This window comes from Sceloporus occidentalis, unplaced genomic scaffold (genome assembly GCF_023333645.1).
Source record: "Sceloporus occidentalis isolate IW3139 unplaced genomic scaffold, rSceOcc1.0.p SCAF_25, whole genome shotgun sequence".
Taxonomy (NCBI): Eukaryota; Metazoa; Chordata; class Lepidosauria; order Squamata; family Phrynosomatidae; genus Sceloporus; species Sceloporus occidentalis.
The window spans coordinates 11,177,769-11,238,716 of NW_028317005.1; the positions used below are offsets into that span (position 1 = coordinate 11,177,769).

At 40.7% G+C, this 60,948-nt stretch overlaps 3 protein-coding genes across 3 annotated transcripts; all 3 read right to left on the reverse strand.

Moving 5' to 3' along the window:
• Positions 1-12,639: 12,639 nt before the first annotated feature.
• LOC149300401 (ribosomal protein eL22-like 1) lies at positions 12,640-14,676 on the reverse strand. The gene is made up of 4 exons (XM_089485401.1): positions 14,668-14,676; positions 13,740-13,832; positions 13,181-13,302; positions 12,640-12,781 (listed from the first exon to the last, which is right to left on the reverse strand). The coding sequence occupies exons 1-4, from the start codon at positions 14,674-14,676 to the stop codon at positions 12,640-12,642; spliced, it is 366 nt and encodes a 121-aa protein (XP_089341527.1).
• Positions 14,677-20,940: 6,264 nt separating this feature from the next.
• LOC149300402 (eukaryotic translation initiation factor 5A-1) lies at positions 20,941-23,754 on the reverse strand. Its single transcript, XM_089485400.1, has 4 exons — positions 23,590-23,754; positions 23,244-23,348; positions 21,204-21,335; positions 20,941-21,003 (listed from the first exon to the last, which is right to left on the reverse strand). Exons 1-4 carry the CDS (start codon positions 23,752-23,754, stop codon positions 20,941-20,943), a joined length of 465 nt encoding a protein of 154 aa, XP_089341526.1.
• A 21,580-nt stretch (positions 23,755-45,334) lies between these two features.
• On the reverse strand, positions 45,335-56,611 carry LOC149300403 (solute carrier family 2, facilitated glucose transporter member 2-like). The gene is made up of 11 exons (XM_089485230.1): positions 56,585-56,611; positions 54,841-54,936; positions 53,262-53,446; positions 52,652-52,776; positions 52,123-52,238; positions 51,481-51,643; positions 49,603-49,793; positions 48,384-48,488; positions 46,891-46,992; positions 46,008-46,211; positions 45,335-45,535 (listed from the first exon to the last, which is right to left on the reverse strand). The coding sequence occupies exons 1-11, from the start codon at positions 56,609-56,611 to the stop codon at positions 45,335-45,337; spliced, it is 1,515 nt and encodes a 504-aa protein (XP_089341356.1).
• Positions 56,612-60,948: the final 4,337 nt, after the last annotated feature.

The window sequence follows — 60,948 nt, forward strand, 5'->3', positions numbered from 1 at the left end:
AGACAGCTATGTAGTGTAAAAAGATCAGGAAATCTAACCTTTGGAGTTCTGTATAAAAAGTAATTCTGGTCATTGATGTAACAGAGACCCCTGTCCAGAAGGCCCCTAATTCCAGCACAGCCCTGCCAAGCCCTCTTCCCACCCAGGGCCGTGCATACCCTCTGGACTGGGTCAACACGCTGCCTCAAGTCCTGAGCGCGGGGATATAATGTCATTTCCCAGTGCTCAGGCATAGGTTTATTCAGCAAACGGTGCAGTGTGCTGTTGAAAGGAGGAGATGAGGAGTGATGGGCTTTCTAAACTAACGATTTGCAGCATGACAGGGCAGCAAGTTATAAATCAATACTCAGGCGCTTTGTGATACAAGCCAAAGAACATTATATTAAAACATAGCTGGCTTTACTAACTTACTAGGAAAAATAGAACAAGTTTCCAGATCGTAAAAGCATTCCGCATGGCAGTAAGACGAAGTGATCTGTCCGAGGAGATAAAAGGAACGAAGTCTCATACTAACATACCCCCTTTTATTAAGCTACTGTGAGAAATTCATGGTTTTATTAACAGGCCAGTCTAACTATGAAAAAAACCCAAAAGATTGTATTGAAAAGTGTGTGTGTATATACACACCGATCAGCCATAACATTATGACCACTGACGGCTAAAATGAAGAACACTGATAATCTTAGCATGGCACCTGTCAGTGGATGGGATATATTGGGCAGCAAGTTAACATTGACGTGTTAGAAGCAGGAAAAATGGGCAAGCATAAGGATCTGAGCGACTTTGAGAAGGACCAAATTGTGAAGGCCAGACGACTGGGTCAGAGCATCACAGTTTGTTGCGTATGGGACTGCATCAGGATGCCCGTGCTGACCCCTGTCTACTCCCAAAATCGCCTACAATGGGCATGTGAGCAGAAGAACTGGACCACTGAGCAATGGAAGAAGGTGGCCTGGTCTGATGAATTACGTTTTCTTTTACGTCACATGGATGGCGGGTGCGTTGCTTACCCGGAGAACACATGGCACAGGATGTATCCATGGAGGCCCCACCTCGCAACTTACAGGACTTAAAGGATCTGCTGCTAACACCTTGGTGCCAGATGCCACAGCACACCTTCAGAGGTCTAGTGGAGTCCGTGCCTTGACGAGTCAGGGCTGTTTTGGCGGCAAAAGTGGGACCTACACAATATTAGGCAGGTAGTCACAATGTTATGGCTAATCGGTTTTATATTGTTATAATGATATACAGTATAATAAAAGCTAATATATTTTCAGTAAATATAAAATATAACACTGCCATCATTCTAATCACAAAAATAAAAAAGAAACAAAAAAATATTTTTTGGTGTGAATTATCTCTACTCTAACACTAAGCAATCTTTCTAATTAGCACACGAAGAATATTGATTATTGATTTGGAAGAGCTTTATCAAGAGACAATATACAGAAATTGAGTTTCTTATTTACAATTTTTGGTTTTCTAACATCAATACAAGGATAAATTCAAGGATAAATAACACTTTAATTATTTAAACACTATAAATTCATTTATGTGGACTAATTTTATTGATATAGGTCATGGTTATGAATTAATTATGGCATTCTCATGCTATGTATATGTGTATATATTGTGACAGGCCTCCCTTTTCCTTGGGATTTTTTTTGTCAAGGATCTTGGCTGTAACCACAGTCTTCTAGGGTAAATGAAGTCCAGGACACATCCAGCTCAGCTTCAATGTTTATTTTAAAGAAATAAACAGCAGCCGTTTATAAGTAGCACAGGATAACAGTCTTTGTTTGAGCACTTGCTTAGTAAAAACAGCTCCAAACATTCACAAGTTATCATCAAAAATGGTTTTAAGAGAGAACCCACTCCTCAGTTCATCAGCTCTCCCAGCTGGAATAACACTGGTCTCTCTCTCTGAATCAGGCTCAATCCCTTTAACCTTCTGGCTGCTAATTAATCAGCCACAGGTGAGCTGTTACTTAGTCCACACCTGTGGAGCTCCTGTCCAGAATACAGGCTCTGGACTGGATCAAAACAGCAAGTAGTGCTGTTGGAGCACTGGCCCACCCTGCTCTTCCAGATGCTCCGCCCCAGGGACCCTTACCATGTTTTGCAAACTGCTAGTAGTGCAGTTTGTAAATAAACAACATATTTCCCTGGGACATATTTTAACCCCTTCGTGACAAAGGCTGATTTTACTTTTTGTACCCTTCGTGACAATGGCCGTTTTAACATTTCTGCGCTGCTCGTGTTTAGCTGTAATTTTCTTCTTTCCCGTTTACTGAACCCACACACATTAGATATTGTTTTTTTCAGGACAAGAAGGGCTTTCTTTAGATGACATTGTTTTGATTGTAACGTATTATTTACTATTAAAAAAAGTATAAAATATGGTGAAAAATTTAGAAAAAAATGACTGTTTCTAACTTTTAGTTGAAAAATCTTTTACTCATCTATAAAAGGTAATAAAAAAACCTGCTAAATAGATTCTACTATTTGTCCTGAGTTTAGAAATACCCAATGTTTTTATGTTTTTTTGCTTTTTTCTGCACGTTATGGAGCAATAAGTACAGGTACCTTTTTGCTATTTCAAAGCCATTTTTTCCAAATCTGGTAATTCTTCCCCCCATGTGCCATTTCGGGTATCTTTGAAGCCGGCCAATGCAATTTACCCCATCAAGTCATATATTTTTGAAAACTAAACAGCCCAGGGTATTCCAAATGCTGGTATTTTAACCCTTTCCAAGCACTTATTCTACCATCAGCCTTTGTCAAACTTTATGGTAGTAATTTTTTTGCATTTGTTTTTTCACACACATTTTACTTTAGGTATAAATAAACAGGTTCTGGTATATGTCACTATCAAAAAACACCCCAATATGTGTTTAGCAACATCTCCTGAGTACAGCGATACCTCACATGAATGATTTTGCCTGGCTGTTTGGGGGCAAAAGGGCCACATTTGGGGCATGCACATTTTTCAATGTTGCACTTTGGCATTTGGGGATCCACTGCCCATGCCCTATTTGGTACATCTTTGAGCCGGGCCATTTCAGTGTGCCCAATAAAGCTATATATTTTTGAAAACTAGACACCCCAGGGTATTTCAAATGCTAGTATTTTAACTCTTTCCATGCACCATATCTACCACCAGTCTTTGTCAAACTTTGTGATAGTCATTTTTTTCCATTTGTTTTGTCACACACATTTTACTTCAGGTATGAATTAAAAAGTTCTCGTATATGTCACTATCACAAAACACCCCAATATGTGTTCAGCAACATCTCCTGAGCGCAGTGATACCCCACATGAATGATTTTGCCTGGCTGTTCGGGGGCAAAAGAGCCACATTTGGGGCATGCACATTTTTCAATGTTGAACTTTGGCATTTGGGGATCCACTGCCCGTGCCCTATTTGGTACATCTTTGAGCCGGGCCATTTCAGTATGCCCAACAAAACCATATATTTTTGAAAACTAGACACCCCAGGGTATTTTAAATGCTGGTATTTTAACTCTTTGCATGCACACATTTTACCACCAGCATTTTTTTAAAGTTTGCAGTAGTATTTTTGTGTGTGTATTTTTCCCACACACACCTACTTTATGTATGAATTTACAGCTCCTGGTATATGCCGCTGTCACACGACACCCCAATATGTGTTCAGCAACATCTCCTGAGTACAGTGATACCCCACATGCATGGGTTTGTCATTTTTGGGGGGAACTAAAAGGCCACATTTGGTACGTGTGCATTTTTCTAATTGGAAATTAGATGTGTGGCCATCCTTCCCCCCGTGTTAATTGGGACCTTGTTGAACCCGGCCAATTCAATTTACCCCATCAAATCATACATTTTTTAAAAGTAGACACCCCATGGGCATTTAATATGCCAGTATTTTAACTATTTCCATGCGAGAATTGTTTTAAGCTAATATGCTAATTTTAGGACTTGCTCACAAAAATATATTTTTTATATATATATTTTTTTTTTTGCCTTTTTTTTTTTATTTTTTTAACATTTTTTTTCAACTTGAAGGTTCCCCTGATAGTGACATCAGTGGGAAATTATTTTTACATTTTACTGTTTTTTTACTATTTTTTTTCTAATTATTATTAATTTTATTTTATTTTTAATTTATTTTTTCTAATCACACTGTGATTAGAAAGCTGAGCTCCATTGACTTGCATGGTTGAATGCAGTACCTATATTCAACCTGCAAGTGGAGCCAGAGTTCTCTAGAGGGTCTGGAGACCGTCTAGCGAACTCTTTAGACTTTATTGTTTCTTTATTGAATTTTCCCGGACCGCCGCCATCTTGCAGATGGCGAAGATCACCGGCAGCTGCGGCTGTGACCGCTCTCCGGAGCGGTCACAGCCCATCCAAAGGTAAGTGTTTGGTGTCGCTGGATGCCTCCTGATCGAGGCATTCCAGTGACACCATTTAAGTTTAGGAGGCGATCGTTGATCGCCTCCTAAACGCTTTTAAAACGGGCGTCCGCCGCCATACAAAGTATGGCGGATGTTGACGCCCCGGGGAGGGGCCAGAGATGGCCCCTTTGTGCCGATAATGGCGTTGCTGAATGCCTCGAGGTCGAGGCATTACAGCAACGCCGTTTCGGTGCAGAAAGCGAAAATAGATCGCTTTCTGCACCCGTTTAATGACGTGCCGGTCCTGGCACGTCATTTGTCGTTATCGACATGAATTTCCGTGACGTGCCCGGACCGGCAATTGTCATCAAGGGGTTAAAGTAGGCTACTATTGACCAAGGCTGGTCTAATATATCTGCCATCTATCACTATACCACACCTTTTGTCACAATATATATATATATATATATATACTATATATATATATATATATATATACATTATATGTCTCTGAAGACATATAGCACAGATCAGTGTTGTTTAATGAGAATAACAGACAGATGGAATGAAGCAAGAAGAGGTGGTGTTCTGTTTCATAAGAGAAACCTAAAACACCTGTACAAACAGAAGGTCCCAGACTATTTCCCCAAACTCAGCGGAAGCATTCTTCTGTTGCAAGGCGAATCTCTCCAGGTTTCATAGATCATAAGTAGACAAGGTTCCAGTAATTCCAAAATCCTATGCTACTTGCACTTGCAGTTACTTAGCGTTACTGGACTCTGGAATCTGCGTGAGGCCCATTTGGAATTTTTGGCCTTTTTGTTTTTCTTATGCTTTGAAAAGTGAATTCCCAAAATTCCTGAGGTCCCTTCCAGGCTTAGATGGATGTCTCAAGGGGTGAATGTAACCAATCTTTGCTTTGTATATCACTCTCAAATACCCTAGACACTGTAGAAAAGTAAAGTAATGTTGCAGGTTTAAATATTAATTTGGATATATCCAATGCCCCTAATCTCCTTGCATGAGATAAACATACTGCAGCGCTGGCTCAGCAAACACTGCAGGCAGGGGAAACATTCCCAACCATTTCATCCCATCAGCCCTGAGGAGGAGGGCAGCCGCAGGGCTGCAGATTCTACCTCGGCTAAGTCCTTTATTTAAGAATGTATATTTAAATATTCACAGAGTATCTTAAGATGTATTCTTCTTTAGTGGGGCTGTCAGGTGTGGATGCATGATGTGAAAGCACAGCACCCGTTTCTTCTATTGTTATTTGGCGGATGCCATACAGATTGCATATACAATTGAAATATAATTAAGACAAAACCCTACAAAAGGTGACCATGTTGAAAGAAATATCTAGGTGTATTATCTTGCTGTTATACCTTACCAGAAACACAGAAATACTGAATACTGTATGTAGAACTTGGCCACCTGGTAAAAAATGCCATAAGAACCATATCCATCTATACACACATATCACATACAACATATCACATGTATGTCCAGATTTTGCAAGAGACTGGATGATCGCAGGATCTAATCCAGGATTCTTATGAATGCTGCATTGGATGCAGGTGCTGCACATTTAAAACTCCTGAAGCCTTACAATTAATACATATAGTATATACACTCACTGGCCACTTTATTAGGTACACCTGTTAACACAAATAGCTAATCAGACAATCACACGGCAGCAACTCAATGCATTTCGTCGTGTAGACGTGGTCAAGACAACTTGCTGAAGTTCAAACCGAGCATCAGAATCTCGGAAGAAAGTATGCCACCAAGAATGAAGGCACTTCTGAAGGCAAAAGGGGGTCCACCCAGGTACTAGCAAGGTGTACATAATAAAGTGGCCAGTGAGTGTGTATACATTCAACAATGGATCCAGGCCAAGACCCCAAATATATTCTTCATAAAGAAAATGACTCCATTTCAGAATGGATTGCCTTGAAACTCCATTAAAGAGACTAAGCTGAAACATTAAGTGGCGTATCTATAGGGGGCAAGTGGTGAGGAAGCCCCAGGCACAGAAAGCAAGGGGACGCGCAGATAACCACACAACTTGTTGCCCCGAAGTCTTTTTTGAGCTATTTACCCTCCCGTTGCTACTTCTTTCAAGATCCAGATAAGAGGTTTACAATGCCTATACAGGATCCTCGATCAGGAGGCATCCAGCGACACCAAACACTTACCTGGAGATGGACTGTGACCGCTCCAGAGAGCGGTCACAGCCGCAGCTGCCGGTGATCTTCGCCATCAGCAAGATGGCGGCGGCCCGGGAAAAAAAACAATAAAGACGAAAAAGTACGCTAGACGGTCTCCAGACCCTCTAGAGAACTCTGGCTCCACTTGCAGGTTGAATACAGGTACTGCATTCAACCATGCAAGTCAATGGAGTCCAGCTTTCTAATCACAGTGTGATTAGTAAAAATACATTAAAAATAAAATAAAATTAATAATAATTAGAAAAAAATAGTAAAAAACCTTCAAAGGGGAACCTTCAAGTTGAAAAAAAAATTTAAAATGTAAAAAATATATTTTTGTGAGCAAGTCATAAAATAGCATATTAGCTTAAAACAATTCTCGCATGGAAAGAGTTAAAATACTGGCATATTAAATGCCCATGGAGTGTCTACTTTTAAAAAATGTATGATTTGATGGGGTAAATTGAATTGGCCGGGTTCAACAATGTCCCAATTAACACGGGGGGAAGGATGGCCACACATCTAATTTCCAATTAGAAAAATGCACACGTACCAAATGTGGCCTTTTAGTTCCCCCAAAAAATGACAAACCCATGCATGTGGGGTATCACTGTACTCGGGAGATGTTGCTGAACACATATTGGGGTGTCGTGTGACAGCGGCATATACCAGGAGCTGTAAATTCATACATAAAGTAGGTGTGTGTTGGAAAAATACACACACAAAAATACTACTGCAAACTTTGAAATAATGCTGGTGGTAAAATGTGTGCATGCAAAGAGTTAAAATACCAGCATTTAAAATACCCTGGGGTGTCTAGTTTTCAAAAATATATGGTTTTGTTGGGCACACTGAAATGGCCCCGGCTCAAAGATGTACCAAATAGGGCATGGGCAGTGGAGCCCCAAATGCCAAAGTTCAACATTGAAAAATGTGCATGCCCCAAATGTGGCCATTTTGCCCCCAAACAGCCAGGCAAAATCATTCATGTGAGGTATCGCTGTACTCAGGAGATGTTGCTTAACACATATTATAGTAGAATCTATTTAGCAGGTTTTTTTATTACCTTTTATAGATGAGTAAAAGTTTTTTCAACTAAAATTTAGAAACAGTCATTTTTTTCCAAATGTTTCACCATATTTTATACTTTTTTTAATAGTAAATAATATGATACAATCAAAACAATGTCATCTAAAGAAAGCCCTTCTTGTCCTGAAAAAAACAATATCTAATGTGTGTGGGTTCAGTAAACGGGAAAGAAGGAAATTACAGCTAAACACGAGCAGCGCAGAAATGTTAAAACGGCCATTGTCACGAAGGGTACAAAAAGTAAAATCAGCCTTTGTCACAAAGGGGTTAAATTGGGCCCAATTAGCCATTTCCCCTCCCCGGTGTCATGCGACTCGTTAGTGTTACAAGGTCACAGGTGTGAATGGGGAGCAGGTGTGTTAAATTTGGTGTTATTGCTCTCACACTCTCTCTGGTCACTGGAAGTTCATCATGGCACCTCATGGCAAAGAACTCTCTGAGGATCTGAAAAAAACAATTGTTGCTCTACATAAAGATGGCGTAGGCTATAAGAAGATTGCCAAGACCCTGAAACTGAGCTGCAGCACGGTGGGCAAAACCATACAGCAGTGTCACAGCACAGGTTCCACTCAGAACAGGCCTCGCCATGGTCGACCAAAATGTTTGCTCATAACGATTGGCCAAAAGTGGATAATATAAACCGATTAAGAAATTGAAAATACAATAAGAATATTTTTGTACAGAGTGCAGGAAACTATAGAATTATAAAGCAATACTCAATGCTCTTTAAGCCTCATTTTAAAGATCTTCCTGAAACGAGAAGTCGAAAAACATGTTTATTGAGTTCTGGGTCCATTTGCTATTGTAGCATTAAAAAAAGATTGTTAGTCAATCCGCTCATATCCTGCAGTACTGGGAGAACCTTGGTCAGCTGGATAAAGCATCTAGCAATATTTGTATCTGGGAGGATCTCAGTATGTACTTGCACTGGAAAGTTATTAAAAGCTATTGTTTTGTACATTAAATATGTCAAAAGCCGTTCACAATTCATATTCTTTTTTGTTTTATTATTGTCCAAAATATTGGATTTAAAACTTAAAATTAAGTCTATGTGTCTGCCAAAGAACTAATTAACCCAAATGACTGAAGCTTACAAAGCAACATCCACTGGAGGATTTATAGAGAAAACAATTGAGACTTGTAAACAGCACCAGATGTGGCAGAGACCATCTGATATCCCTGAACGAATACAAAGGAAAATAATTACATTGTGAAAAATGCTTTTTTCTTCTCAACTTGTGATCAATAAAATACACATGCATACCTGTATAGACAAGAGACCTATATAGCAGTGAAAATATATGGGAATTGCAGTGAGATTGAACATATCAAATGGCCAACTTCACTATGTATTATGAGAGCCCCACCCTGGCTGAGCTGAGTTACATATATAATACATAGTTCAATCTGAAAGGTAGCTTTCAAATATACGTGGGAACTTCCCAGGGTAGAGCTACCTGGAACTCTTTCTCTTCTGGGGTGGGGGTGGCTTTTTGAAGGGGTGGAGCTAGCCATATGTAGGGGCAGAGATAGCCCCCGACAGCCTTTAGGTGGAGGGCAGTGGTGTGGCCAAAAACATTCCTTTGCCCAGAGAAAGAAGAAACTGACCCAGAGATCCGGGGAAGCAATGCTTCAACAAAAGACTCTGGTCCAACCCAAAGAGTTCTCGGGTGTGCATTCCCCCCGACATACCTGTGCATTATGCATTGCTTACTAAACTCTTTTTTCAGGAGAATCGTGTTAGATTTGGTCCTTTATAATTAAATCAATGAAATGCTCCAGTTCAAATCTTCAACAAATGTAGAATTCAGCAAAAAATGTATGCTTATAACTGAGTCCATGTGTGAATGTTAGTGTCACCATGCTGGAAATGGAAATTAACATGGGCAACATATTTTATGTCCCATTGCTTACAAGCCAAATCTTTCATGACCATGTCTTCCAGTATGACATGTTTAAACTAAGCCGGTTCTCTAATTTAGCACTATGAGAAATTAGGACAAAATAAGAACAAGATTCCCTTTTGATATTCGTCTCATCAATTTTCCTAGATCTGCAGTTTTTGGATCTGTCACGTGCACGTCCTATACTTGTATTTAGCAGATTATTATTTTCTATAGTAAAAATAAACTCTTGTATTTCTTTTCATATTTCAATAAAATACCTCCTTAGTTGTTTGGGAAGCTTGCCATCTCCATTGTTGAACTGCTAAGTATTTTTTCCCCTTTTCCTTAATCCAACATCTAATGGCTCAGAAGACATTCCAGATCCAGATGTTAGCTTTGGCTTAAAATAAATATGTGAAAATATTGCGTAATCACATATTTGACAAATTATTTCACTGCTGATCCAATTGCAAATAGCAGTTTCTGAACTATTCCAGCGTGCACCACTTGATTCCTATATTATGAAAATGCCTTCACCCCTCCTATTCTAATACATTGCATAATTTCTCTGTGAACCCTTTAATAGTGGCTGACTTGACCAGGAATGAACAGCTCTTTAGTGAGATCCTCCAAGTGAATAATCAGGAGTGAGGTATAAACCAGAAAGAAACGCAAGTCGACTGAAGCCAACTGTTTATAATAGTCTTAATTATTCTATTACTGGATATGCCACAAAGAGTAATTCAAAGGAGGAGAAACACAGACAAATGGCCATAGGCGCTAAAAGTAGACGGAAACATAACGTTACAGTGTATGTCTTTCTGAAGAGGGGGCTGAAATTAGAATAGTTTTGCAACAGAAGTGGGAAAATACTAATAGACTGATGAAAATGGGGCAGGTCATGTTTGATGTCTACAGGTAGCAATAAATGAGAACACTATATGGGCCAAACGCTTATTACTTATTATTATATCAAACTGCACAATTTAGTGTCCTTATAATTTTTTTCTGCTTGTATCACTATACATTTAGAAAAGCAGAACTTTTCAAATGGAATCATAAAAACAGGTGTCATAGCGCCACCTAGGGGGCAAAGGATATAAAGCATTTATTTAGGTCTTCCATTGGGCCATGAAGGACCAGCAGTTGTGCAAGTGTACTGAATTAAATAAGTTTCCTCCTGTAAAAAGTAAGACTGCCCCACACAAACTCATGTACTTACAAATGCATGTGGGGATTCTACAGAATCGGTTTAGATACCAGTGCGCATGCGTAATGTCTTCTCATTGAAAAGCAGCCAGTCAGTGGCAAGAAAAGTTTAATCATGGAGGAAGAAGGCAGTTTTGCAGCATAGCTGTGAATCCTGTGTCAGATAAGTGCTTTATTTTTCTCCCAGTACTCAGAGAGTACTTTAATATGCATTCTTCTATAGTAGAGGTGTTCGGACATTAGACTGTCCCTTTAACAAGTGTTTAAATGTCAGTGAATTATCTAAAACTACTTTAGCCTACTATCAAAGTCCCGCAACTCCAAGGTAAGTTGCTCAATATTAAAGTTTATTCTTTATAAAGTGCCAGTGAATCAAATGGGAGGAAAATAGCGTAACGTGTTTTGCTTACTCATAAGCTGATCAGATCTTAAATTAGATCTGCTACTGGACAACCTTTTGTGTTAAGGTAGCAACTTAATAATAAAAAATAAAAAAATTAAACAAAGTAGTTGCCATAGCACCTGCTGTCCCTCTGACAAGATTCTAAGCTTGCGAGCAGGGCTCTCTCCACCTAATGTATCGGTTTGTCTTAGTCTCTCAATTCTATTCTTGTCATACCCCTTGAATCTATGTCTTGTATTAAGCGATGCATAAATTGTTGGCGCTATATAAATAAAAGATAATAAAAATACACATTAAAAAATCCCCAATCCAAAGTTCAAAAATAAGGAGAAATAGTGTAGTACGTAAGGGAGCGTTTTACTCCTGTTTAACAGTAAAAAAAACATATAAAACCCTATGCAAGTGGTTTATTATTCTAGTTAGGGGGACCTATATTTTGTAAGAAACACTAAGTAAAGTTACATTATTTTTATATGTTTACTTTTTTTGACATATAATTCATAAATACTGACAGACTATGTAAAAAGTGGTATAAAGAGAAAGCCCTAGCTGTCCTTGGCAAAACAATATATAATGTGCAGGTACACTAAACATGGAAAAAGGTGTTAAATGTTTAGACATGAAGAGCGATAAAGTCTGGCAGCAGCTTTCAGAATGGATCAGAGCAGTTAGAGAAGCCAGTTAGCAGGGAGTTGAAGTAACCCACATGGGATATAACACAGGAATTAGTTAGCCTCTTGCACAAAGAAAGGACACATTCTGGAGAAATTTTGCAGATGGAGGTGGCAGGAGTTGTTGAGCTTCTTGCTGAAAACATTCTCTCTGTCCCAGTTGCATAGCCATCACAATTTGGCCCTTGTCAAAGTCATCCTTACGCTTGCCCATTTTCCTGCTTCTAACATGATCACTTGCTGCCTAATATATCCCACGCCATAAGATTATCACTTTACCTGTCAGCGGTCATGTCATGGTTGACACGCGTATGTAAGAGGCATGACAAATGTACCACTTTTCCTCCAGATCCTAAAACAGGGATGGATTTTATTATCCGCTTTTAAACAGCAGACTTGTAAATAGAAAGTGCTGTACATCTCTTCAACTTCGATTATCTGGGGCTTGTATCAATCCAGACCGAGGTTACACATGCAGGAGGGGCCTTTATTGCATAGAGAAACATACGGTCCAACACTTGATACAAAGAATGTGACTTTCCAGCACCAGGTATTTGTGTTCTACAATCACTCAGCCAGGGCAGTCTAAAATCGGTAAGACGGTATGTAAAGAAACATGAGCCACGCTGGAAGCGGAACATGTTCAACAGGATGTGCTCGGACCCAATAAAGTGTGAGGGCTGTTCCGGAAGCTTTAATAAATACCAGATATAGGGTATTCATTCAGCAACTCTGTCGAAACTACAAATAACACACGAGTGCCTAATGTTTTGAAAGCTTTATTTTAAAACATCATTCTTCTGATTCAGACTCCTCATCCTGGCTGATCTGGAAGTATCTGAGCTCGTAAGTCTCTTTGTCAGATGCAACCACACGTAGCCAGTCGCGCAAGTTATTTTTCTTCAGGTATTTCTTTGTAAGATACTTCAGGTACCTATTAAATAAATACATACATGTTAGTGACCTTGACACTTATGATTGACCCACCCCAGCTAAAACTGGTGACCAAACTGGCTTTGTAACTTCCAATATTTACAAGAGCAAGGAAAATCTTGACAATAGAAACACAAAATCCATTACAGAGATGCTTTAGTACAAGCACTGTTGTGCCAATGGACAATTCAGTCTTATTTGCGCCCATATATGTAATAAAACGGACATGCTCGTCATTTATAAAATATTGCTTAGCATTAATTCAGCATTTTACAGACAATTCCAACACCTTACTAAATAGTTACTAAACATTTAGAAAGTTACAGAACGGTGAAGACTTGTAGCAAGGATACATTAAAAACGCACAATAGCAGAATTACCAACGTGACCATAACGTTACCTCTTAGAAAACCGTTTCTCGGAGACAACGGTAATTTTGTTCTTTAAGCGTTCAATATGAACAATGTTCCCAAGGTTTCCGGTTTTTCCATTGACCTTCACCTTTTCTTTAAGAAACTGTTCCTGTTACGGAATAACAAAAGATATAGACACTAGGGAAGGAAACCCTAGGTACAAACTAGGGAAGGGAGCCCTAGTTTCAGGACTTATTAACAAATGTACACACAGACCCCAAGTTAAACAATATGGTTCATTGAAAAGAAAAAACAGAATATTCGGTAAATCTTCAGAGATAAGCCTTAATATATAGCGCTGCCAGCACATCTTAGCCCGATAATGGAATAAAAAAAGCCTGGTTTAAGCAATATAGTCTCTGAAAGCACCTACAAAGCAACAATAATTGTGATGAGCGAACACCGCGGTCTTAGGTTGGTAAAGCAAAATCAGTCTAAATCTTAAAGGCTTGTTTCTCTGATCGTAAAATCTTTTACGCAAGTTCATCAACAGGTTTATTTTGACAGCTTGTTCATATGACAATACATACAGAAACCGTAACTTACGAAGTTGGCAGAATCAAAGATCCCATCTTCCACCGGATGCGTCAGATCCAGGGTGAACCTGCTAATAATTTTTTTGGACTTCTTGTCTTTTAGCTGCAAGAAAAAAGAAATAGATGTTGTGTAGGTGATGAGTTAGCCAAGGAACCGCGCCAACACAAACATTAACCTTAATTACAAAACATGATCTAGATAATAAAAATGCCGTGATCCTTTAACACATCAATATAACTTAAAGTACAATACTGAAATCGAAATAGCCATCCCTGGTTTAGAGTTTACCCAAAAAAGCCATTCCCGCAACCTTATTAAACAGTTGATTGACAGCCCAATAAGTAGTATATAGTTATAGTTTGGGGTGGGGATGAATGGTTTGCAGGATAAGCATCATCAGAATATGTATAAACTATATTGCAGGGGAGGCATAAAAAATATTAAAAAAAAAAGAAAGATTTAACAAGTCACAGTAGGCGTTTAATCTAAAAATTTGAGTGCAAAAGGCTTGGAGGTGATGTAAAGCAGATTTACTTTACTGGGAGGGTGACAGGTAAGCGGACGGCCTCCGGCATAAGTGGTAGAGGCAAATACTCTTGGGGAACTTAAAAACGCATTCATAGACAAAGCTATCCTCGATGTAAGACGAGAGCAAGGAATCTTATCTATAGCCAAGTCAGAAGTATCTTTATATAAGGTCGGGACTAGGAAAAAAAACATGCGCATCAGACAAAACCCGTAATTTATTTTTGATATACGCGGGCCTGTAATGTCTACCCCTACCACGGGTCAGAAGCGGGCTAGAAGTAACCTATAGGCGGCCTTATGAAAACCCTTAACAAAGGCGTGCACACACGATCCGGCACTGAAAATATTCCGGAATTAACCATGTTCTAGAACAGAAGCGCCAACACTTAGATCGCTACTTAACACTTACAGGAGCCATTTTCCCTTCGGCGGCCGTAAAAAGGAAGAACGACGCCGGGCTCATTGCTCTTATAGGTTAAGTGACGTAACTGTCAGGGGGAGGAGCGATAACATGACATGTATTGTACGGAGAGTTCTCATGCAGACTAACGGAAAGATTCCGAGTTCCAACCGTCGTAGCGCTGTCTACAAACGCATACAGCAGCTTCGGCGTGGCGACATTCTTTATTCCGCGGCGTTAAACGCTATTTTGGAAGTGCCGCTATGGGAAATATTTCTCATGTGTTTAGCGCTCTGATACCGGGCGTGGCACGGTCGTTAATGCGTCACTTCCGTTTAATCGGCCACATGCTGCTGCTTAGTCAGTGGGTATCGGCATGCTTTAAGAGGTGTGATTACAGGTCAGCCAACATGGCGTACAGCGAACGCAGCGGCGGAGTTAGTCTGTCACACGCTAGTCGCGCTGGTAAAACTCCAACATGCGACAAGTACACCTCTAATGTTGACGTGGCGTTAGTGTAACCCAAGTAAATCGACGTAAACTGTGTTCGGTAACACGGCGGGTGATGCAATGAGAATGACGTATATAAGATTGGCATCCATGCTTGTGAATATGAGTATATCAGGCACTGGAGGGGAGTATATCCCACGCAGGCAGTAGAGGTGCCTGATGTTACCAAAAATGCCTATTAACTGTTTGGGCTCAAATTCACTGAACTGTCCCATTATATGACTTAAGAGAAAAACCCAATTTTTTTAAAACTGTTGCTGTAGCTCATGACTTAGCGAATCTGCCTCTTGGAAACCCTTTCTTTCCTTGGGTGTGCCGCAAACAGCCCAGGGTTTTTGGACATTTCATTCATTCTGACGGAAGCTCCGCTCTTATTTTAATTATTGAACAAAATCCATTAGATGATTAGCTGAAAATTTACGGGGTAGTATTTTTATACTTATGGCTTAACGGGTTTGGGGGTTGTGAAGAGGGGGGGCAGGAGGGTTATACTTTTTAGATGTTGTGTTAGGGCCATGGGATGTAAGGGTTTTTTCTTTTATTAACTTTTTTTAATTTTATTTTTTGTAGTATGGTTAGAGGTCCTTTTAGGGACCTCTTGAACATGTTATTAATGCCAGTGATGTCACAATGACATCACTTAGCTCCCTTGTTTTTTTTTTTTATTATTTATTGTATTTTAGTGATTTAAAAAAAAAAAACCACAATTACAACATAATAATGATGAGCTCAAATAAGCTTATAGTGTAGAGGTAAGATTGGTGCAACCTTCAGGTTTCGTTCCAGTAAAGGAAGGAAAGATTTACTTTGCACTAAGCAATATGTTGCTAATTACAGTACTTTACAGAGAGGGTGGTTGATGAATGGAACAGCCTCCAATCAGATGTGGTAGAGGCTAAACAGTATGGTTGTAAGAAGGATGGGCCAAACTCAGACTTTTCTTTATAATTGAAGACTAGGGACTGTTTGACCAAATGGAAATAAGCAGTATTGGGAGGTTGTAGCAAAACGTGGAGCTGGAATCCTTTATTCTTTGTGCTAATACACTTGCTCGCTTGTGCAGGATTTCTTGTACAGAAAACTATTTTCGTTAAAAACCGAGTGTGTGAATGGCAGTATTTTGCCACATGGATCTTAACACAAGGGTCCTTTATGAATGGAAATTAACTCTACGACTCTTGGATAAAAAGGGGGCGTTTCAAACAATCATGTCTTTCTGTTGGTTTTTTTTTACCAAAAGCCATACCTCAATATTTAGTTGTTTTCTTTTACTCGACATCGAGAGTTCACACGAGTGTATGCTTTTTACTTAAGAAGTCTCAACATGGAGTCTTACTGCATATGGTGTTGGGGTGGCAGTAAACCAGCGTGTCATGGGTGATGAATCTAAAATTAAGGAGCAATGATGCTAATTCCTTTAGTGAAGCAAGAGGCCAAAGCATACTCCAATGCGCAAAGCACCTTAACTCCAATTGCTGAAGATGCTGGTTCTGATAGAGGTCAGAACACACAATGCAACGCAGTTTTGCTCCAGATACCACAGCACACCTTCAGAGTTCTAGTAGAGCCCATGCCACAACTGGTCACGGCAGCAAAAGGGGGACCTACACAATATTAGGCAGGCGTTCATAACGTTTTGGCTGATCAGTGTATATCATTACCTCCAGCCACCAGCTTCAGCGAATGCTGCAGGGTGGGGTTTGGATACCTGTGCGCATGCGTGGAAAGCATTCCCATTGAACCAGTGGCAGATGTTGAAGAAGGGGAGCAGCTCCAGCAACATTTACACCAGGTGCTTTCTTTCCTTTAAAATATTCCAAGCCTTTTTTTCTTTGTAGATGGGTATCAGGGGCAGACTGAAATGTAACATGAACCTGAGCGATAAACTAAGCTTATAAAAGCATTATATGCTGCTATGTCAAGTTGTGTCTGTAATATATCGTAATATAATCATAAGACCTGCCTTTTGTTCTTTGATGAGAACTCATTCTAAAATGACTTCGTCGTGGAAAATGCCCATGTTTAAGGTCTAACTTTTTCTTAGGCCAAATCCCGCAATAAACGTCCGCCATAAAACCCGTGAAAGATGAAGAGCACCCATGGAGATCACCTTCAAAGGATGCTAGATGTCCTGTTGTAGGCTCCCATTTTACATGGAAGAATTGTGACTAGACGTTCTGTGCTGACAGTTTGACCTCGAGAATGATAGGAAACATGACAGGAAAGAGTTAAACTGTAAACAGGGCCTGAGAAATGAGAGGGTCACCCAACCAGCAGGTATTTGAATATCAGGCAGGAGTTTGCTGCTAGGTTTTTACGACCCAACTCATTAGAAATGCCACGAAGCGTCTGAGCTACAAACTCCCTGCCACACGATAAGTAGATGGTGTCCTAGAGCCAAAGAATGTAAATCGGAGGGCAATTTAAAACTCCTTAAAATAGGGAGATTCCAGCAGATCATTTTACTTGTGATTTATTCAGGTTCATTTTAATGTTTTGTATGTACTCTTTTGTAAAGCACTGTGACAATTTTCTCTTAAGTTTATAATACGTAAGTTCTGGCTTTGTGCTCCGATTGAGGAGATAGCTGTAGTTATGTTACGAGTTCTCTATTTTAGAAGTTTCACCTTTACAAATTGTTTATAATATTCTAAAGTTTGAGCAGTTTAGTTACCGAAGAATCCTTGGGTATTTGCGGAAAGTAAAATCGTCCCTCCTTAACACCATGGGGAGGGCACGCAGTCAGCGGCTCCTCGTGATTTATTTTTTTTTACCCGCATTGCCCTGTACGTTGTTTCAACTGGAAAAGAAGGTTCTGGTACTTCTACACTGCGGACACTCCTTTTTCTTAAAAGAAATCTTAGGAAATTAGTAGGAATGCAAAACAAGTGAAATATCCCCTGATATGCAGTTGTAAATGCATGGTTTGAGTACATTAGCAATTGTGTATTTAAGCCTGGAGATAAAGGTTAAATGCATTTAAGAACGAGTAAGTACTCGGGTAGTTATGAGAGTCCCCAAACCAAAAAAAAAAAAAAAAAAAGCTACCATGTTCCTAGAACACCTCTGTTCTGTCACAAAATAAATCCTGTGCCCAGCTGTACAATATACCATTGTGTGTTCATGTCCTCTGTATTTAGCCTGATGTTTCACAGTTTGTTGTAAATCTACATTATTTTATAATCTAAGACATCGCACTCATGGTTCCGTCAGCCAGGGGGGAAAAAAACTAGAACAATCTGAAATCACCTATGCTTTATTGATATTTTAACTTTGTTCAATCCACAATTGTATAATCTAGTAACACAATTTTAAAACTTTACATGTTTTTGATTTACCAATTAGGTTTAACTTTACAGTGAAATGCAAAATATACAAGGCTTCTAGTTTTGTACAGCTTGAAATGGCAGAATACAATACACAAACCTATCAAAATAGGTTTAGAAACCATACTTTGACAAATCCAAGTGCCTTACTGTCGTTTCATGAGCCTAATCAAAAAGGTACAGAGTTTGAGATTTCAAAGAAATCCAAGTGCGAGGAAATAACTGAATTTACTGCAAAATGTGTTTATGAAGCATGCGGCCAAAATTAAAGACAAGATCAGGTAAAGATGCACATTAGGGGACAGAAGCTGGAGATTGCTTCTCATGATCTTGGAACAAAGCCCAGCACCTCATTGCTAATCTGGTCATGTCCCGGGGGGGGGTTGGGTTTGATGAATACACAGCAGTTACCTGTAGCCAGAGGGTCCATGCAGACCACAGGGTGAAACATGCGAGCCAGTTACTAACAAGTGATTAACACTTAGAAGTTAACTATTAGAAGCACGGCATGCTATGAACACATTTACGCCTTCAGAAAGACATACTGGAGAGGGATTTGAGACCTACGCTAAACTCAGTTATGTATTCCTTATTGCTGTAAAGTGTAGTTAGTAGAACGTGACCGGTTCAGCATCTAGTACAAAATGTTACGTTTAAGCCCGAATACGGCCAGAGAAATCAAGATGTTTGAGAAATCAATGCATTGCATATTATTTTCAGTAAATATGTCATGAGCACAGAAGGGACAGCCACAGTTTGTAAAGGTAGCTCCTTGTGGTGTCCAACGCTGTGTGTGAAGACAATCTCCCAAATATCTATAGTAAGGACTGGTTTACTACAAACTACCAAGAATTCAAAGTAAAGAATGAAGTGCCACAGAGCACGAGGGATTCACCATTGCAGCATTTTGGGGGTGTGAATGGCAGTGTTAACAGACTTCGTCCCAGCCCAGCAGATTGTCAAGTTAGAACTTGGCCTTTGTGTGCGCGCCAATACAGCCAGGTAGGAAGTGAACGGTTTTAGGGGTACTGGGTTTGAGGAACCTTGAAAGCTGGTGTCGGGGCAAATTTGCAGGATCCTAATGCATGAGAAGGAACCCCGTTTCCCGGTTATTTTGGAACAAACAAGGGCCCTCATAGTTGGACACTCAATGAAGAATTCAGCACCAAACAGTGTTTCTGCAATAGACTTAAGGGTGTTAATACTCAACTATGACCAATGCCACGTTAACAGTAAAAATGGACACATTGTACATCACAGAATTTTCAGCAGTAATGAAAACTATCAAAACAATGTTACGGATTAAATGTATTTGGGGCACTCAGTGGTAAAACAGGCACAGGAACACTGCCAAATGTAAAGCTGCAGGAGAAACAGAATTAATTTGCTGTAAGTGCTAAAGTGTATTCCATAATGGAGGAAAGCGGCAGAGAACGGCAACAGAGCTCAGGAACAAATTATGACTTCTGTTCAAAAAAACCAAGAGCAAATAGTAATGTAGATTGCTGTCCATTAAAGGAGCGTAAGGGGATTATTGATGACTTGCATTAAAAAATAAATTTAAAAATTTGCATGTCCGTTCAAGTTTTTTTTGCACGGGGGGGGAACAAACCAAGCACTGGAAGCACTACAAAACAATTCCTGGGAAGGTCTTTACTCCGTTTAATATTTCAAGATAAATACAATAAGAAAAAAGAGCAACTGAACTGCATTTTTCTATTTTTATTTTTTTTCAGTCCAATGACAAAGGCCTCGAGTGAAAATCTGTAGCATTAACAACTCTAACCCTCATTTGTGTCATGTACGCCTGCCACCCAGAATCACCCAACAAAGTTGCCCGTCTAGACCATAGGCAGGCTTTGACACTTTTTTGTTGCATTACGCAAGCCAACATGTCGGCAAATGTACAGAGGTCATTTTTCTTCCACATGGCCACCAGGACTTTTTATAAGGGAGGGATAAGGAAACTAGCAAGTCAACTGGCATCTCCAATCACTTAACATGCATAAGATTTAAACTTGCTTAAGTCGTTCTTATTGTGTACTTTATACAAACAAGAAACTACAGAATAGGTATAACATTACCGCTTAGTTATTACCTTTTACACGAGGCGCATGTGACCAATTTCTAGCAGCCCGGTTTAAACTATGCATCGCACACAGATGCAACATATCTACTAAATGTTTGGCCAGTTTAGTTGGACCCTCAAAATAAACACCTGTAGGAATGTCAAAAGGTAATAACCAATGCATTTAATTATTAAACTGAAGTGATAATGAAAATTGCCAGTTAACCTGCATAACCAAATTTAGCTTCCAGCAAATACCTGAAAATTGAAAAAAAATATGAGGTTTTTGAAAAGGCCATAGCTTTGGTGACAATCAGAACCAAATTTAAGATCGGCTGTTCTTGACCTGAGCACTTTGCTCGAGCCTCTGAATTGGTTTTATTTGGTCATGGCCTTGATGGCTACAGCACATTCTTCATTCATTGCACACAAGACTGAGATCTGAAAAATAAATATTGAATAACATTTTGTTAATATCTTTAAACAGATTGTATTTCTACCACTTGAAAAATGCATAAACAAAATCAAAGTGGAGGATGATTAAAATCATGCATAAACAGCAACCCATCCTACATTTCTGTGGCAGCTAACAAACACTGCATCTAACAAGGTTTAATACATCACACAGCAAGCTCCCTTACCATGATCTCCTCTCCTGCTTCAAATCTAGATTCTATTTCCTTTCCCAGGTCACCATCCGGCAGCTTCAGATCATCACGAACATCACCACAGTCATTCAGGAGGGACAAGTATTTGTCAATGATACCAATCAGCTATGGGGGGGGGGGGGGATGCCAAAAAATAAGTTAAACATTTTTCGTTTATGTTCACATAGACTTTAGAGCATTTAATTTGGCATTGGTTAAAACATGGTCATTAGTTGACAAGCTTACTACCAGAATCTAAGTAAAAAGCTTTTTCCAAGAACGTTTTTACGTGTTTTCATACTTGCCATGTGCATGCATTTAGCCAGTTATATTGACCCAATTTTTACTAGACAAATACCCTGACAGCTTCATAGTGCCTTTGTCGTGAAAAACAAAAAAAACAGCTCATCCAGCCCGACTGGCTTTGTTTACAGACTGAATCGGCTGGCCCCATACATGTGAAACAGGGAAATAGCCAGTGGGAAAGTCTGCTGGTTCAATAGTGAAACCTACTCCCGGCATACCCTACAGGCCAATGTCACCGCCTCAGCCCAAGCAATAACATTGTTTTGCGTTGAATAAAATGGGAAAGCAAAGTCCAATGAAAACAGTGTGACTGGAGAACTGACACATTAGGCAGAAAACCCCCAAGACAAGGCAGAACATTAACAAGACTGTAAAACTACATTCAGTGTTTGCATATACTAGTGTAACCCTGAGCTAAAAGGGAGGTCAGCTTCTAGTACTTTGTTTTGAGTGCCAGTACGTCTAGTTATACTTTGAGGTATTAACTTCAAAGAAAAGGAGTCATTTCTGCCATGACCACCACATGCAAAGTCAATCGGCGCTGAAATGCAGATTGCACGATTCTACCTTGAGGAATAAAAGCGTTTCAGCCGTCACCTTCCCAGTACCAACGAGACATGTAAACTTCACTGTATCCATTTCAAAGAGGATAATGTTCCATGGCCCAAAAGAGCAAGAGAGGCTTATGGGGCCCTACAGTGGCCTCCTTTAGATTTTTGCAGAAAGGCCCAAAAGCTTGCGACTTTGTATATTAAAAGGAAACATATCACTTTAACAAAACCTAGTTACCTTGCACTGAACCCATTCACATCCTCAACCTTCTAAGGATATCCGATAACCTTTTAAGCAAGACTCCTAAATCTCAGAACCATTAAATGGGAAATTGCTTAAGTCTCACTATAAACAGTTCACCTCTTAGACTGATATGGAAAAAATGGTAGAGCTAGTATCTACTCCAGAATTCCTAACCCCACTAAATGACTGCATTAGCCAAGCGTAAATAGGAAGGGAATGCAACACTAAGGAGGCGAATTGATATTTCAAGCACTTATAAAAGGCTGCGACAGGTAACCACGTAATTATGTTCTATTCCAACACTATTTACTGCTCTCAAATTCTGCTTCTATGCAAATTCAATGGCCATACAAGTTATCTGGCAGGAGAACATATATTTGGTTGATACAAATAACTGGACAGTACACTTTGAGCCAGGCAAACAAAAACAGCACAACAGTACTGTCACAGAGAAAAGGCTACCCACTAAGCTTTCTCTGGGATTGTAATAAAAGTACTTAACAGGAAATTAAATATGCTTCACATCCACTAGAATGTTAGTTGGAAAATAGTGCAAGACTACACTCATTAAGCCATTTTAACACTGAAAAATTAAATCATATCCAGAATTTACGCATTTGGGATTTAAGATTTGTAAAAACAGGAAGAATTGTCTAGGTATCAGAAGATAATTCTGAAATGGTGGGATCCTGGAGTAACAAAAAAATTAACCCCCGATTATCTCTCCTTTCCGCACTACCTACAGAGGACTTTTAGACACGGTATTGCAAAGAAAGTTGAGCCTCCTTTGCACCTACAGCGGTTAGGCTGAACACACCATTACATAGGATCAGGGTACAGAAGGCTAAATTACACGCTTGAACGGTTAACACTTAACCCTTGTTTACTGTGTGCCAGGTTGTTAATATTAACACTATTGGTATTCTATCTCACCTGGTAATCGCATCTCTTAATATTGGGCACATCCATGTTGTGGGTAGAAGGACAAATATCTTCATACTTCTTACCACTGAAAATATCAATTCCGACAAGGTGAACCTACAGAACAGGAAAAAACATGCATAAGTTACAAAAACGCAAGAAGCAGGGAAAACCTACCATCTAAACTCTCAGAAAACACCTACAAAAATCTAACCTGAACAGAAATAAAAGCTTAGTAATCAGCTAAAGCACTAGACATCTTATCACTACTCACATTTTCCTTTTACAGGTCATATTCACCTGCAGCAGATAAGATCAGGTCACAGGAATTAAATCGATTTAGTTTTTTGGTATTTACCTTGGCATGCCCGTGCTTGCCAGTCTTGGAAGTAGACATTTCAACAATCTTGCATGGGCGTCCCTTCAGAACCACAAACCCATTCTTACGCAGGGCAGAGCACTGCATGGGGAAAGTGGTGGATGCCCCAGCATCTCCAGTGGTAAAATCGATGTCATCTGCCATGTTGCTGGGTGTCTACAGAGTACTGATACGCCAGAAGGTTACAGTTAGTAGCGAACACTAACAGTTTCTACCTTTCAGTTGTGATAACGTACTCGCGTACTTAACGCCGCTTATTTACGCTGGTAGATAAGGCACCGGCTGTATCTTTGTTTAAAGCTTCATCAGATCAACTGCAGGCAGCCTCGATGATACTAAAAGAGCAGCGCAAGATAAACGCTAAGCATTCCAAGCAACACGCAAACCGACAAAAACGGGCCACATACCATCCACGTGTCGGAGCCCCCTTGCCCCAGGAAACGGAAACAAGGCGCCTCAGCTAACTGGAGCGAGGGAAACCTCGGTCACCGGTACAGTTCGCTCACTCCTGGCGGGAGCCAAGCACCCCTCCCCCACAGTGACTAATGACTATGCGTTACACTGAGGCCCAGCGCTCTGGGCGAGACCCCGCTGCGGTCCGGATACAGCAGACCAAAGCGCCTCAGCAGACAAAAAAAAGTCTTAACACAGAGGGTATAACAGGCGTTACGGCGGGAGCCGACAGCTGTTACAAAAGCTAGGCCGCACATCACAGCCTCCCATCCCCCATACACCCGCATGGCCACCGCGCCGCGCGGCCCAGACCTCAGCCGGCTGTCGCGGCAGCGAGCCCGATAGCAGTAACACGCTAACCCGACATTTCGTCCAGCGCTCGTAAACCAACAAGCCACGAAGCGTCAGGTCCACGCCCGTGCCGGCCTCACCCTCTGCAAACGCCGCGGACATTACATGACGCCATTACACCAAGCCCTCCGCGCAAACCTGTCACTGTCAACTCTCCACCCTGACTTTCTGCTACACGCAGAGCTCCCGCTTACTGATTAGACTATCAAAAGGCAGGCTCAATAGCTGGGAACCCGGGCGCCATGCTATTCCTTCCTTACCTTGCAACAAAAAAAGGAACGTCACTGCGCAAACGCGCCCAATTTCACTGCGGCAGCCCGGGAGAGGAGGGGCCAACAAAGACTTCACCCAGCTCTGCCCCTCCACTTCCGGCTTACAAGTGGGTGGGGCTATTGTCTGCGTATGGACATGCGCCCAAACGGGGGGGAGCTTGAGCATCGAGATCCGGCGCGGAGTGACACATAGCGTTCAGGCTCCGCCTACTTTCGCCTCCGTGTTGTGTGAGTGTCATAGCTTCAGGCTGTAAGTGGAATGTTGTGGGGTGGGTTTGAGCTGAAGCGAAAGTCATGTAGGGATTGTTGCGGTAAAACGCCCCCTTCCGTTACACTGAAATCACTGTGCATAGTGTCCGTTAAATTTACCTTAAACTACTTCACCCGTTCTAAATCGCGGCTGTATATTGAGGGCTAAAGAGCGGGAACGCGCGCGTCCTTTCTTTACTGTTTTGACGTAAAATGGGTTTATCTTACGAAGCGCAGCCTCTGAATACTACAGTGTTTGTTCAAGTATAGAGAGCAAGTTTTACGCATTTATCGTTCCGATTGGGGTGCTGTAGCTTATGGCTAATATTTTGTGCTTGTTAAGCAGAGTAGGTATATTTTCTAGAAATTTATGTAATTTTGATTATATATATATATATATATATATGTACGCACACTTATTATTTTATTGTTTTATGTACCGCCATCAGGCTCTGCATCGCCGTACAAAGGGCAGATAGGGCACAGAAGTTAGTATATAACATAACGATGACATACAGAAAGAAGAGGTGGGGAGGGTTAATATATAATGGGGAAAGCTATGTAAAAGATCTTTAGAAATGGACAAGAATCAAAACAGTGAACGCCTATGGTAAGGTGGTGTGAAGATTGTTAGATTGCAAGCTTTCAAGACAAGCTATGTCTCTTAATGCAAATAATTATATAAGATGCTTGAAGAGGAGACGCAGATAGTCCTGAAATCTTCGAGGTTATTATACTTCAGTCAGCCAATAAGTCTTTACCGAATTTGCTCTGTTTTATTATATGGCTGACGTGGTGCTAAATGGTGCGGTTCCCTAGGTATAAATACATGGGAGTAAAATTATTGATTGGTTTAACACAACTCTTATATGGGGTATAACTAGGAATGCACCTTATTGAAAATTCAGGATGCGCTTGGCAGACAATGACCCCCCCACCTTAAAAGAAAAAAAAACACGTATGTGAAATATTATATAGTTGCTAATAGCAATTACACTCCTATCATGCCCAGGCAACCAGTACATGCTGGAATCTGGGTATGCCTGCGGAATCTCAGGCGCTTTATAAATAAATGTAATGTAATGATAGGAGTGTGATTTCTGTTAGCAATCATATATATTTAATATAGCAATCCTGTACAAGCAGCCAATAAATTCCGAAACCTGGCTAGCTGCCCCCCCTTTGTGTATTGATGCTGCCAGCACAGATAAAATGCTGCCCTGCAGGATGGGGGTCTGCACATCACTTACAACCTCCCTGTGCCATGCCCCCCCCTTACACATCCATGCTTTAACATGCATATTCATTTACTCATTCCCAGATACTCATTCATTCCCTCAATCACGCATACTCGTTCACACATCCCCTCCAACCCCCGTACCTGAACTGCAGATTTCCCGGTGCCGTTCACAGACTTTCGCAGGGGCCGCTGCTTCCCTCTGCGTTGCTGGCCCTTTGAGTGTGCAACTTCTCTTGTACCGCCCGGGAACGGAGCAGAGTCGCGTGATGTGACGTCAATTCACGTGACTGCTGGGTTACCTGCTGCCCCTTGGCGGAACAAGAGACGCTGCTTGCTCAGTGTGTGCGAGCAACCCACAGGTAAGCAGCAGCAATTGCCCGCCGCCCCTGGATGAGGGTAGATTCTTTTCGGCCGTTTTTTGTTTTGTTTTAAATTTCGCCTTTTTTCCGCCAATATGTTGGGTTTGTTCAGCCATGGCACCTACAGCAAAGACAATTTAAGAAAGATTGCAAAGAAATTAGATTTTTCTTTCTATTTTAGTATAGTATACTTTGTGATTAATGTATTTCTTTGACTTTAAAAGAAGGTCCTATTTCTCAAGCAATATATATAATTTGTATATATTGAAAAGGGGTAATCACGGTTTAACAAAAATATAGGAAAAAAAAAAACCTCTCTGCTCCTGGAGGGGTTAAACCTGCCGAAACTTGTGTATTTGTTTGTCAATTAATGTAATAACAAAAGGCGACAAACCTCAGGAAGGAATAATCCCTGAAAATCCTGTGAGTAGGAAGTTGGGACGGCTGCTCCAATAGTATACACAAACAACGTTACATACGTTTTTTATAATATTATATTTAAGTTACATATGTTGATGTACTTTTTTGCAAAATTGTGATATTTGGGAAAAGCGGCAGATCGGAAATGTAATTATTTGTTCTAATAGTCTCGGGCCCCCTAAATAAACAGAACAGTAAGATAAAATCTAATCATGTTTCAGAACTGTTCAAAACCGTGTAGCTGAAATATATTGAAGTACATGGAAACGCGCTCACATGTGATGTATAAAGTTGGCAGCGGGCCTTTGCCCTGATGTTAAATCCGATATTAAGAATACAAATCCCTGTGTGTTTGGATGGGCAATCGCTGCTGTGTACAATATGAACTTGGTGCTGGGCACCGTGCTTGTATTCAGCGCGGGTTATGTTGCTGATTACAGTGTCATTCATGGTTAGGTTAACAGCTCAGATCTGCCCTTTACTCTACTAAAGAGTACAGTCACCCGAACACACGAATCGAGGTGTAGAGCTCTGCACAGTGTCAGTTACCAGTTAGATGCTCAGTGCTGCGTGCATTTACCTAGCTGGCTACTTAGTATATGTTACCATTGAGCTGGGCACTCAGTATATGTTACTATTGAGCTGGGCACTTAGTATATGTTACTGTTGAGCTGGGCACTTAGTATATGTTACTATTGTCAGAGGTTGGGCAGACTGGATGGGCCTACTGGTTCTTATCTGCCGTCACTTTCTATGTTTCTATTGAGCTGGGTACTTAGTATATGTTACTATTGAACTGGGCTCTCTGTAAAGTGTCATTATACAGCTGGATATCCAGTGTTTGTTCTTGTGACATAATATAGTTAAGCATTGTTTATGGCGTATCCAGCTAGTTACTCAGTGCTGTGTACACTATAAACAGTAGGTAATAACTACTGTGTGTTGTAGGTATACTGTTTGTATAGTGTCTGCAAATAGCCTATATCAGGATGTACAGTAAGCATTCTGTACAAGGTCAGAATTTTAAATGAAAATGTTGTAAATGCATCTTTTTTGTCCCAAGTAATTGATAAACTCCTATTGATGATAATCTATTTCAAAATGAATGCCAGTGGAAATAATTCATTTTAAAAATGATTTTTATTGAGTTTACTGATTGAATCCTCCATAAGCGATGGTGACAGATGAGCCGAACCAGATACCAGTCTGGGCCCAATGAGATTAGCCAGATTTACCAACATAATCTAATAGATTGTATTTACAAGAGCAGGGCCGTTATTTTCATTCTTTACCACTATATCTTCATGTGTGTTAATGCTACTGTCGATTTTGTATTTTGACAATTTTAAAGTTAATATTGATTTCTCTTCCCGCTCGCTTCTTTTGTAATAGCACTACAGAATGTGCTGCTGCTCTATAAAAATAATTTAATGCTTAAGTATCATAAACATTGCAGTGAGGAATGGCAGTTTTGCTGATACCTCTAATTTTTATAAAATAGGTCAAGCCAGACCTCTGAGTCAAGTCCATGCTGGTTCACGTAGGAATAGTTTTTATTAGGGATGCACCGAAACTGAAACCGAAAATTCAGCATTCACTTGGCCGAAAATGACCCCCCCACCTTAAAAAACAAAAAAACAACAACTTTTATTAAAATTAAGTAACACACCAAAATTGGACAAAAAAATTACATAATATTAATATATATAATTGTTAACGGCAATCCTTCACAGAGGGAAGTAGCAGGGCCCCTGCAGAATTGAGATCTGCAGTTCAGGTAAGGGAGGGTTATGAATGAGTATGCGTGATTAAGGGAATGAATGAGTATCTCTGAATAGTTAGTATCTGAGAATGATTAGCATCTGAGAATGAATGAGTATATGAATGAGTGTGTGATAGCAAAGATGTGTAAGTGGGGGGGATAGCATGGCATAGGGAGGCTGTTATCACACTCCTATGATGCCCAGATTTCAGCATGTACTGGTTGCCTGGGCATGATAGGAGTGTGATTGCTGTTAACAATCATATATATATTAATGTTATTGATTTTTTTGTCCAAAAAAATCAATAACAATATTATGTGTGTATATATATGATTAACAGCAATCACACTCCTATCATGCCCAAACAGCCAGTACATGCTGAAACCTGGGTATTATAGGAGTGTGATAACAGCCTCCCTATGCCATGCTTCCCCCCCACACACTTACACATCTTTGCTATCACACACTCATTCATATACTCATTCATTCTCAGATGCTAATCATTCTCAGATACTAACTATTCAGAGATACTCATTCATTCCCTTAATCACGCATACTCATTCATAACCCTCCCTTACCTGAACTGCAGATCTCAATTCTGCAGGGGCCCTGCTGCTTCCCTCTGTGTTGCTCACACTCTGTGCGAACAACTTCTCTTGTACAGCCCAGGGGAATCAGGAACAAAGCAGAGTAGGGCTGCAACAACTAATAGATAATGCAAATCGTTGCCAACGAATTTAATTATCGATTAGTTGAATCGATTTTTAAATGTTCTGAAAATTACCCCTCGTTTTACAATCCGTTTCAGTGTGACTCACAGCAGCAGTTACTAATTACAGTGCAGTCACTCACTGACGATTGACCCGCCCATTTCCTTCTTCCAGTCCCTCCCTGCAGTCAGGGGCAGATTGGCCCCGCCCCAGAGTGGCATGTCTGGGGAGGGCAGAGTGGCATGTCTGGGGGTATAAGGCATATCTGGGAGGCAGCGTGGCAAGCCTGGGCTCAAATGTGCATAACTGGGAGGGGGGGGCAGGTTGGGAAATAAAAACAAGAAACGCATTTGAATGTATTCTGCTGTTTGTTTTTAACATCCTGTTTGTTTATTAAATTATTTTAAATAAATGAAACATTTACATTCATTTTTTTATCCGATTAATCGAAAAAATAATCGGCCAACTAATCGATTATGAAAATAATCGTTCGTTGCAGCCCTAAAGCAGAGTCATGTGACTGTGCGAGGAACATGCAGATAAGCAGCAAGTGCGCTGCAGACCATTATTTTTTTTTTATATATATTTTTGGCATTTTGCCGATAATGCCCTTTTGTTTGTTGTAGATTTTTTGTGTCCAATTTTGTAATAAAAGTGTTGATATTTTTTTGGTGTAGCGGGGTAATTTTCGGTTTCGGCCAAGTGAATGCTGAAGTTTCAGTCCAGAATTTTCATTTTGGTGCATCCCTACTATAGGATCTGTGTAGGCGTAAAGAAGTTGAGCTTGTATCGGCCCAGTCCCCAGGTCATATGGCTGGATAAAATTCAAAACAAAAGGAAATTTCTCCAGCACCAGACTGCTCTGCATTCTTTTTTTTTTTTGCGTGTCCTTTTGTTATATTTTTATCAATTTACCTTGAACCTCAATATACTGTAGAAATGTTGGGCAGACACTAAATATTCCTTGTGTTGTTAATGATAGGAGAAACAGAGTAAGAACATCATAGTTATTTCAAATAATGGCTTTTAAAATCTCAGATCTTATTATGATAAAGCTGTAAATATTGCCTAATATTTTTTTTTATTTTTTTTTTGCATGTAAATGTATAAACCAATTCATCAGAATCTTCTCTAAAATCCCCTGTTGCTTCTTGGCTTGCAGGATGTGTGTTCAGTCAAAGCAGAGCACATGCGCGTGTGTGTGTGTTTGTGTACTTATTGTCAGCCTTCTCCCACGCTGGTTCATGTGACATTCCCAGAAAATCTATTGAGACCCCAGGCACACATCCCATTCCATGTGACCACTTTCCTGGGGGCTTCTACCCGGTACATCATCAGTTCATAAAAGCTCCTAGGTGTTTTTCTTATATTTACTTGTTAGTTTATATTGTGTAGTGTGATGGAGGTTGGTTAGTGGGTACATAGGGTTACATTTAAATTTAGGTAGGGAATAAAAAAAACAAAAAAAAAATGATATAAGAATATGGGTGGTTTCCAAATCAGGACAAGTTAACTAATATATATATATAAAAAAAAAAAAAGTGTTTCATATGAATATGGTTTTAAAAATGCCTTAATTGTCCCAAAAAATAAGAAAACATGAAAAAATGCTCTTAAGGGTTAAGGTTCCTCTGTCTAGAACAACTGTTGGTATAAACACAAGAGTGCAAACATGTTTCTTTTTTTTTTTTTTTTTTATCTTTCTATGACATAGATACATATTTGCAGAAGCCTGCATTTTATATGTTCAATCATGCAATTAGAAATGCACTTTTTTGGGTGTGTATAATATATATATATATATATATATATATATTATTATTTTTTTATTTTTTTATTTTTTTTTTAATTCTTAAAAATTGAAACATGTTGAAAACCACTTCTGCGCATACCTGCACACATATGTACCAACTCTCTGTCACACGTACTTACAGGCAGGGAAAGCAATAAAAGCGCAGCTTCGTGCCATTACAGAGCTGCAGAAGCGTAATGTTCCTGTGTGGGTCGCTGATATGCAGTGTGCAGTAAGGCCTGAAACATGCATTATTTACTAGTAGGGTTACGGTTAGAAAGACAAATACCATTCTAGTGCAAACCCTTGCCAAGATAGCCTTAAACAGAAATGGATTTTCAGTGTTGAAAATGAACAGTGCTTGCGCTTATAACCTACGCCTTGGCCTCCTTCCATTGCTGCTGCTAGAAAGGACTGTCTACAGCAGGCACACGTTTTGCACTCCTGTTTTAGGACGGTTTAATCATAAGACAATCTGCCTCATCCACGGAGGATTCTGTAGAGATTGTACGCTCGCGAGCGGTGCCCTAATAAGCCCGCCATTGTTGCAAGGAACATTCTATAAACACAATATAAAGCTACATGACAAGCGCATGGGCATGGTTCTCCACCCCTGTTTCCGTATGTGTAAATGTATATTTGTTATGTACGTTAACCACCCCATTTGATTTGTATGGCGCTGCATGATACGTTGGTGCTTAATAAATAAAGGATAATAAAAATGATAGTTTATTTTTCTTTTGCTCTTGTTTTGTATCTTGGTTTATGCCCTGCGAGGATATTTCTTGCGCGCTGAGGACATCTAGTGGATACCTGCATTACAAGCACGCTATAACTGGACATGCTTCAGAATATTAAACTATAGATGAATAAACGTATTCTCAGTTCAGCTCCAGTGAATTGCTGTAGCTGACATCTGTAAAATGATTAACATTATTGTAGGATTTATTTTTTAACAAAGCAGATAGTAAAAAGTGGTGAATGATACTCTATTTCTATCTTCGTAAGACGTTCTCTGGCTGGGGCGATAAGCCGCTGGATAGTTATGTGTAGGGGGAGTTGGACTATCAAATAGTGTGGAGGAGGGTGAGGGGCTGCGAGATAGTGTTAAAGGAAAGGGCGGGAGAAAGGGGAAAACAAGCCCCCCAATATGGTCTCTTTAGGTAGGTATTTGTTACTATATGTCATGTCATGCAAAATGTTTTACCTTGTCCTCATTTTCAAATTTCTTGAAAGTTTACATTGTGCATTTTTCGGTATCCCCTGAATAATACTAGTATTATAATATTGTAGAAAAGCACCCCTCTTTACTCCCAACCCAGCTTCAACAGACGTAATAAAGGCTGTGGTGCCTGGGTGCGTTCTAAAGTTAAGTTTGGATTTTTTGAGTAATGAAAGGATAGATATTAAAGCAATGGTCATGCCACGTTTCTGAAAGGTGACGTCTCGCTTTTTTATGGTATAGCTGTGTAGTCGGCAGGGTAACCCGGTGTTGTGTGCTTAGCCATCCAGCATTAGATGAAGCAGTGTGTTAAAATCCTTGATTCCTTGTTCCCTACGATGCACACCCTGCTGTCACTTCAGTCCTCACAGCCCGCCATTGTGTTCTCTTATAGATGGGTGACGGAACTCTGTTGACATCTAACGTTCCTAGCAAAAAGCTACATGTTGCTGAAAATAAGGATGCGGTTTGTGGCGTTTTTGGTAATACGCAGCTTCTTTATGGGACATCAGATTGGACTGATGACATCTGAGGCCCCCCTGTGTAAAGCCGGGTACTGCCAAAAATAATGCCACAATTCACTGTCTTTTTGGCGTATGGGCCTTTCGATGCCATTTGTTGGTTAAACATGATGTTGCTTTGTAACCCCTTGTACATCCCTACAGAATATGTCACTATATACATCAATATTAATACTAAGCAAAAAATGCTGAATAATCTCATGGAGGAGACGGTGGCAGTGAAGCAAAATAGTAGTTGTTATTGTCCATTAGTGTTAGCTTGGCCCTAATTTTGGTTTGTGATCCTCAGCCTTTGACCTCGGCTTGTATTGGGATATCGTCTCCAACATTTCAGTGTCTGTCCTTACATCTGACTTCCAGTCTGTAGAATGACAATGTGTGCTTTGGGGGCCGATCAGTCTCTAGTGCTCAGCCTCAGTCCTTTGGTTAATGTTTACATGGACAGGGGTCATAACCTTGGATTATCCGTGACAGGTTCAGAGATAATCTGGGACGTCGGTCACAACATTAAATTGTAGGTTCCATGCCCCAGTTTGGATATTGTGAAAACCATGGAAATGGACGGTGTAATGTAGATGGGGAAATATGACAGACTTGTGTATGAATTGGTTCTTATCTGTAATTGTTATTTCTGATGGCTGGAAGTGAATAATCTCTCCTTTAGTGTTCACTCCATAAATACAGCATGTAGCTACACACAGAAAAAGGGTACAAGGTTCCTTACAATGTGCTCATGAGACGGCCGTCATGTTGCCAATTACTATGTTGCGTAAGGTTTCTAACTATCGTAATCATTTACCAAAGCAAAGGTTAAAGTGTTGCATTTAAAACATCCGTATATTGGTTTTTACAAATATCCGTATCCAAATCTAGATGACATTAGAAAGTGTAAATATATCTTTGTAAATAGAACATAGTATCAATTAAAAAAAGGTGAATGAGTGAGTGTATAATTGTTTAGGGGCAGAAATGGCTGTTAAGGGGCAGAGGGGGCACAGGCAAGCAGGCTGTTTCAGGGGCAGAGAGGGCTGAGGCCTACCATGTCGGTGTCTGGCTTAGTATAAAGTGATGGGAGTTGTGCTATACCATATCTGTTCAGTAAATGTTATGTAAACTTATTTAATTCTTATTTTTTCAGATTTCTAGTCTTTTTTTTCCAGCTGACATATTTATTTCACAAATGTGTAAACTGCATATCACCCTGATGTGCCGCTGCTGCTCAATGGGCTGATTTCAAGAAAGATCTCTGATCTTCCCAACTGGCCTATTCACACTGTGGGGGACTGTACCAAGCTTCTATAGACTGCCTTAAATATACATCATATCCATAATGTCCAGGGCAGCCCTGATGGGGTCTCCTGGGGTGCTGCCCTGGGTTGGGTCTAAGCTTGAAAGATAAATATGCCTCTGCAATAGTGTAACAATAATGTAGTAAACCATGAGCATTGTAATTTTATAGCAAGACAGGAGGCTTCATATTTTCCATATCCTTCTTTACTGATTACCTCCAGCAGCAAAGGAGTTAACAACAAACAATAAAAACAACCAATCAGAAACAAGTAAAGTCTATATCAATCTCAGCAAACTGCAGCTCCTCCTCTTTCTTTGCTGCTTGCCTCCAAAGGTGAGAACTTGCCTCCAAAGGTTATTTGGTCTTTTTTCTTTCCCTTTAGGTTTTACTGTATATATATTTTTTTCTTTACCATCATACATGTCTGCCTCTTCGTGGATATAGGTGAACCCTATTCCCCTGTATGTGTCTAGGCTTGGGCCTAGCTTGCACCACTTTGACACTGGGTAATTCCCTCTGTTTCCTCTGCGGCCATTTATTACTGTCCTTACTGAGATAAAAGTTACAGGGGTGAACCCCCCATTTTTGTTGTCTGCCACGTGCTTTCTCCTGGGTGAACCCCCGAAGATTCATCCGTTAATCATGTGTTCTGTTTGTGTTTTTTCCACCACAGAGACACATTAATCAGAGCACCATGTCTGAGGAATCCAACACACATATTCCTGCCGCCTTTCAGGCCTGGCTCCACTCTGCCTTGGCTGCATCTCTGCCCGCTGCTTTGGCCGAAGTCCAGTCTTCACGCCCGGATCACCCGGTTGCCTCCCCCGCTCGGGACGATGGTTTTGAGGCGGACGCCTCTCTCTCCCCGGCAGACCCAGAGGCCTCGCGCAAAAGGGCCTGGAATGACATTCCTCCCACTGCAGACAAGGGCAAGGCCCCTTTAAAGAAAGTCAGGAGCGTAGCTCTTCCTTCCTACCTGGAGCCCGATGCCTCGCCATTCCATGACCTGGCCGCGGAATATGAGACCCTTGATGAATATCATGCGGGTTCCTCGGGCCTCGCCTCCCCTCCTATTGCAGATCCAGCCAAGGTTCACGTTCCGGAACGCGCCGGTCCCTCTACGGCTGTTCAGGATCAACCTTTCAACATCACGGATGAGGCTGGTTTGCCCTTATTTGATCCTCCTGAGCTACGCCATCCTCGTTCAGCGGAGTGGACCCCTTCTTCACACATCGCCGAGTTCCTCAAGTATTGGCTCCGCCGTCCACTCGACAAGGAGGTTCGTCAGAGGCTCTGGTCTGAGTGGCCGCGCCCGACCATCCCGGCCAAGGTGTCTAACACATCTGAATTTGACCAGACCTTTGTGACCTTCCTGACCAGGAAAGGCAAGGGGGATTGAATTGGGCCTGCGTACCGCGCAGGACAAACTCCTAGATGTAGCAGGTCCGCTCACCCAAGTTTTCCAAATGGCCGATGAAGCGTTAACCGATGGTTCGCCACTCGACCCGGGCCTGGTCCGCGACTGGATCCAACGTGCCGTTTGCCTGTTGGGGAACGCCAACTGCGCCATCTCGACTGAACGGCGAAGAGCGTCCCTTTTTAAGATGGATGCCAAGTTAGCAGAACTGGCTCCCAAGGAGTTGGGTCCCGACGCCAATGGTCTGTTGTTTGGCGAACGTTTCCTCAAGGACCTTAACCAATACGTGAATGCCTTTACGTCTCTCAACAAGGCGCAGGTGTCCATGCGGCGAGTTTTCCGGTCTGGGAATCGTTTTTCCCCCAAGGCTGGTCGGCAGAGGGGTCGTGCCGCCAGCAGAGCAGCCTCATTCGGCGCAAGACCCCGTTTCCAGGCGGAGGCTACCACCTCGTACCGCACGCAGTACCGCTACCCGGACACCCGTGGTGCCTACAGAGGACGAGGCTACACGCACTTCCGTGGCAGATCATCAGCTGGTAAGCGTTGTTCCCTTACTCCCTCATATACCTGTCGCGGGCCGTCTGGCTCATTTCTCTTATGTCTGGGTTTCCCTCACTTCGGATCCTTGGGTCCTTCAGACCGTGGCAGGTTTTCGTCTCGAGTGCCTTTCGGTTCCTTTCCAGTCCTCCCCTCCATCTTTCCCCAGGCTTTCTCGCGACGCGGCGGCGCTAGTGCACGCAGAGCTTGCTTCCCTGCGAGACAAAGGGGCGATAGAACGGGTTGCGGGGCCCCCATGCTTCCTCAGCAACGTCTTTCTTGTGCGCAAGAAGTCGGGCGAGTTCCGCCCTGTCATCAACCTGCGCCCCCTCAACTCGCACATAGTGTACAGGCACTTCAAGATGGAGGGCATCCATCTGTTGCGCGACATCCTCAGGGAAAACGACTGGTTTACCCGTCTCGACCTAAAGGATGCTTACCTTACAGTGCCCATTCATGTGGACGACCGGAGATTCCTCCAGTTCCGTTGGTCGGGCCGGCTTTGGCAGTTCACGTGCCTCCCCTTCGGCCTGAGTTCCGCGCCCTGGTGTTTTACCAAACTCCTCAAGCTGGTCATGGAGTCCCTCCGCGCCCGTGGCGTTCGCTCCATCATCTATCTCGACGACGTGCTCCTTATGGCTCGCGACGTGGATACTCTTCGACGGGACACCTCCCTCACGGTCCAGCTCTTTCAGGACCTGGGGTTCGTAATCAACCAGACGAAATCTGTCTTGGTCCCCACTCAGACCATTCAGTTCTTCGGCTTCACCGTGGACTCGGTGGCGACGGTGCTCAGGCTTCATCCTTCCAAGGCCATCTCCATCAAGAAGGAGATTCAGCGGCTACTCAGGCGCTCCCTTGTGTCCCTCCGGGACCTGCCCAGGGTAATCGGTTTACTTTCCGCGTCCATTCAGGCCAGCTTCCCGGGACCGTTACACTACAGGACCCTTCAACGTCTAAAACCGCCTTCGGGAGTCCCTTTCCTACGACCGTGTGATTCCTCTGTCGGACGAGGCCCGCTTGGAGCTTCGTTGGTGGTTGACTCACATGGACGCCTGGAACGGCTGGGCCATTTTCGGGTCCTCCCCATACTTCGTCCTCGATTCAGACGCCAGCCTGGGGGGCGGCTTGCGGCGACTCGGCTACCGGGGGTTTCTGGACCCCCGAGGAGCGAGACTTGCACATCAACTGCCTGGAGTTGCTGGCCGGGACTTTCGCGGTGCGCAGTTTCACGAAGAACGTTACCCACTGTTCCCTTGTCCTTCGCATGGACAACGTGTCCGCGGTGCGTTATATCAACCACCTTGGGGGTCCCAGGTCCAAGCTCCTTACGGAGCTTACCAAGGACCTTTACCAATACTGCCTGGACAACCACTTGTCCATAAGGGTGGAGTACCTTCCCGGCAAGGACAACCAGGTGGCGGACTGGTTCTCCCGGCACTGGAGGGATGCGAGCAACTGGCGTCTCCTTCCCAGCGTGTTTCACTCCCTTCACCTCTCTCGCGGCCCTCTCCACTTAGACCTTTTTGCGTCCCGGGCCAACAGGCAGACCGACGCTTTCTTCAGCTGGCTGCCGGATCCTCTCTCCCTAGCAGTGGACGCGTTTCTCCAGCCCTGGCCTCCCCAGGGAGCTTACGCTTTTCCTCCATTCGCCATGATCCTTCGGACTCTCCACGCTCTCCGTCGGCAGGGGGTGACGATTGTTTTGGTGACTCCGCTTTGGAGGTCTCAGCCCTGGTTTCCCCTCTTGTTGGAGATGTCTTGCGAGGATCCTCTGTTTGTTCCGTGCTCTTGGGACCTGCTTCTGGATCCCGAGGGGAACCCTCATCCCCTCGTCCTTCAGGACCGGTTGCTTCTCGTGGCCTGGATGGTTTCAGGGCTTCCTGGCAGGTGTCGGGCTTATCGTCAACAGCTCGCAACCTACTCTGGGGATCCTGGGCTCCAGGCACCAGGAGGTCTTATCTCCAAGCTTGGGGCGTCTGGTGTCGCTGGTGTGTGGCGCAGCACTACGATCCCTTTACGGCACCTATAGTTGCGGTGTTAAATTTCTTTGCCCATCTGTTCTCTCATCAACTTATTTCGCTCGACCATCTCTGCGGCTCATGTCCCGTTGCACGGTTTCGGGGTTGGCAAGGACCCGTCGGTTTGCCGTCTCCTTCGCGGCATTCGCGTTGCGCGCCCTCCGTCTGCTCGGTACTCTACCTTTTGGGACGTCTTGCGGGTTCTTGACTTTCTGGAGGGTTGGCCGGATAACGACCGCCTGTCCTTCAGACAACTCTCCGCTAAGACGGCGCTTCTCTTATGTCTCGTGTCTTTCCGGCGGGTGTCGGACATCCGCGCTTTTGACGTTAATTCGTTTTCTTTTTCCCCGGAGGGCGTCCTGGTTTCGGTCCGGCGCCGGACCAAGTCTAGTTCTTTTTCGGTCTCGTACCCGTACTTTCCGGATCGTCCGTGTCTTTGTGTCGCTAACTGTGTCGAGTCCTATCTTGCCGTCTCGTTCCTCGTCTTGCGGTCCTCTGTTTATCTCCTATGTTCGCCCTTTTAAGCCGGTTTCTTCGCCTACTCTCGCTAGGTGGATCCGGTGGATCCTTAGTCTCGCCGGTATCGACGGGGCTTTTGGGGCGCATTCAGTCCGGGGCGCTGCAGCCTCGGCTGCTTTCTCCGCGGGCTCTTCCCTGTCGGACGTTTTGGCGGCGGCGGACTGGTCTCGGGAATCTACGTTCCGAAACTTTTACTTTCGTCCCGCTGCGCATGTCGCTTTTTCTCTTCTGTCGAGCGTTAAAAATGCAAAATATGAAGCCTCCTGTCTTGCTATAAAATTAGGGATTAACCTAGCCTTGGTGTAGAGTTAATCTAAATTTTATTAAAGACAGGAGGCGAGTATTTCCCCCCCCCTTTACTGCCCTGCCCTTGTAACTCTGTTATTGGTATTTATTGTGTGTGTTTCACGTGTACATTTTCTTATCTCGTTTTGGGGGCTGTGTCCATATTTTTGTGTGGTTGCACTTGTGTTTGTTTTTATGCATGCGCGGCTATTCATTTCGCTTGGTGCTCTCATTTCTGCACTTCTCCTTTCAGGACGTCCTTCTGCGACTTAGTTTGCTGACTGCAGGATGCTGAGGCATTTTCTTTCCTTTTCCGATGGTTCAGGTTCCATTCCCGTTCTGTTCCTGTTTCGGCATCTTCGCAAAGAAAGAGGAGGAGCTGCAGTTTGCTGAGATTGATATAGACTTTACTTGTTTCTGATTGGTTGTTTTTATTGTTTGTTGTTAACTCCTTTGCTGCTGGAGGTAATCAGTAAAGAAGGATATGCAAAATACTCGCCTCCTGTCTTTAATAAAATTTAGATTAACTCTACACCAAGGCTAGGTTAGTCCCTAATTATGATTTAGAATATGTGACAATGCTTAAATTGTGGTTCTTGAGTTTAGTCAACATAAAACTTCGAGACACAAATGTTCTACTGCAACAGAATTGGAAAGTTAGTTAAAGCTGCCTGCTTGTCCAGGGCATAACAACAAATACAACGTGAATGTAGAGTATAAGTGATGTTCGTATTATCAGCTATAATCTTTAAAGTTTTTTTACGGTATACCCTGAATTGGCTACTGCACGTTTCACCTTCTTTTCTTCATTTTTTTTTTTTCGTTGGTTCCCTTCTCTTGTCTAAAGCCTTACATCTTGGTGTTGTGGCTTCTTGGTTTAGACTACCTTCCAAAGCCTGCCCAAGGGTTCTAGAGCCGTAGGTGACTTATACTATATCCGTGCATTCTCCTGCCTTCTAAGAAAGAACTTCATAGCAGCACACATGCTCATCGCCCCAAGCAGTCACCTATTATGCCCATAGGGTACCGCCAGTCCTGCCACCATCTTATTCTTGTTGATCGTGTTTCTGTCCAATCTACAGGATAGAGTATAAAGCAAATACTTCAGTGTTGACTTAAAAATAATTGTATAGCTTAAAAACATCAACAAAATATTAATGTTTGAAATATTCAGTCTATTTTAGACTTCATGTCTTTTGTGTTCAGGTTTGGCAGTTATCATTGCTTCTCGTGGTATTAGGATGAACCTCTACAAGTACATGTCACCTGATCTAGAGTAGCATTTATCCAAAGAATGCTGTTTACATTTCAGTATGAAATGGCCCAATATTTACTATAAAAGAACATGATGATACTGGGGTTTTGCCTTGACACCTTTAAACTAGTATTCTGTTTCTAATGCTTTTTTATTTACTGCTGAAATTGTAGAACAAAGTAAAATAAAACATTACATTTCATATATAAACACATTTCATATATATATTGTGTGATACATTCATTCTGTGATTCTTGAAAAAAGGCACATGATGAAAGGAAAGAAGGGGCAGATTTGGGTCTTAAAGACGGACTGTCATTCTTAAACACTGGCCACCAATCTGTGTATTATTTGCATCTTGAAACAGCAGCTACTCTTCAAAATAAAACAAAAAAAAAAAATACGATTACACTAATAGAAGTATATAACAAAATCTTGACTCAGTTCCCAAATAAGTCTAAGGCCAACTTTTGGGAACTTCAGGGCTCAGATTAATGACCTGTCTACAAAAATGGGGTATTAAAGCAAAAAGCTTACTTAAATCGAATAATCCACAGTTAAAACATGTGGAAGTATTGCAATGTTTATTTTTTAAAACCTTCTTATGCTTTATGAAAGGGAAATGTTTTAAAATAAGATTCCAAACAGACTTTTTAAATGTTTTATTGCAGAAATGCACACTGTACTGTATCTTAAAAACCACTATGCTACTCCCGCAGTTTATAACATCACCATATGTTATACCGCTTCACTTACATGCCGCCTAACTATTAAGTTGCCAACCCTCTACCGTAAAAAAAACAAACAGGATAATGAATGGAATGGACTAAAGCAATGGCAGCAATGAGAAAGAGGTGGATGGTGCAGTTATTTAATCAGCTGTTTTTTACTCATGAAGTTCTGTATAGCGGGCAGGATAACAGGAACAGAGCATCCAGTCAGTAAGCCAGGTATGTGAGTGGCTCCTGCGACGATGACTGCTGCAGAGGTGGAAGCAGCTATCTCCTCTACAGCTGGTGACATAGGTCAAATAACGGGATTATATGTAAAAGTCTCTTACGTCGTTTTCCTCCTGTGCTGATTGATAGAGTCTTATTCTTACCTTGATGGGCCAAGCGAAGGTTGTACCCCAAACTGTTGTGACAAATGCTGCTCATAGGATGATTCCCCCATAGCTATTGAGTTATTTCTGGCATTTTTCCAGCTCAGAAGAGTAACGCATCACGCCACAGGATCTTCTGACCAATGACAAGTTTTTCATGAACTTTGCCCTCTCTGCTAGTCATCATTGTTCTTATCACCACTATCATCCTTGACTTTTCCCTGCTGTAGTACTGATTGTTCTGCAGCATACGAGGTCTCTATGTAGACCTGAGGCCCTACCCTGACTATCTCCTGCTGTACAGACCTCACTAGCTTCTGCTGCTTAAGCTCTTGCATGCATAGCTCTAAATTACCTCTGTCATCTTCTCTCCCCCTGGCTCTCTACCTCCCACTAACTGACTGAGCAAGTACCTCATCTCGCCCCAAGGTCCCAAACCCCACTCCTCACTTACTTGCACCCAGTTGCTTCCACATACATACACTGTCCCAAGCAGTCCCTCAGGCAATCCCGCATAAACGCTGGCATTGCAAATCACACACCTTTTAAGGAGAAAGGTTTAAAAACATGCAACATGTTTACAAAATGTGTTGTTAATGATGACAGATGCAGTCAGATTGCTCTGTAGGGTGATCAAGCTCCACATTGTGCCTCAATAGCATGCTGTACCTGGTGCTGAGATGTGACATCGTATCCCAGTAGCCAGCCTTGAGAATGAAAGTATGGAGGAGGCTGGAGAGTCCAGATAAATGCAGTAAGGAACGGCTGTGTCTTGTTTATTTTTTTTTTTTTATTTTTTTTTAAACACACGTGTGTCATTTGAGCCTGTGAGGATACATACATGGTCTGCTATTGCATTTTTTTTCTTTTAAAAGTCAGTTCTAAAAAATATAAAGGATAGCATTTTGACATTTTTTTATTCATTTATGCTCATTTTGGTGATTTCAAAAACAATAAAAAATATGTTAATACTGATATCAATTGTTCATATTATATCAAAACATGCTATAAAGCAGTAAATATTAGCACAATACATTCTGCCAAAAAAAATATTTGAATACTCCGAATAAAAACATATTTAGACATAAAAAATGGTTACTTTCACAAGCCATGGTGGCTATTATGAAACGAATGCCCCGAGCAGCCCCTGGACTATTTTCATGTACTTGCAACATATGCCGATCCATTTGTTTTGTGACACAGCCTGAAATCATATAACATTGACCTCATTGAACACAGCAAGATAAACCAAGAGCAGACTGGTTTAACAATCAGTTTAAGGAGGAAACCATTAAACCCTGCTTGGTAACAGATAAAGAGAGCACGTCGCTAATACCCCAAAGAAGTTCACTCTATTCTACTGGGGGAACCTGTGGGGCAGGTACTGGTAACACCTGTCATCCCAGCTGCTCCTAGAGGCAATGGCAACTGTAGGACAGAGTAGGGTTAAAGCTAAAGCTACTCCATTACTGTTACACTGAAGCCCTGTTAACGTGTTGTTATATCACAATATACATTCTAATAAACTAATCTCATTGAAGACATACAAATATTTTACACACATTATAAAAATTCACTGGTCACCAAGGAAGGAGTTTACAGGAGAGATGGACATTTCGGCTCCCTGATATAACTTTATGAATGGCAAACTGCAGTGAGCTGCTCCTGCAAGTAAGGCTGAGCTGGCCCTGAATAATGCATAGTTAAACAATTAAGGAGCATTTTCATACCCAGCTAATCCGCTTCTCTTGTCTACCCAATAATTTATTGTTTAGACTTTAAAATGATTTCAGATTTTATTTTTTGTGTGGTTGTCCTTGAATTAGGAAAGATTGTGCAAAATTTCAGCAAAACAGGTTAAAAAGACCTTCCAAAGAAGCCGGTTGTTACACGAAGAGTATTGCCTCTGGCTTTTAGAGACGTTTCATTAAGCAGAGCTCACGTAGCCAACTTATCAAACTGCAGAGCCTTCTAGCATATCATATTTAAACAAATGTCTAACGCCAGTACCCATAGGGGCCTGTTTGTCGGCATGCAAATGGCTACACGCTGGACACTTTTTAGTACTAGATGTCTATCTTTAATCCCTTCACGTAAATGTTTATAGCCTATAGATTTTGTAACAGACACGTATTGTGAACAAACAGCTGTACACCATCTAAATGTTTTCTTTAAAAAAAACCATTACATTTTCACACCACTGCCGACCATTGCTATGGTTTTAGCCCTTTGCCAAATTACCATTCTCTTGGGCCCTGTCTCTGTTACTTTATACCCTGAGCAGGGCTCTTCACCAGTCTCATGCAGGTATTCTAAACATGTCTGATGGGTTCGACAAAAAGCATAGGGGTAGAGACCTGAGATCTGGATTCACTTAACTCTTCTTTTCCCAGACCAGAACATTTCCAATACATTTTCAGACAACATAACAGACACAATCTAGAAAAGGTTCTTTCTGAAGTCACTGCGCTGACATTTAGTTTGCTCACGCTAAATAAATGATACAGATGTTACTTTATCTCTGTTACTCAGTTAGGTGGGTGAAAGAATATGTAAGGCATCTTAGTGAACACTTGGAAAGTGATCTTTTGCACAGGATTCACTAGTGAATTTTGCCATGGAATCCTCTAGATACCCTGCAGTGAAGCCTAACGGTAAACAAAAACAGCACTTTGTCTTAGAAAATAGTGGCAGATGCGGTCTGAAAATATAAGATAGTCTTTATTGACAACTACTCTCTGCATCTCCTACGCAGCTTTAATGGAGAAAAGTCTAAAATATTAAAATTATTATAAAATCTAAAAATGTAAAAAAAATACTTTTATCCTTATAATTAAGGAGAATGCCGCAGTATAAAAACAATACCACAAAAAAATGTACTTAGTCAGCCAAACATTCCCAGCATGGATACATACAAAAATGAATTCATTTTTAGTAGTTATTAGCCTTATAACAACACCAGGGTTTAAACACAGACGTGTCGTACATGGAAGGATGTCGTGTAACACGTGACACCTGCAGCTCGACAAGAAGCTTTTTTTGTTCTGTATTCAGCCAAACCGCCTGTAAATGCCCAGATCTAAGGATAGCGTCACTTTTACACTTTTAATAAAGGTATAAAGCCAAGTCTAGCAGTGATTGGGTTGCGCTTACATGGGCTTGCAGTTCAACCTATTCATGGCTTAGTAAGGCAGGACAATGCATAGATTCAGGTGTATTCTTTAAGGAAAGCAGAACTGCACCACGCCAAGGTTAGCGTTCAGTCTCTTATTAGTGTTAAAGCATCTCACTGCATTCTATTGTTACTACTTTAGGGTAACAACTAACATTTCCAAATCAGGGACGCAATCCGTGCTAAAGTATGCTTAATTCTGTAAACCTTCAGTATATGGATAGGGAATGCGACGGGGAAATCTTTGTTCTACATCACGTGATACTCTATTTACACTCCTATTACTGAAGCAAATGTTCTGTATTTAGGTTGAGGTTTTTACCGTTATGAGAAAATGAAAGGGCGTAAGCAATTATTAAGCTTTTTTTTTGTAACAGTACAAAATGTGTGAAAAGCACAGCCACGGCAGATCTCTCCGTCACGCAAGAGGCAGTTTGCTGATAATGCTCTGCCGGCTATGGGTTTAATAACCAAGCTGCTTCTCCCAAAATAACCCCCAGGTTCTCAAAATTGTTAATTCTGTATCACAGTAGTCCTTCCCTGCATAAAATGTGTTCTTTTTAACATGATAAAAACAGAGCTGATTCTAATTTTATTGTTTGACTGTATTTTCTACATTCTACCTAGTTTACGTCATCTTTATCCCATACTGTCTTATAAAAATAGGTATTTATAAATAAATGTAATGCTCCGTTTACCCTGTGTCATATAAAACAAAATCCTGAAATGCAAAAAAGTTAGGTTTCCATAGTTATAATCCCATCTTGTAAAAGTTAGGCGTCGGTACTAGTTCCCAAGTATTCCATTTCAGTGGCTTTGAGTCCTTTGCGCGTGGCGAGTTTATTCTTACGGAACTCAGCAGATATCTCCTCAAATGACTTCCCTTTGGTCTCAGGGACTTTAAAGTATGTAAACACAGTGAAGCCGAAAAGCAAAATTGCGAAAATGATGAACACGTAGGGTCCGCAGGCTTCCTACAAACAAAAGAAAATCATCGTGAGCAAACCAATGAAGTATAGATTAAGGTTAAGCATTAAAATTGTACGTAGTATGAGGCACACATATTCAGTTACAAATAATCCAGATAAGAATGGAAAAGATCGAAAGAGTTTCTAGATTATCACATTTCAGAAGATTGAAGAATAATTTCTATGAAAGGTTTGGCCACAAATAGAATAAAGAGCCACAATGCTGGGTTTGCTACAGCCGTAGCTTCCATGTCTGCAACTAAATGATGTTCATTGGAACAAACCAAATAATATGAGCCTTTCTTCGGTGCTAATCTATATTACTATATACAGCTCTGTAGTTAATGCTTAAAGAAGAACATTAATTTTTCCATGGGATTAAAATCTGGCACCCTATGGGTACTGATCGAGTCCCGTGGTCACTCCGGGCCTTGTCTGTAAGGTTAACTGCATTTGTATGTGCTTGGTTAATACTTACGGCAATGTACTGAAAGCACATCCCAATGATAAAGTTGCAAGTCCAGTTGCAGCACCCAGACACGGCCATTGCTGCAGGTCGAGGACCCTGACTGAACAATTCAGCGACAATAAACCAAGGGATGGGACCGGGACCAACTTCAAAGAAAACCACGAAAAGGAAGATGGCAACCATGCACAGATAACTCATCCAAGCGTACTGACTCTGGGGAGGAACACGGAATAACATGCATACAAGTTACTTCACAATGAAGACCTTTATCAGCTATCTCACAATTCCAGTTTTATGTTTACTGCATAACCCACAACACTAACAAATTTAATATCTTGTGTACACAAAATACTTCCCGTAACAGATGGATTAATACTTTTTTCACAACTCTATTAACTCTACTAGTGTCACTTTTCTCTTGGCATGTAAATGAGTCAAGTGGTTGAACTTGGATTGAGCGAAGTGCTTACCTTGGTGATGCATTAGACAATGTGAAACAAAATGTCAAACAGAGATGTACAATCCACCTTGTTGCATTATGGCCCAATTGTCTCTTTACAAAGGGGAAGTAATTGGGGTCTAAAGACAGTTATACTGAGAGATCTGCAAGTTTGCCTGGAAGTACATTTCTCCTCCACGCATTGGCCGTGTTGACAATAAATAGCTAATGTTAGAATTCACAGGTTTGTGTCCACTGAAACCACCATCCACTGAACAACCCCAGAGGTGCAAGATCAATTATTTCATTATGTATAATAAGAGTGGGTGATATGGAAGCCTCGAGTACGTGGTGCCCTCGACAGTAGAAAATAAAAAGGCAGATGTGTTCACGTTCTATACAAATTCACATCTATATAATGATGAGCTTGGTTAAACATCTTGTTACACTTACCAGCAATGCTAGCGCAATGGTCATGATAATAGCACATATACACATGCCTCCGAGACCAACCAGATAGAGGGATCTTCTTCCTGCTCTTTCTACCAGGAACACCTGCGACACAACAGCGGGGATTTATAGATAAATTAGCAATCCGTTATTTGCATGGAATAAGCTGCTCTAGTGCAGAGTTTGTAAGTCACAAGTTCTAAGAGTCCTAACAGATATGTGAGGGTCAGATGAGATGAATCGCCGCCCACTTAGATACTCAAGCTTTTCCGAGAGCTATATTTTGTGGCTAAAATACAGTGAAACACAAACGGAACAGGTTTTACTCTAGTGCCATGTGCTAACTGCAACTCTTACTTATCTCTTAAGTGTTTCCTATGACCCCCAGCCTGTCTGATCAACACTTAAACTCTCCTGTTTAAAACACAAATTCATACACATATCATATGCATGTCTTTATTTACAGCAGAACATCAGGTTTAATAGAGGAAAAAGAGACAGAAATAAAAATGTTCTGCTCGAATAGTGCAGATCCCATGTTCTGGTTTCTACTGCTTTTCTATTCAAACATTATCTAGTCTGCTGGTAATAAATAACCCACAAGCTAATGAGAAGCCCGATTTCATAGCTGTCAGCATTTGATCTGTGTTTGACCTTGTAAGCCTAGATAAAATGAAATGCTTACAAGCCAGAATACGCAAACTGCCAGGTGAATTTACTAATGTCAGCAATGTACCAATTTCAGCATCATTCTCTCTATGGCCATGATTAATCAAATAATGAGACGGCTCACCTACTGACTGAGTATTGCAATATGTTTGGGATCGGATGCTGTTTAAAATATTGCAAAACTGCCCAGTGAAAATTAAAATATGAATACTCATGGCCAGCCCTGCCATGAAGGCAAACTAAGCGGCCACCTTGGAATTCTGAGCTGCTCGGGCTATCAAACAAGTGGATGCAGAAGGAGTGGAGACATAGGCACTCTTAATATTGGCAAATGTTAGGCTTCCTCATATAGTTGAGGTACAGGATGCAGCGTCATCTGCCCTTAACAAACATGGTGGAACTCGAAAGTAGTCCACTTTACCTACATCAAACCATATAAAGGACGTTTTTACACCTATCGTCCAAGATTGATTCCAGAACTTACTTAGTTTCTTTAAGGTGTATACATGTTGGTATTCTGATAACCTCTCTTGTTGGTAACACTTGTTAATCTCTGCTTCTGATTTATGAAGCCACATTTCAGTGTTTAATATCCTTCCATAGCCCAATAAGGTTAACTGAGCTCTAAGACAAAAAACATCTGTATACACACATAGCTCCTAGTGAAACAGGATACTCGAGGATTCTGATACAGGCTGCTTGCAAGCTACCAAATACACAGTATGTTTGTATCCAGTTTCCATTGCCTATTTAACATATCCCACAGCTTAGTTATAATGACACAATATTTAATATTTTATACCATCAGACATTTTATTATTACTCACCGACACAACAGTGAAAATTGTGTTCACCGCACCAACTCCTATTGTTGCATATACTGGTTGGCTAATTCCTGCTTTTGAAAATATACTTGTGGAATAGTAAAATATCTGCAAAACAAAAAGCACATTTTTACAACTCATTATAGATTGAGGTTCCACGTGCAAATACTGGGCGCCGTATAAAAAGGAGATTGTAATGTATGGTCTGAAAAGTGGTTTTATCACCTTAGCAAATAACGGAACTAATGTTCCTGCTGATTGGATCAGTCCATCAGTTACTATGGTAACAAAATCACTTTGAAAACATTACACCAGACCCACTAAACGTAACACTTTTTTATATTTGAAGAAGAAAACAATTTAGGAAATAAACAGTAAAGTGAGTACATGTGTATGTTTTCCATGTTTATATTTTGGGGAACACTGGCACAGGTTATGTTTAATTTAGTGTGTGATGCATGGAATATTCTAGAAGTTGAGACCTTTTATTAGGCCAACAAAGAAAAATGATGTAACTGGACTTCAGAGATCGCTTCTTGAGATGAAGAAAAACAAGAGGTTCCGAATGCTTATGTAACTAACTGAAGCTTTTCTGTGTTGGCCCAACAAAAGGTATCAAATTTTGACTAAAGTCTCCATTTCTTTTTGAACTATTACAGTAATATCTGTTTTACTTATCATGGATCCTACTTAACTGTGAGGGATGGCAAGTTTAAAAACGTTCACCTAATGATCCTAACTACATACTGTTAAAGGAGGAAACACTCCAGAATCTCCAACACCCTTAGAAACCGACGGAGTGTTTATGAGTTCCTAAACTTGGTGAAAATGTGTGAAAACACTCAAAGTTCCTCCAAGTTTAACAACTCACAGAGGTGTCAATGGCATTTGGGAGTGTGTGAGACTCTAGTCAAGTTCCCCCTTTGAGAAGGACTCAGTTTGCCTGTGACTGAAACATAGAAACAAATAATTCCACAGCAGATAAAAACGATTTAGCCCATCTAGTCTGCCCATTTTTCCTAATGTAAGACCCAAGCGTTCCTTGGTCTTGTCTTAGATTCTGGATGGCTTTATGTCTATCCCATGCAGACTGGATGTCTGATTTGACAAGGTGATTTCTCCCCCCCATAACTCCACTTTATTAAAAACAGCCTATAGCCAACATTACTGGTGAATCCTGAGTGGCAGGCAGAATATTTGCTTCCCGTTAGCTTTTACTCACCCCGTTAATTCCAGAGAACTGCTGAGAAATGTGAAGCACAATAGAAACCAGAAGAGGTTGTCGGTATTTTGAGGATTTAAACAGCTGAATAATGGACACCTTCTTCTCACTGGCAGCTTCTTCCTTCTCCTTCCTCATCTCCTCAATATCTTTTGTTGTGTCAAAATATGCCCCCCTTATTCTTCTCAAACCTGTATTAGAAGTACAAATATGCTCAACTGAGTTGGACCTACAGTATACTGACATTGGACCCAGGCACATAAGAGAAGAAGAAAAACAATAATGCAATTCTAGAATGGGAGAACCAACAAGTTAATAGCAGTTTTCATTCAGCAGATTTCCCTAGCGCAACTCTAGCATTTTACAGATAATGATAATGACAATCCAGAACAACGATGAACTCATGACGTAACATTTCACATTCCAACTTGTCTCCTTGTATTATTCATTTTATGTATTCTTAAAACACACAGCTCCTTTACAGACACTGCCTGGAATAGGAGTTAGTCTAGCCCATGGCATAGCAGCAAGGCTTTGGTAGTTTAATCAGCCACAATGCTAGCCTCAAAAGTACCCTAGGCCATCTACAACTTTGGTTGTTTACCTACTTATTAGCCATTTGACATTATCTGACCTTGCTGCAGGACGCATCTGGTCATATAATTACTAAGGAATTCTCATCCATTGTTTTCCCAGTCAGTTTGGTCTTTACCTTTTCATGGTAACATAATGAAAGAGGGCCACAAAGATGACCAGGTAATTAGAAGACAGTGACTATATACCAGGGCTGGACTGGGGCAGGAAAAGCAGCCCTGGTACTTGAAGGCTAGCACCACTGAATGCCACGCACTTTCCCTAGCGCAGCGTGCTCCCGTATGTATCCAGCCCATGGCTGCACTTTTTAAAGTCAGGCCTGCCATATACCGTTAAAGTCTAGAACAACTTACCAAGAGATAATCAGCCATTCTAGATGCACAATAAAACTGCCATCAGGTGACTAAAACAAAAACTCTATTTACAGCACTCTAATAAGCATTTTTATACTATGGGTACAAATTATTATACACCCAAATCTCACCAATGAATGCATTTGTCAAAGAAAAGAAAGACTGGTGTTTTTAACATTATTAGCCACTTGTGTTTTATCTTTGTTAACCTTTAACCAGTGATCACGCACACAGGCAGTGGAAGACTGCTTGTCTGGAATTAGTTACAAAGAAAACATGCAGATTGCAGAATGAAGTTGTTACACTTTTATGTATTTCAAGCCTAATCATAGTAACAGTAAAGAAGGACCTAAGTCCAACCAAGTTCAACACTCAATTTAGCTATTTTTTTCTGAAGTCCCCATGTAGAACTTGTTTGCTCTTGGTATAGAGATACAAACTATAGCATGTAGTGGGGTAGCTCTGTGCTCCAACTCCAAGCACAGAATACACAGCCATCCTCTATGCTCTCCCTGGACCAAGGGACAGCTTCACGTAATTTTTTTTGCCACGGCAATTTCCACATTCGTTGTGTGTGACCGGTGTATGTTGTATAATACATTTCATTATGGCAACTGTTTTTTTCTTCCAAAATGGGTTATGTGGTATTAATATAAATCAATGTCATTGCTTGGGTCAGACCCTCCAAATGAGGCTACTAATCACCGCCCTCTCTACATGGGTGCTACTCTAGGTTTTCCTGGAACTTGCATGAGTTATATTGATCACTGGATAAATATTTTCTTTCTCTTTGTAAGTTACATTATTGGAATTGTCTGGCAAATGTTTGAGTGGGTAAAACAGAAATCGTTTCACAAGTGCTGCCTGGAAATTGAACAAACTGTTGAAGTTTACAGTTTGCTAGGTCAGAGCTAGTTAATGTATTACTTACTATTTTTAGATGCCTCCTCTTTTCCAAGTTTGATGAAGAGGAATCTGGGGCTTTCTGGGCAAAAGAAGAGTAGAATTGTCTGAATAACTGCCGGGACACCGGAAAGACCGAGTAAGACGGGCCATAGCTCCTTACTGCCGAGGATAAAGTCTAGCCCAATAATCTATAGGTATTAAAGGATATGGTATAAACTACACATACAGACAAGATTACCCATAGTGTGACATATCGATATTGCATATCAGTTTATTTATGTTTCATGCAACCTGCATTTCCCCAACCGGGGCTTCAGAACATAAAAACATATACTTAGAAGTTTTTTTTTTATTTCTGTCTCCCCAAATAACTGGATTTTTACATCTATGGTGTTCTTTAAAAGGGTAATTCAACGTTTTTCTTCTCCCTATGTCTTTCTGTCTCTATCTGACAGCCCCTGATCCCTTCTTCCATGTACACAACATTATCCGCACCGCCTCATACACAACACTCTCAGCAGCAGCACCTCTCTTTTCCACACACAACACTATCCTGTGGTCCCTCTCCTTCTCTCCAGCAACACTAACCACCTGACCCAAGTTAGCACTTCACTTTAATCCTCAGTTTGTTCAAAGTGTATCTACCATGGTTACAATGAAAGTCTACCTGGCTGATGAGAATTCCTGTTACAATAGCAAGCTGGTGCAGAGTCCCCAGCGCTCCTCGGAGTGGGGTGGGAGAAATCTCTCCAACATACATTGGGACTAATCCTGATGCCAATCCTGTGGAAATGGAAAGATAATTCATAATCACATCTCTGGACACAGCATGTTATGATTAGTCATATCTTTATGACTGACTATGATTCCACTGCCCCAAACAGCCTTGCCAATGATAATGTATGTAAGACATTACCTAGCCAAGATGACATATGGAGAATGAAAGGGACATCTCTGGTAATTTTTTTTATTATGATTAGGCAAATGCATCTACTTTCATAAATTTCATAATTTAATCCAGGTACATTTGACCCTTTACTGTGATTAAATATATCAGCATAATAGTTTTTCAAAAGAAATCAAAGCAAAATATAGTGGCCCTAGAGTTGTGTGATACATTCTGCCGTTAAACATGAGTGCTGTATATGACGTCTGAGGGGACATATATTTTGTTTAGTTTATATGATGTTACTTACCACAGTAAAGTCCGGTAATTAATCTACCAGCGATAACAAGGGCATGTGCTTGACCGAGTGGTGCCAACCCCATAAGGAGAGCTCCAATTATTGCCAAGGAATTTACTACCATCATGGCTTTGATCCTGAAATGAGTAATATTCTCCAGTCAGGGTATTGTGCAAACAGTTTTTATGCTGTGTTAAATAGTGCCCTGCATCTTTAGCCAACGCAACAATTATTAACCCATTAATGACAAAGCCGTACATGTACGGGCTCAAAATGCATTGTTTTCATTGGGTTTAGGGACCGCCCATTGTCCTTAAGGGGTTAACATCTTTTATACGGAGGCCAGGTTATAAACATTTGCTAAAATAAACATCAAAACTAGTACATAGAAACTGACTTCACATTTATTGGTCAAATCTACATGTTAACACAACTGTATGCCTGAAAAACTTTAACATTGAATAACACAGAATTTGGTGTCTTTAACACCTTTGCATCCCTAATCAATCCTTGCCTCCATCATGACAGCCTGGACCTCATGCACGCTTCCGTCCACCATGGTATGATTTGCTTACAAAATAAGGTAAATAAACAAGAAGAAAATAATTGCTGTATTACAAACCTCCCAAGTTTATCTGCGATCCATCCAACAAAAAATGAAGACACCATCCCACCAAGTGAAAATATAGACACCGAGAGGGACCAATACATTGTAACAGCGGGAGGAACGGGAGCATCTTCTGTTTGGTTGGTACTTTTTTCCAGCATGTCCAGTTCGAGGACCCGTGCATAGTGAGCTTCAATGATCTGTTCCATAACAGAATACACCATCAATAAACGTTGCATTTCATGTCATGTTAAGTGAATGATGCCAAAGAAGGAGAAGGTCTAACTAAATTATATTTTCAGATATTTTTGTGTCAATTGCTGTATATGCATTATTATTATTATTATTAATTTCTGAACAGCTAACAACAGGATAGAAAAACATTACTTATGGAAGAAGCCAAAGTTATTTTTAGGTTGAATACAGAATTTAAAGAAAACATGTTGTATTATATCTGCCTGATCAGCTGGAAGCACCGATGCTGTCAACCAGTTAACCAAGACAGGAAACAGACGTGATTTCCTCTCACTGAGATGGGAGTTCCAGATTGTTTTCCATGGGAAAGAAAACATCAAGTTTGTTTATGGTTGGCGGAATATGGTGGCATTGTCAGAGAATTTCCAGGAGAGGCCCCCCATGCAGACACCCATTCTCACTGCTCTTCCCCACATTGGTAGTAGGGATCTAGTTACTTATAGTAACACTGAGCCTTTTGCGGCAGGAGTAGTGAGCGACCATCAAGTGACCTAGTGCAGGGGTGGCACTACTATTTAAGCAGGTTAAGCAGCTGCTTGTGGTCCCCGACTGGTCCTTATAGGACGTGGGAGGGGTGAGACTCGTATCCTTATAACACTATATTGCATTTTTTAGACATAAACATGATGTTCCACAATTCATCCAAGTATCTATTTGATCACTTGTACTTCAGATGAGGCACCAGTATATCTTAGTAACCCAGATCTGTCCCTGACTGGCTAGAAAGTACAACCTGTAAACATGTGCATAGTTAAAATAACATTGTCATTAATGTGAACTGAATTTGGGTAAATTAATGTAAATATATATATACTTTTGTATTTCAACACTTTTTTGTGAAAATTAATTATTGCAAGAAGTAAAAGAATAAATATGGGTCTCAGCTGAGTTATTAATAATAGTGGGCACAACCATAAAGCAGCGTGTTACTATAGTACAACTAGCAGAAAATGAAATCACGTCACTTAAATACATACATCAGATAAAGTACACAAAAATCTAAATATTTAAATGTGAAAAATAGGCTGCTGCTTGAGGTATGATCACATGGTTTTAGGTTATTTTTAGCCTTTCTTAGTACATGGTAGACATGTTTCCCATTAATTTGTACTTGATAAGAGAAGCAGCTGTTCACTATAGCACTTGCAATCTATGTACTCGCTAAGAAAATTTCCAATTTCACCTTCATGTAAATCCTTCCATGAAAAACGTGGAAATTCTTTTCTTTTTCAGTAGGACTCAATTGTTCGATATGTGACGAAGTGAACTTTGTAGTTGTCAGCTATCCTGTTTTATGGTGATGTATCTAATAAAGGTTCTATTTGTACAGTAAGGTCACCTTTTGTGGAGCGTTGATGACTCCAATACCATATCCATACTGCAGGGACCCCAGAACTGCTGTAAAGACAGCAAACGCCAGCGTTCCAGTGAGGTTCTAAAAGAAGACATACACAAGAGATTCATATTTATATGATATCAAACAAGGGGAATCTAAATATACCTAGTAGTGCTGAAATAACTAATAAAAATTCAAAGGCTTGGCTTATTTGTTACAGATATCGCAGCATGTGATCCCAAACTTCATATTCACTTACTGTATTTCAGGTGTTGTAGGAGATATGTGTAAATAAAACTCTATGAAGTGGACAAATGTGCTCAAAATCTACGAGCCTAACAGTTTTAATGTACTTAGTTTCCACAACGTTTCTTTATAAGGAAAACTGAAATCTATTAAGTTTACACACATCATAGTCAGTACTTATTTTTTACTTTAACTGGTAGAAGATAACTGTAAACTCTTCAAAAGCCTTCACTAATCATATATAAGAGGCTCTTTGGGGCTATGAAGTATCCCTGACTGCTTTTTATGCATTTGCAATGACATAACATATACAGGATTAGTACACAGTGTTATCAATGATTAACCAGTTGATGCATGGGGAACAGCATTGAACGGCACCTATTTTATAGCAAAATAGTGTGGGTTTTGTTCATTAATGATTTATGGCTTTACACAATCAATGGAAGCAGAAGGTAGCACATTAGTTAACGCGTCTCATGGCAACAGATGCCCTTTAGCGATTTATACACTCTCATCACTCTTAGCTAGCACAGTCCATCAACACCTGGAAACCTACAGTTATCCAACCCAGAAGTCGGTGGTGTTGTAGATGTGTGTAGCTTCGTCGTGACACCACTCATAGTATAAATGTCCATGCGGAGCCTATACATGCAGGGTCACACGGCTGTGTTAGTGGCTGGTTTTCTCTTGTAATGGCAAAAGTGAGCTAAAATCTGAGACGCTCCAGGGAGGGGACGCACCCTAGGACAGGCTATTAAGCAGATGTCCGCTCTCCGTGGAGTTGTTCTCAAACCTTTTTGTATGTAAGTTCAGCCTTTTTTAAAGCAAATGGAGCCAAGTGAAATAAATCTGCTATACTCGATGATAGTGAATCTCTTTTGAGTGAGTTGTCTGCATGACAACGTTCTGTCTGCAGCCACTCTTTGTGTAACCAGCCTTCTCCATTGTCATGTATATTATTCTTTTATCACACCTATTAGCACAGACTATGCAGACGATCCCATTCACTTCGCTAAACATTCATATGAAAGAATGTCTTCCTATCTGCAGACCGGCTCATCAGCTCCATTTAGCTTTTACCATATCTCTCTCTCTCTCTCTCTCTCTCTCTCTCTCTCTCTCTATATATATATATATATATACACATGTACATAAAGAACAAAATACACAATGTAGAATTAAAATATGTTGGAAATGTAAACAAAAAATGCGCACACACTTTATACCTATTACAATTTAGAGTTATAAACTCTTACATAAGCTTTTTTGTATAAAATAAGATAAGAGCCTCAGTTAATTATTGAAAAAAAAAAGGTAAACCAACCAAAAACCTTGGTCTTTTACTAATACATACGGAATTTGACCCCAGATAACATTAAACTAGTACCTCTGATTTAAAAGTATATATATATATATATATATATATATATATATATATAATGAGATTATCTGTATCTAACCCGGCTTTTAAATTAGAAAGGAAACCGAGTAAAAGAAATACCTTCTGGTTTTGCATTTTCCTGTCCATTGTGGTGGTGTCCAGTGCAGCTGCAGGAGATGGCTTTGTGAGTGAGTGACCTTTCCTTAAATACAGGTATAGTATCTGTGGGCAGTCCTAGCGGGGGGAGGACTCAGAGTTCAAGAGAATTTGCTTTACAACTACTTTAGGCAGAAAATAATAAATAAATAATCAATTCTACTCTAGGAGTGGTGGGGCAAAAGGGTAATCTTCATCTTAAACCTTAAGTGGACTCTCTGATACATTGTGAGAACTCAAAGCAAATAAATCGTAAAAAAATGAAAATTGGTGACAAATCCATGATACTGTTTAACCTTCTCATACTCGGTGGTTTTTCTTATGGCAAAGTAAGCGGTAATGCTATGTGTCATACACCAGCTGTTAAAAAAAAAATTCTAGCTTTGGCACATTTTAACATTTTATGCCATCTTTGCAGTTGTAGATTTTTGCTTGATGTTACAGAGTTTTGTGTAGTCTAAGTCTTTGTGGTCTAAGGTATTTAAGATGTAGTAATGATGTAGTAAAAGTATTTGTGTGCATGCATTGTCGACGACATATAAATAAAAGATAATTAAAAAATAAAATCATACTCCCGGTCCAGTGGGCTGGTAGGAGGGGGATATTTTTAAATACCATACGCAATGGAGCCCATGTTTTTTTTTGCTTTTTGTTTCTAGTTTTCTTTTCAAGCGTATGACTGGAAATATTACATAGCAATAACTATGGTCAAGTTGGATAGCATATACCAAACAACGTGGAAGAAAAACTTTAACATAAGCATATCCAGACCTTAGCTTAATTATATATGGCCATTAAACACAGTATAAACCAGTTCATAGTTATAAGAATACCTGAACAGAGTTGGTTACTGAATAGACATACCTCTAGTGCCATAGAGGATATCCACTCATTTGTGGGTAACTTGCAGTATTTTAGAGTTTCAGCCACCTTTACATGGGAAAAGTAATATACTTCACTCTTTTCTATGCTAAATCTCATGTTTTGGAGATTGAGGGGGTTGAAAACTTGTCCCTAAAAAAAGGCTCATGCCTTTCTGCTGTCTCATGCTTTGGCACGTGCCCAGCCACCAGGATAGTGGTTAAATGTAGAAATGAACTGTTCTTTTACAGGTTTTGTTTTTGGTTTTTTTTTACATTATTTTATACTATAGATGCATGTCAGAATTAGCTGTTCAATGTCTGCATTAAATTCCATGAATAATCAGAATCCACATTCTGTGTCACATCTGCTCCTGCTGCCCTGTAGCGTTTTAGCACAAAGTGTACTGTTTTATATACTTTTCTAAAGCCGCTGGACCAGTTCCTCCTACACTGGGTGGAAGGTAACAGGCCTGTAAATACGAAGGAATGCTTGCCATGAATGAATGACACCTTGAAGAAAAGTGTTTTTGTGTTTGTACACACACTGAGCAGAAGGCAATTTCAGAGGTTAACTTGAGCATTTTGAACAATTTCTCTAAATGTCGAAGTGGTGGTCAACGACCGCATAATAAAATCATAATAAACTATGGCAGCCAAATGGGAAATCAAAAGTATACGTTATTTAATTTATGAAAAATAATCAAATTGGAGAAATAATTCTTCAACAAATAGTATTCTTGATCACAGATGCAGAATGAAAGCTTTTAATGTAACAGAAGCTTTGGTTGAGTGTTTCAATGTTACTTCCTCAAGATTTTGTAACATAGTAGAAAAGTAAGTTAGGTTTTTCTTAGTGTTTACATGAGGCATTAATACTTATTACAATGTATCTCTCCTGAAGCCCCAATTATTTTTCACCTCTACTCTACCTTTTCATATTTTCCCATTGGGCATTGGAGATATTAAGGCTGTCTAGTGTGTAAAATCTTCATTAAACAAAACAAAATCATTAAATGATGGTAAAATGATAACAGGATAATAGTTAAGTTTTGATCACTCCAAGATCCTGCTACAGCCACCCTCCGTGGGGTGTATTCAATAAAGTAAATATCTTAGTAGGTTACTCAATAAGCAGTCTGATCATTTACCCAGGTCTCCTCATCAAAGCCCTCACATTTAAGGTAAGGTTCAAGGAGGCAGAGTACTGGTCGTGTCAAACATTTGTGCTGTTAATAATGATTAATCTGTGGCAACAGCTTCATTAAACGGTTTTAATTTGAGATGATAAGTGTACCTGGTGACTTCCGAAGGCTAGTCCCCTGGTTCTTTTTTCTCCTGATGGGAATTAAGAAGCACTGAGACTGAATCAATGAGACCAGGGTTGGCCACACATAGACTACCCTTCATATGGGAACAATGATGGGAGTTGAATTGGGGCAGGTGTTAAACAGAAATATGTACAGGGGGAGTAAGGTACATAAGAAGGGATGCACTAAATAAGTATAAGTCATTTTAAAGTCTGGATGTTGAATTATGTATGTGAGACGAGTGGGGTCAGGGGCGTCCAACGTGCGGCCCTCCAACTGCTGCCGAACTACATCTCCCATACTGCTCAGCCAGCCCCTTAGCTGAAAAAGCATTATGGGAGATGTAGTCCTGCAGCAGCTGGAGGGCCGCACGTTGGACGCCCCAGGTAGGTTTTTTGTAACATTGTATCTGATGTCACTTTGCATCAAGTGAAAAGAGTAAAAACCTCTTTGAAGAGTGTTTTGCCCTCATAAAAAATATGCTGGGTTTTTACTTTTTGATGGTTACACATTATAATAAGGGTAATAATTACACATAGCAGTTTTCAAGGACAATGATTTTAATGAACAGCAATTTTGATCTTAGTAAGACTTTATTAATTTAGTAAATGTAATGAACACAAAGTAGATTGTATAGATTTTCTAAAAGTTGGCTGGATTGTTAATATGTTAATAGCGTTGACTGTGATCACCTTCTTAACATATCATAAACTTAGTCTCAACTAATGCGGGACAGAGATGAGAGATTTCACTGCTTCTGCATTATCTACCACTATCTACCATGTACGTCCAGCTGTGATGCCACCTAATGATGTCAAAATGCTCACTGCCAATATCAATGAGCAGACATTCTCTGTAGGCTAACAAAGCAGTGTGCAAGAGAAGATGCAAGAAAAGAACCTCTCAGAGCAGTGGGAAAGGGGACACAGAAGCAGTCAATAGAGAAAGTATGGAGACATTGAGAGAGAGAGAGCATGAGAAAGTGAGTAGGTAAATGTGAGTGAGAGTGTGTGTGTGTGGGGGGGGGCGAATACTCTAGGTATGCCCTGGTCTATGACCCGCATGTTTTAATGCCATCACTCTATGATTGCCTCTACCACTTCTGCTTAGAGGCTGTTCCACTTATCTACCAACCTCTCAGCAAAGTAAATCTTCCTCAAAAAAGTCTTAGGTTCCAAAATAGAACAAAACACACACACACACAATATATATATATGTAGTATGCAGCCACACGCTATGTGTGCCAGATGGCCAGTCCATGCTTAGCTCCTGCTCCGAAATGTTTGAGCATATGCACCAAGAAGCAGTTGATGTGCAGAGTATATAACTTTTCTTTTAATTATCGATTATTGCCTGAACAGTGGTACAGTAGCAGTGTTCTCTTACACTTATGGCACCCATAGTAGAACTTATTAATCAGAAACTAGAAAGAGGTCAGGAAACACCCTGAAGGAAACAAAGGTTATCTCTCCTCACCATTACGTTAAGAAAGATCAAAGTGTTCTTCTCAGGAAGGCAATATTTAGACTTTATTATTATTATTGGGTTCAATCAGAACATGTCTTGAGAGAAATCTCATTATGTCGGGAACAGATGAAGTTAGTGGGGAGAGTCAAGTAAGCTTAATGCAAAACGTATCTCTTCTTTATTTTATGCTGCAACTTTATTCTCAGATTTACCATTAGATGGCCACTGTGAAGTGCTGATGGGTGACTCTCATTGAATCTACAGGAATAATTAATATGAATATATCTTTTTTGCTTCTATTGAAGGCCCTTGTGGAAGAGAGACACTAGGTATATTGCGTGGTATGTTTTTTCATTATATGACCCTTTGGTCGTACAGTATATGGAAGAGCCTGTTGCAAAAGGTGGTATTTTTTGCTTAATTAAATTACACAATAAAATATCTATCAACGTGTGCAGCAGTAAGAAGCAAGAACCAATCTTTCCGGGGAGGTTGTGAGAGAATCCCCCAGGATATTTGTACATGAATACATTTGCAATAATCGACTTCTATAAGTACAATGTAACATTGTGACAAACATTGTGCAGTATAATTTGTTTATAGCAAAATGGCACACAGGATTAGTGCGCCAACTATAGGGAACGACAGCAGAGAGGGGGCGACAACAGAAGAAAAATGAATGGAATGGAAT

What these genes read in the sequence shown, in the direction of transcription:
- LOC149300401 (XM_089485401.1), bottom strand. An exon ending in TCTTTGATTCTGCCAACTTC is followed by an intron (nt 13,303 to 13,739) that starts GTAAGTTACGGT and finishes ATTCCGTAACAG; the next exon opens with GAACAGTTTCTTAAAGAAAA. An exon ending in GAGAAACGGTTTTCTAAGAG is followed by an intron (nt 12,782 to 13,180) that starts GTAACGTTATGG and finishes TTTATTTAATAG; the next exon opens with GTACCTGAAGTATCTTACAA.
- LOC149300402 (XM_089485400.1), bottom strand. Translation starts at nt 23,754, where the DNA reads ATGGCAGATGACATCGATTTTACCACTGGAGATGCTGGGGCATCCACC. An exon ending in TTAAGAGATGCGATTACCAG is followed by an intron (nt 21,336 to 23,243) that starts GTGAGATAGAAT and finishes CCCCCCCCATAG; the next exon opens with CTGATTGGTATCATTGACAA. An exon ending in AAGCAGGAGAGGAGATCATG is followed by an intron (nt 21,004 to 21,203) that starts GTAAGGGAGCTT and finishes TTTATTTTTCAG; the next exon opens with ATCTCAGTCTTGTGTGCAAT.
- LOC149300403 (XM_089485230.1), bottom strand. Translation starts at nt 56,611, where the DNA reads ATGGACAGGAAAATGCAAAACCAGAAG. An exon ending in GGAAAATGCAAAACCAGAAG is followed by an intron (nt 54,937 to 56,584) that starts GTATTTCTTTTA and finishes GTCTTCTTTTAG; the next exon opens with AACCTCACTGGAACGCTGGC. An exon ending in CAGGAATTCTCATCAGCCAG is followed by an intron (nt 51,644 to 52,122) that starts GTAGACTTTCAT and finishes TAATACCTATAG; the next exon opens with ATTATTGGGCTAGACTTTAT.